Source organism: Caloenas nicobarica, chromosome 39, assembly GCF_036013445.1.
Source record: "Caloenas nicobarica isolate bCalNic1 chromosome 39, bCalNic1.hap1, whole genome shotgun sequence".
Lineage (NCBI taxonomy): Eukaryota > Metazoa > Chordata > Aves > Columbiformes > Columbidae > Caloenas > Caloenas nicobarica.
The window spans coordinates 17,499-86,741 of NC_088283.1; the positions used below are offsets into that span (position 1 = coordinate 17,499).

At 63.4% G+C, this 69,243-nt stretch overlaps 3 protein-coding genes across 3 annotated transcripts in view; 2 read left to right on the top strand and 1 right to left on the bottom strand.

Annotated features, from left to right (window-relative positions):
* Positions 1-1,226: 1,226 nt before the first annotated feature.
* On the top strand, positions 1,227-41,555 carry POLD1 (DNA polymerase delta 1, catalytic subunit). The gene is given in 26 exon segments (XM_065655366.1): positions 1,227-1,324; positions 1,327-1,456; positions 2,846-2,953; positions 3,823-3,947; positions 6,512-6,650; positions 9,114-9,282; positions 10,965-11,188; positions 12,149-12,315; positions 12,837-12,941; positions 14,444-14,584; positions 19,283-19,393; positions 21,478-21,669; positions 22,618-22,706; positions 23,479-23,595; positions 24,619-24,732; positions 26,314-26,461; positions 28,222-28,317; positions 29,841-29,978; positions 31,120-31,295; positions 33,034-33,186; positions 34,402-34,504; positions 35,517-35,649; positions 37,863-37,976; positions 38,538-38,590; positions 40,094-40,191; positions 41,376-41,555. Coding segments are annotated over 26 exon segments (3,279 nt in total). The 5' UTR covers positions 1,227-1,285; the 3' UTR covers positions 41,473-41,555.
* A 460-nt stretch (positions 41,556-42,015) lies between these two features.
* Positions 42,016-59,841, top strand: LOC136001259 (protein arginine N-methyltransferase 1-like). The gene is given in 12 exon segments (XM_065655365.1): positions 42,016-42,070; positions 44,314-44,367; positions 44,657-44,755; positions 46,652-46,807; positions 47,786-47,849; positions 48,718-48,768; positions 48,771-48,859; positions 51,236-51,323; positions 51,443-51,558; positions 54,338-54,488; positions 57,879-58,000; positions 59,228-59,841. Coding segments are annotated over 12 exon segments (1,104 nt in total). The 5' UTR covers positions 42,016-42,040; the 3' UTR covers positions 59,312-59,841.
* Positions 59,842-61,918: 2,077 nt separating this feature from the next.
* The window catches only part of LOC136001231 (serine/threonine-protein kinase SBK1-like), a 23,977-nt gene continuing 16,652 nt past the window's right edge, over positions 61,919-69,243 (bottom strand). The window contains exons 7-9 of the mRNA XM_065655330.1: positions 65,153-65,343; positions 63,419-63,588; positions 61,919-62,209 (exon numbers count right to left, since the gene is read on the bottom strand). Coding sequence (XP_065511402.1) covers positions 61,919-62,209; positions 63,419-63,588; positions 65,153-65,343 — 652 coding nt within the window. The remainder of the gene's footprint in view (positions 62,210-63,418; positions 63,589-65,152; positions 65,344-69,243) is intronic.

The window sequence follows — 69,243 nt, forward strand, 5'->3', positions numbered from 1 at the left end:
TGGTTTGGGGCGTTCCTTCTGCTGTTTGTGGTGCTTTGGCCCGTTTGGGGTTGATTTAAGTGCCGTTTGGGTCAGTTTTGGGGCATTTTGGGCTATTTAAGGTCGTATTCTGGGTGTTTTGGCCCCCCCCCCCACCATGGAAGGGCAACTTCCGCCACACTCAACATGGCGCTTCCCGCGCCGGAAGCTCGGCGTCACGTGCCGCGGCGTCTACCAATAGCCGCGCACCTCCGGGCAGGAAGTGCGGCGCCGGCCACGCCACCGGAGCTGTTGGCGGGAGAACGCGGGTGAGCGCCGGGCCGGGGGGGGGGGGCCCGGATCCTGGGGGGGTCTCTGAGGGGATTTTGGGGGTCCCGGGGGGTCCCGGCGGGATTTGGGGGGTCCTGAGGGGCTGGGGAGGGCCCTGGGGGGTGTCTCTTGGGATCCTGGGGGGTCCTGAGGGGTTTCTGGGGGGGGGGTCCCTGTGTTGTGGGGTCACTGGGATATTTGGGGGGGTCCCTGTGGTTTGGGGGTCCCTGGGATGTGGGGTGGGGGGTGTGTGGGGGGGTCCCCGTGTTTGGGGGTCACTGGGATGTTTGGGGGGGGTCCCTGTGTTTGGGGGGGTCCCCACACCCTGAGGTTATTTCTGGGGGGGTCCCCGTGTTTGGGGTCACTGGGACGTTTTGGGGGGGTCCCGTGTTTGGGGGTCACTGGGATGTTTGGGGGGGTCCCAATGAGCAGAGGTTGTTCCTGGGGGGTCCTTGGGATGTGGGGGGGGTCCCCGTGTTTTGGGGGTCACTGGGATGTTTTGGGGGGGTCCCTGTTTTTCAGGGGATCCCCACACCCTGAGATCGTTCCTGGGGGGGTCCCTGTGGTTTGGGGGGTCCCCACACCCTGAGGTTATTTCTGGGGGGGTCCCCGTGTTTTGGGGGTCACTGGGATGTTTGGGGGGGTCCCTGTGTTTTGGGGTCCCCACACCCTGAGGTTGTTCCTGGGGGGGTCCCCGTGTTTTGGGGGTCACTGGGATGTTTGGGGGGGTCCCAATGACCAGAGGTTGTTCCTGGGGGGGTCTCCGTGTTTTGGGGGGGTCCCCACACCCTGAGGTTGTTCCTGGGGGGGGGGTCCCCGTGTTTGGGGGGGTCCCACACCCTGAGGTTATTTCTGGGGGGGTCCCCGTGTTTTGGGGGGTCCCCACACCCTGAGGTTGTTCCTGGGGGGGGGTCCCCTTGTTTGGGGGTCACTGGGACGTTTGGGGGCCCCGGTGCTGTGGGGTGACCCCGTTTCCCCCCTGTCCCCCCAGGAGAGGATGGAGGGGAAGCGGCCGGGGCCCCCCGGGGGGCCCCCCAGGCCAAGCGCTGGCGGGGGGGGCAGGGGGGGCCCGACCCCCCCTCCCAGTTCGAGGAGGAACTGGCGCAACTGGAGGAGCTGGAGGAGCTGGAGGAGCCGGGGGCCGAGGAGACGCCCCCCCTGGGGCTGGGTGGGTTTGGGGGGCTGGGGGGCAGGATGGGGGGCTGGGGGGGTTTGGGGGCGCTGGGGGGGTTTTGGGGGCTGGGGGGGTTTGGGAGCGCTGTGGGGCAGGATGGGGGGCTGTGGGGCGGGATGGGGGGCTGGGGGGGTTTGGGGGGCTATGGGGCAGGATGGGGGGCTTTGGGGGCGCTGTGGGGCAGGATGGGGGGCTGGGGGCGGCTATGGGGGTTTGGGGGGGCTGAGGAGCTATGGGGCAGGATGGGGGGCTAGGGGGGGTTTGGGGGCGCTGGGGGGGTTTGGGGGCGCTGGGGGGGTTTGGGGGGCTGTGGGGCAGGATGGGGGGCTGTGGGGTGGGATGGGGGGCTGTGGGGGTTTGGGGGGCTGTGGGGCAGGATGGGGGGCTGGGGGGGTTTGGGGGCTATGGGGGTTTTGGGGGCTGGGGGGGTTTGGGGGCGCTGTGGGGCGGGATGGGGGGCTGGGGGGGTTCGGGGGGCTATGGGGCAGGATGGGGGGCTGGGGGGGTTTGGGGGGCTATGGGGCAGGATGGGGGGCTGGGGGGTTTGGGGGCGCTGTGGGGCAGGATGGGGGGCTATGGGGCAGGATGGGGGGCTGGGGGGTTGTGGGGGGCTATGGGGGTTTGGGGGGCTATGGGGCAGGATGGGGGATTTGGGGGGGGGCTGGGGGGCAGGATGGGGGGGCTATGGGGCAGAGGGGGAGTCACTATGGGGCAGGGGGTGCTATGGGGTCTCTATGGGGCAGGGGGTGCTGCGGGTCAGAGGGGGGGTCTCTATGGGGCAGGGGTCTCTGTGGGTCAGTCTGTGGGGCAGAGGGGGGCTATGGGGTCTCTATGGGTCTCTGGGGGTCTCTATGGGTCTGTGCCCCCCAGGCAGTCAGTCTGTGGGGCAGAGGGGGGCTATGGGGTCTCTATGGGTCTGTGCCCCCCAGGGGGTCAGTCTGTGGGGCAGAGGGGGGCTATGGGGCCTCTATGGGTCTGTGCCCCCCAGGCGGTCAGGTTGTGGGGCAGAGGGGGGCTATGGGGTCTCTATGGGTCTCTGGGGGTCTCTATGGGTCTCTATGGGTCTGTGCCCCCCGGGCGGTCAGGTTGTGGGGCAGAGAGGGGCTATGGGGTCTCTATGGGTCTGTGCCCCCCAGGCGGTCAGGTTGTGGGGCAGAGGGGGGCTATGGGGTCTCTATGGGTCTCTGGGGGTCTCTATGGGTCTCTATGGGTCTGTGCCCCCCAGGGGGTCAGTCTGTGGGGCAGAGGGGGGCTATGGGGTCTCTGGGGGTCTCTATGGGTCTCTATGGGTCTGTGCCCCCCAGGCGGTCAGTCTGTGGGGCAGAGGGGGGCTATGGGGTCTCTGGGGGTCTCTATGGGTCTCTATGGGTCTGTGCCCCCCAGGCGGTCAGTTTGTGGGGCCCGTGAACCCCAAGTGGTTCCGCCCGGCCCCTCCCCTGCAGCCCCCGGACCCCCTGAGCTTCCTGCAGCTCGACGTGGATCATTACACGGGTACGGACCCCCACCGTGGGACCCCCACCCCGGGGACCCCCCCCCGGGACCCCCAGCCCTGGGACCCCCGGGACCCCCCTGAGACCCCCCCCAGGACCCCCACCCATGGGAACCCCCCGAGACCCCCCACCCCTGGGACCCCCACCCATGGGACCCCCAGGACCCCCCTGAGACCCCCCCGGGACCCCCACCCATGGGAACCCCCCGAAACCCCCACCCCTGGGACCCCCCCCGCCAGGACCCCCACCCATGGGACCCCCAGGACCCCCCTGAGACCCTCCCGGGACCCCCACCCATGGGACCCCCACCCATGGGACCCCCCCCCCCCAGGACCCCCCTGAGACCCCCCGGGACCCCCACCGATGGGAACCCCCCAAGACCCCCACCCCTGGGACCCCCACCCGTGGGACCCCTGGGACCCCCCTGAGACCCCCCCGGGGACCCCCACCCATGGGTCCTCTGGGACGGCCCCCAGGATCCCCCACCCATGGGACCCCCCCCCAGGATCCCCCACCCATGGGAACCCCCCAGACCCCCCCAGGACCCCCCCCAATCATGTGAGACCCCCACCCATGGGACCCCCGTCCCGGACCCCCCCAATCATGTGACACCTCCCCCATGAGACCCCCACCCATGCGACCCCCCCCAGGACCCCCCACCCATGGGACCCCCCCCAGGACCCCCCCAGAGCACCCAGGGACCCCCCCCAGGACCCCCCACCCGTGGGACCCCCCCCCCAGGACCCCCCCAGAGCACCCAGGGACCCCCCCCCCAGGCCCCCCCACCCACATATACCCCCATATTGGGGGGGGGGGGGTGTCACCCCCATCTCCCCATCGCGGGGGGGTGACGCTGCCCCTCCCCCCCAGGCTCGGCCCCCCCCGGGATTTCGGGGGCCCCCCAGGGCCCCTCCCCCATCCTGCGCCTTTTTGGGGTGACGGCGGCCGGGAACAGCGTCTGTCTGCACGTGCACGGCTTCGCGCCCTATTTCTACGTGCTGGGCCCCCCGGTGAGCGACGACCCCCCCGGGGGGACCCCAAAAGCCCCCGAACCCCAAAACCCCCCTGAACCCCAAAAATCTTCCCCCAAATCCCCCCCTGAACCCCCAAATCCCCCCCGAACCCCAACCGCTTTCTGCCCCTATTTCTACGTGCTGGGCCCCCCCGGTGAGCGACGACCCCCCGGGGGGGACCCCAAACCCCCCCTGAACCCCAAAACCCCCCCTGAACCCCCAAATCACCCCCCAAACCCCAAAACTCTTCCCCGAACCCCAAAATCCCCCCCGAACCCCAACCACTTTCTGCCCCTATTTCTATGTGCTGGGCCCCCCTGGTGAGCGATGACCCCCCCCGGGGGGACCCCAAACCCCCCCTGAACCCCAAAACCCCCCCGAGCCCCCAAATCACCCCCCAAACCCCAAAACTCTTCCCCTGAACCCCCAAATCCCCCCCGAACCCCAACCACTTTCTGCCCCTATTTCTACGTGCTGGGCCCCCCAGTGAGCGACGACCCCCCCGGGGGGACCCCAAAACCCCCCTGACCCCCCTGAACCCCAAAACCTCCCCCGAACCCCCAAAGTCCCCCCGAACCCCAAAAATCTTCCCCCGAACCCCAAAATCCCCCCCGAACCCCAACCACTTTCTGCCCCTATTTCTACGTGCTGGGCCCCCCCTGCTGAATAATGACCCCCCCGGGGGACCCCAAAACCCCCCTGAACCCCCAAATCCCCCCCACACCCCAAAACTCTTCCCCCAAACCCCCAAATCCCCCCCGAACCCCAACCACTTTCTGCCCCTATTTCTACGTGCTGGGCCCCCCAGTAAGCGACGACCCCCCGGGGGGGACCCCAAAACCCCCCTGACCCCCCCGAACCCCAAAATCCCCCCCTGAACCCCAAAATCCCCCCTGACCCCCAACCTGCAGCACCTGTGCCCATTGCAGCAGGAGCTGGACGGGGCTGAACCCCCTTTCCTTGTGTCCCCCCCATTCTGCGACCCCCCCCATTTCCCCTGGGACCCCCCCCCATTTCGTGACCCCCCCATTTCGTGACCCCCCAATTTGTGCCCCCCCCCAGATCAGCACCTGTGCCTGTTGCAGCAGGAGCTGGATGGGGCTGAACCCCCTTTCCTTGTGTCCCCCCCATTCTGTGACCCCCCCATTTCCCCTGGGACCCCCCCACTTTGTGACCCCCCCATTTCTGCCCCCCCAGGGCTGGAGCCGCAGCACCTGTGCGCGTTGCGGCAGGAGCTCGACTCACCTGACCCCCCCTTTCCCTGTGTCCCCCCCATTCTGGGACCCCCCCATTTCCCCAGGGACCCCCCCACTTTGTGACCCCCCCATTTCCCCCCAACCCCCCAATTTGTGCCCCCCCCAGATCAGCACCTGTGCCCGTTGCAGCAGGAGCTGGATGGGGCTGAACCCCGTTTTTGTGACCCCCCCATTTCCCCAGGGACCCCCCCCCACTTTGTGACCCCCCCATTTCGTGACCCCCCCCCATTTCCCCCGACCCCCCAATTTGTGCCCCCCCCAGATCAGCACCTGTGCCTGTTGCAGCAGGAGCTGGATGGGGCTGAACCCCCTTTCCTTGTGTCCCCCCCATTCTGCGACCCCCCCATTTCCCCTGGGACCTCTCCACTTTGTGACCCCCCCATTTGTGCCCCCCCCATTTCTGCCCCCCCAATTTGTGCCCCCCCCAGATCAGCACCTGTGCCCGTTGCAGCAGGAGCTGGACTCACCTGACCCCCCCTTTCCTTGTGTCCCCCCCATTCTGCGACCCCCCCATTTCCCCAGGGACCCCCCCACTTTGTGACCCCCCCCATTTCCCCCTGACCCCCCAATTTGTGCCCCCCCAGATCAGCACCTGTGCCCGTTGCAGCAGGAGCTGGACTCACCTGAACCCCCTTCCCTTGTGTCCCCCCCATTCTGCAACCCCCCATTTTTCCCTGGGGGGCTCCCCCCACTTTGTGACCCCCCCATTTCTGCCCCCCAGGGCTGGAGCCGCAGCACCTGTGCCTGTTGCAGCAGGAGCTCGACTCACCTGACCCCCCCTTTCCCTGTGTCCCCCCCATTCTGTGTCCCCCCATTTCCCCTGGGACCCCCCCGCTTTGTGACCCCCCGATTTGTGCCCCCCCAGGGCTGGAGCCGCAGCACCTGTGCCTGTTGCAGCAGGAGCTCGACTCACCTGACCCCCCCTTTCCCTGTGTCCCCCCCATTCTGCGACCCCCCCATTTCCCCTGGGACCCCCCCACTTTGTGCCCCCCCCATTTCGTGACCCCCCAATTTGTGCCCCCCCCAGATCAGCACCTGTGCCCGTTGCAGCAGGAGCTGGACTCACCTGAACCCCCTTTCCTTGTGTCCCCCCCATTCTGTGACCCCCCCATTTCCCCTGGGACCCCCCCATTTCGTGACCCCCCATTTCTGCCCCCCCAATTTGTGCCCCCCCCAGATCAGCACCTGTGCCCGTTGCAGCAGGAGCTGGACTCACCTGACCCCCCCTTTCCCTGTGTCCCCCCCATTCTGTGACCCCCCCCATTTCCCCTGGGACCCCCCCACTTTGTGACCCCCCATTTGTGCCCCCCAGGGCTGGAGCCGCAGCACCTGTGCGCGTTGCGGCAGGAGCTGGAGCAGGCGCTGCAGCGGGAGCTGCGGGGGGGGCCCGACCGGGCCGTGCTGGGGCTGGAGCTGTGCCGGAAACAGAGTGAGGGACCACCCCGAACCCCAAAACTGCCCCAAACCCCCCCGAACCCCAAAACTGCCCCTAAACCCCCCCTGAACCCCAAAACTGCCCCAAACCCCCCGAACACCAAACCCCCCCGAACCCCAAAACTGCCCCCAAAGCCCCCGAACCCCAAAACCCCCCCTGAACCCCAAAACTGCCCCAAAACCCCCTGAACCCCAAACCCCCCCCGAACCCCAAAACTGCCCCTAAACCCCCCCTGAACCCCAAAACTGCCCCAAACCCCCCCGAACCCCAAACCCCCCCTGAACCCCAAAACTGCCCCAAACCCCCCCGAACCCCAAAACTGCCCCAAAACCCCCTGAACCCCAAACTGCCCCAAACCCCCCCCGAACCCCAAACCCCCCCCGAACCCCAAAACTGCCCCAAAACCCCCCGAACCCCAAAACCCCCCCTGAACCCCAAAACTGCCCCAAAACCCCCCGAACCCCAAACCCCCCCCTGAACCCCAAAACTGCCCCAAACCCCCCCGAACCCCTAAACCCCCCAAACCCCCCCGAACCCTGGGACCCCCTGAACCCCAAAACTGTCCCAAAACCCCCCTGAACCCCAAAACCCCCCAAACCCCCCGAAACCCAAAACTGCCCCAAAACCCCCCCGAACCCCTAAACCCCCCCTGAACCTCAAAACTGCCTCAAACCCCCCCGAACCCCAAAACCCCCCAAACCCCTGAACCACCCCCGCACCCCTAAACCCCCTGAACCCCCAACCCCCCCCGAACCCCTGAACCACCCCCGAACCCCCCCGAACCCCAAAACTCACCCGAACCCCCAAACCCCCCGAACCCCCAAACCCCTGAACCACCCCCGCACCCCAAAACCCCCGAACCCCAAAACTGCCCCAAACCCCCCCGAACCCCCAAACCCCCCTGAACCCCAAAACTCACCCGAAGCCCCAACCCCCCCCCCGAAGCCCAAGCCCCCCAAACCCCAAAACTGCCCCAAACCCCCCACACCCCTAAACCCCCAAACCACCCCCGAACCCCAAAACCCCTCTGAACCCCAACCCCCCCCAAACCCCCAACCCCCCCACGAGCCCCAAAACTCACCCAAAGCCCCAACCCCCCTGAACCCCAAAACCCCCCAAACCCCAAAACTGCCCTAAACCCCCCGAACCCCCCCAAACCCCCAAACCACCCCCGAACCCCAAAACTGCCCCAAACCCCTCTGAACCCCAACCCCCCCCAAACCCCCCCTGAACCCCAAAACCCCCCCGAACCCCCAAACCCCCCCTGAGCCCCAAAACTCACCCAAAGCCCCAACCCCCCCCCAAACCCCAAAACCCCCCCTGAACCCCAAAACTCACCCGAAGCCCCAACCCCCCTGAACCCCAAAACCCCCCGAACCCCAAAACTGCCCCAAACCCCCCAAAACCCCCCTGAACCTCCAAACCCCTCTGAACCCCAACCCCCCCCAAACCCCCCCTGAACCCCAAAACCCCCCCGAACCCCCAAACCCCCCCTGAACCCCAAAACTCACCCGAAGCCCCAACCCCCCCCCCGAAGCCCCAAACCCGCAGCCAAGGAACTGGGTCCTCAATGGGGGAAACCCCCCGTTTTTGGGGTGTCCTGACCCCCCTGTCCCCCCAGGCATGTTGGGGTTCCCTGATCCCCCCGTCCCTATTTTGGGGTTCCCTGCCCCCCCATCCCATTTCCGGGGTGCCCTGACCCCCCCTTTTCCCCCATCCCTATTTTGGGGTTCCCTGCCCCCCCGTCCCTATTTTGGGGTTCCCTGCCCCCCCATCCCATTTTCGGGGTGCCCTGTCCCCCCAGGCATGTTGGGGTTCCCTGACCCCCCCGTCCCTATTTTGGGGTGCCCTGCCCCCCCGTCCCATTTCCGGGGTGCCCTGCCCCCCCCTTTTCCCCCGTCCCATTTTGGGGTGCCCTGCCCCCCCGTCCCATTTTCGGGGTGCCCTGCCCCCCCTTTCTGCAGGCATGCTGGGGTTCCCTGCCCCCCTGTCCCATTTTTGGGGTGCCCTGACCCCCCCTTTTCCCCCATCCCTATTTCGGGGTTCCCTGCCCCCCCCGCCCATTTCCGGGGTTCCCTGCCCCCCCCTTTTCCCCCGTCCCATTTTCGGGGTGCCCTGCCCCCCTTTCCGCAGGCATGCTGGGGTTCCCTGCCCCCCCCCCATTTTCGGGGTGCCCTGCCCCCCCCCTTTTCCCCCGTCCCTATTTTGGGGTGCCCTGCCCCCCCTCCCATTTCCGGGGTCCCTGCCCCCCCTTTTCCCCCGTCCCATTTTTGGGGTGCCCTGCCCCCCTTCCGCAGGCATGCTGGGGTTCCCTGCCCCCCCGTCCCATTTTTGAGGTTCCCTGCCCCCCTGTCCCATTTTCGGGGTTCCCTGCCCCCCCCTTTTCCCCCGTCCCATTTTTGGGGTTCCCTGCCCCCCCGTCCCATTTTCGGGGTGCCCTGCCCCCCCTTTCCGCAGGCATGCTGGGGTTCCAGGGCGCGGTGCTGTGTCCGTTTGTCCGGGTCACCGTGTCCCTCCCCCGGCTGGTGGCCCCCGCGCGGCGGCTGCTGGAGCAGGGGCTGCGCTGGGGGGGGCTGGGGGTGCAGCCCGCCCCCCCCTTCGAGAGCAACGTCGACTTCGAGATCAGGTCAGAGCCCCCCCAAAATAACCCCCGTGTCCCCAAAATTGTCCCTGGGGTCCCCAAATTGCCCCTGGGGTCCCTAAATTGTCCCTGGGGTCCCCAAATTCTCCCTGGGGGGGGCTGGGGGTGCAGCCCGCCCCCCCCTTCGAGAGCAACGTCGACTTCGAGATCAGGTCAGAGCCCCCCCCAAAATAACCCCCGTGTCCCCAAAATTAACCTGGGGTCCCCTTGTGTCCCCTGGGGTCCCCAAATTGCCCCTGGGGTCCCTAAATTGTCCCTGGGGTCCCCAAATTGTCCCTGGGGGGGGCTGGGGGTGCAGCCCGCCCCCCCCTTCGAGAGCAACGTCGACTTCGAGATCAGGTCAGAGCCCCCCCAAAATAACCCCCGTGTCCCCAGAATTAACCTGGGGTCCCCAAATTGTCCCTGGGGTCCCTAAATTGTCCCTGGGGTCCCCAAATTCTCCCTGGGGGGGGCTGGGGGTGCAGCCGCCCCCCCCTTCGAGAGCAACGTCGACTTTGAGATCGGGTCAGAGCCCCCCCCAAAATTAACACTTGGGGACCCCCCCGTGTCCCCAGAATTAACCCTGGGGTCCCCCCGATGTCCCCCGGGGTCTCCCTGTCTCTCCAATGTCTCCCTGTCTGATGTCCCCTTGTCTGTCCCATGTCCCCCTGTCCGTCCCCCTGTCCCCATGTCCCCCTGTCCCCACGTCCCCTGTCCGTCCCCCTGTCCCCCTGTCCCCATGTCCCCCTGTCCGTCCCCACATCCCCTGTCCGTCTGTCCCCATGTCCCCCTGTCCCCATGTCCCTGTCCCCACGTCCCCTGTTTATCCCACATCCCCTGTCTGTCCCCATGTCCCCCTGTCTGTCCACATGTCCCCTGTCCCCCTGTCCATCCCACATCCCCTGTCTGTCCCCTGTCCCCATGTCCCTGTCCCCGTGTCCCCTGTCTGATGTCCCCATCCGTCCCCTATCCCCATGTCCCCTGTCCCCACATCCCCTGTCCATCCCCCTGTCTGTCCCCTGTCTGATGTCCCCCTGTCCCCATGTCCCCTGTCTGATGTCCCCCTGTCTGTCCCCTGTCTGATGTCCCCTGTCTGATGTCCCCCTGTCCGTCCCCTGTCTGATGTCCCCCTGTCTGTCCCGTCTGATGTCCCCCTGTCCCTGTCCCCCTGTCCCTGTCCCCCATGTCCCCTGTCTGATGTCCCCCTGTCCGTCCCCTGTCTGATGTCCCCCTGTCCATCCCCTGTCCCCTGTCCCCCCCCGTCCCCCGTCCCCTGTCCGTCCCCCGTCTGATGTCCCCCTGTCTGTCCCCCTGTCTGTCCCCTGTCCGTCCCCTGTCCCCCCGTCTGTCCCCTGTCCCCCTGTCTGTCCCCCATTTGATGTCCCCATCTGTCCCCTGTCCCCCATCCCCCCCCGTCCCCCTGTCCCCTGTCCGTCCCCTGTCCGTCCCCTGTCCGTCCCCCGTCCCCCCGTCCCGCTCTCCGTCCCCCGTCCCGCTCTCCGTCCCCCGTCCCGCTGTCCGTCCCCCGTCCCCTGTCCCCCTGTCCGTCCCCCGTCCCCCGTCCCGCTGTCCGTCCCCCGTCCCGCTGTCCGTCCCCCGTCCCCCTGTCCGTCCCCCGTCCCCTGTCCCCCTGTCCGTCCCCCTGTCCCGCTGTCTGTCCCTGTCCCTGTCCGTCCCGCGTGCCGCAGGTTCATGGTGGACGCGGGGCTGGTGGGGTGCTGCTGGGTGGAGGTTGCGCGGGGCCGGTACCGGCTGCGGGGGGGCCCCGCGGGCTGCCCCCCCGTGTCCCTGTGCCAGCTGGAGGCCGATGTCACCTGGCGGGACCTGCGCTGCCACCCCCCCGAGGGCCGGTGGCTGGGGCTGCCCCCCCTGCGCCTGCTCAGCTTCGACATCGAGTGCGCCGGCCGCAAGGGTGGGACGGACGCACGGACGCGGGGGGACAGGGGGACATTGGGGACAGGGGGACATGGGTATATGGGGACAAGGAGACAGGGGGACATTGGGGACAGGGGGATATGGGGACATTGGGGACAGGGGGACATGGGGATACGGGGACACAAGGACACAGGGACGCGGGGGGACGCTGGGTGACAGACAGGGGGACATGGGGACATTGGGGACAAGGGGATATGGGGACATTGGGGACAGGGGGATATGGGGACAAGGGGATATGGGGATATGGGGACGGGGGGACGTGGGGATATGGGGACATTGGGGACATGGGGATATGGGGATATGGGGACATTGGGGACATTGGGGACATGGGGATATGGGGACATTGGGGACAGGGGGATATGGGGACGTGGGGACAGGGGGACATTGGGGACAGGGGGATATGGGGACAGTGGACGGGGGGATATGGGGACTGGGGACATAGGAACATGGGGGATATGGGGACAGGAGGTTATGGGGGACAGAGGGACGTGGGGACATGGGGACATTGGGGACAGGGGGATATGGGGACATGGGGACACGGGGGCATGTGGGGATATGGGGGGGACATGGGGGGACATCGGAGCACAGAGGTGACACCGGGGGGGGTTTTGGGGTGTCCCTGGCCCCCCTGTGACCCCCGTGTCCCCCCCAGGGGTGATTGATCACGGGGGGGGGGGGGGGGGTGCAGGCACTGAGGTTTTGGGGTGTCCCTGGGGGTTCAGGGGAGGTTTGGGGGTTCAGGGGAGGTTTGGGGGTTCAGGGGGGTTCTGGGGTGTCCCTGACCCCCCTGTGACCCCCGTGGCCCCCCCAGGGGTGTCCGCTCATGGTGCTGCAGGCACTGAGGTTTTGGGGTGTCCCTGGGGGTTCGGGGGGGGTTTGGGGGTTCGGGGTACCTGGGGGGGTTTTGGGGTGTCCCTGACCCCGTGTCCCCCCCCAGGGGTGTTTCCGGAGCCCGAGCGCGACCCCGTGATCACGGTGGGGGGGGTGCTGCAGCGCCAGGGGGACCCCGAACCCTTCGTGCGCGTCATCTTCACGCTGGGCTCCTGCGCCCCCGTGCTGGGCGCCCACGTCTGCAGCTTCGACACCGAGGAGCAGCTGCTGCAGGTGAACACGGGGCTATGGGGGGCTATGGGGGGCTATGGGGGGGCTATGGGGGCTATGGGGGCTATGGGGGGGCTATGGGGGCTATGGGGTCTATGGGGCGCTATGGGGCTCAGGTCTGCAGCTTCGACACCGAGGAGCAGCTGCTGCAGGTGACCATGGGGCTATGGGGGGGCTGTGGGGGGGCTATGTGGGTCTATGGGGGGCTATGGGGGGTCTATGTGGGGCTATGGGGGGCTATGGGGGGTCTGTGGGGGTCTATGTGGGGCTATGGGGGGTCTGTGGGGGGCTATGGGGGGTCTGTGGGGGTCTATGGGGTCTATGTGGGGCTATGGGGTCTATGGGGCGCTATGGGGCTCAGGTCTGCAGCTTCGACACCGAGGAGCAGCTGCTGCAGGTGAACATGGGGCTGGGGGGGGCACTGGGGGGGTCCCCGGGCGTCAGGGGGGGTTTGGGGGTCCCTGATGTTTTGGGGTCCCCCCTGACCCCCCCGTCCGTGTCCCCTCCCCCGCCTCCCCCGCCAGTCGTGGGCCGAGTTTGTTCGGATCGTGGATCCCGATATCGTGACCGGTTACAACATCCAGAACTTCGACCTGCCCTACCTGCTGCAGAGGGCAGAGCTGCTCAAGGTCAGACCCATAGCTGCCCCATAGCGACCCATAGCGACCCAGAACCTGCCCCATAGCGACCCATAGCTGCCCCCCAGCCCTGCCCTACCTGCTGCAGAGGGCAGAGGTGCTCAAGGTCAGACCCATAGCTACCCCATAGCAACCCATAGCGACCCAGAACCTGCCCCATAGCGACCCATAGCGACCCATGACCTGCCCTACCTGCTGCAGAGGGCAGAGCTGCTCAAGGTCAGACCCATAGCGACCCATAACCTGCCCCATAGCGACCCATAACCTGCCCCCAGCCCTGCCCTACCTGCTGCAGAGGGCAGAGCTGCTCAAGGTCAGACCCATAGCGACCCCTAGCGACCCAGAACCTGCCCCATAGCGACCCAGAACCTGCCCCATAGCGACCCAGAACCTGCCCCCCAGCCCTGCCCTACCTGCTGCAGAGGGCAGAGCTGCTCAAGGTCAGACCCATAGCTGCCCCATAGCGACCCATAGCGACCCATGACCTGCCCTACCTGCTGCAGAGGGCAGAGCTGCTCAAGGTCAGACCCATAGCTGCCCCATAGCGACCCGTAGCGACCCATGACCTGCCCTACCTGCTGCAGAGGGCAGAGCTGCTCAAGGTCAGACCCATAGCGACCCATAACCTGCCCCATAGCGACCCATAACCTGCCCCCAGCCCTGCCCTACCTGCTGCAGAGGGCAGAGCTGCTCAAGGTCAGACCCATAGCTGCCCCATAGCGACCCATAGCGACCCATGACCTGCCCTACCTGCTGCAGAGGGCAGAGCTGCTCAAGGTCAGACCCACAGCGACCCATAGCAACCCAGAACCTGCCCCATAGCGACCCATAACCTGCCCCCAGCCCTGCCCTACCTGCTGCAGAGAGCAGAGCTGCTCAAGGTCAGACCCATAGCGACCCAGAACCTGCCCCATAGCGACCCATAGCTGCCCCCCAGCCCTGCCCTACCTGCTGCAGAGGGCAGAGCTGCTCAAGGTCAGACCCATAGCGACCCATAGTGACCCATAACCTGCCCCACAGAGACCCCCAACCTGCCCCCCAGCACCCCTAACCCCCCTGTACCCCCTCCAGGGTTCCCCCCAGACCCCCAGGGACCCCCAGTGACCCCCCCAGCCCCACAGATCCCCCCCCAGCCCCACAGATCCCCCCACAACCCCCCAGCCCTGCAGCGTGTCCATGACGACCCTCCCGTCCATGGGCACCATCCTGCCCCATAACCCCCCATAACCCCCCTTGTACCCCCCATAACCCCCCCAAGTGACCCGCCCAGGGCCCCCCCGGCCCCACAGATCCCCCCCAGCCCCACAGATCCCCCCCCAGCCCCACAGATCCCCCCACAACCCCCCAGCCCTGCAGCACGTCCATGACGACCCTGCCGTCCATGGGCACCATCCTGCCCCATAACCCCCCTTGTACCCCCCATAACCCCCCCAAGTGACCCCCCCGGGCCCCCCCCGGCCCCCCGGCGCCCCCCAGCTGCCCCCGCCCCGCAGGTGCCGTCGTTCTCGCTCCTCGGGCGCATCCGCGGGCGCCGCTGCCAGATCCGCGACGCGGCTTTTCAGTCCCGGCAGCTCGGGCGGCGCGAGGGGAAGATGGTGCCCATGGACGGCAGGGTCGTCATGGACATGCTGCAGGTCTGGGGGGATCCGTGGGGCTGGGGGGGTCACTATGGGGCTGGGGGGGGCCTGGGGGGTCACTTGGGGGGGTTATGGGGGGATACAATGGGGGTTATGGGGGATTATGGGGCAGGATGGTGCCTATGGACGGGAGGGTCGTCATGGACGTGCTGGGGGGCTGGGGGGATCTGTGGGGCTGGGGGGCGATCTGTGGGGCTGGGGGGGTCCTGGGGGGTCACTTGGGGGGGTTATGGGGGGTACAAGGGGGGTTATGGGGGGTTATGGGGCAGGATGGTGCCCATGGACGGGAGGGTCGTCATGGACACGCTGCAGGGCTGGGGGGTTGTGGGGGGATCTGTGGGGCTTGGGGGGATCTGTGGGGCTGGGGGGGTCACTTGGGGGGGTTATGGGGGGTTATAGGGGGTACAGAAGGGGTTATGGGGCGATACAATGGGGTTATGGGGGGTACAAGGGGGGTTATGGGGCAGGATGGTGCCCATGGACGGGAGGGTCGTCATGGACGTGCTGCAGGGCTGGGGGGTTGTGGGGGGATCTGTGGGGCTGGGGGGGTCCTGGGGGGTCACTTGGGGGGGTTATGGGGGGTTATAGGGGGTACAGAAGGGGTTATGGGGCAGGATGGTGCCCATGGACGGCAGGGTCGTCATGGACGTGCTGTGGGTCTGGGGGGCGATCTGTGGGGCTGGGGGGCGATCTGTGGGGCTGGGGGGGTCACTGGGGGTCTGGGGGGGTCCCTGGAGGGTGTACAGGGGGGTTATGGGGCAGGATGGTGCCCATGGACGGGAGGGTCGTCATGGACACGCTGCAGGGCTGGGGGGATCCGTGGGGCTGGGGGGGGATCCGTGGGGCTGGGGGGGATCTGTGGGGCTGGGGGGGGATCCGTGGGGCTGGGGGGGGATCTGTGGGGCTGGGGGGGCACTTGGGGGGGTTATGGGGGGATACAAGGGGGTTATGGGGGGTTATGGGGCAGGATGGTGCCCATGGACGGCAGGGTCGTCATGGACATGCTGGGGGGCTGGGGGGGGATCTGTGGGGCTGGGGGGGTCACTATGGGGCTGGGGGGGTCACTTGGGGGGGTTATGGGGGTTATGGGGGGTGCAAGGGGGGTTATGGGGGGTACATGGGGGGTTAAGGGGGGTTATGGGGCAGGATGGTGCCCATGGACGGGAGGGTCGTCATGGACGTGCTGCAGGGCTGGGGGCTATTTTGGGGTGGGGTTTTTTGGCTTTTTTGGGTGTTTTGTTGGTATTTTGGGCCGTTTTGTCGGTGGTTTGGGGTGGGTTTGCCCATTTTCGTCTTGTTTTTGCCCATTTTCGTCTTGTTTTTGCCCATTTTGGCCCCGTTTGTGCAGGTTTTGCTGCGGGAGCACCGGCTGCGCTCCTACAGCCTCAGGGCCTGGTTTGGGCCTTTTTGGGCCATTTTGGGCCATTTTGGTGCGATTTTGGGCTATTTTGGGGTGTTCTGTTGGCATTTTGGGGTGTTTTGTTGGTATTTTGGGGTGGTTTTGCCCATTTTCGCCACATTTTGGCAGGTTTTGCTATGGGAGCGCCAGCTGCGCTCCTACAGCCTCAGGGCCCGGATTGGGCCTGTTGGGCCATTTTGGGCCGTTTCGGTGCGATTTTGGGCTATTTCGGTGCGATTTTGGGCTATTTTGGGGTGTTCTCTTGGTGTTTCGGGGTGTTCTGTTGGTGTTTTGGGGTGTTTTTGCCCATTTTCGCCCCGTTTTTGCATGTTCTGCTGCGGGAGCACCAACTGCACTCCTACAGCCTCAGGGCCTGGTTTGGGCCTTTTTGGGCCATTTTGGGCTATTTTGGTGCGATTTTGGGCTATTTTGGGGTGTTCTGTTGGTATTTTGGGGTATTTTAGTAGTATTTTGGGGTGGTTTTGCCCATTTTCGCCACATTTTGGCAGGTTCTGCTGCGGGAGCGCCAGCTGCGCTCCTACAGCCTCAGGGCCCGGATTGGGCCTTTTTGGGCCTGTTGGGCCATTTTGGGCCGTTTCGGTGCGATTTTGGGCTATTTCGGTGCGATTTTGGGCTATTTTGGGGTGTTCTCTTGGTGTTTCGGGGTGTTTTGTTGGTATTTTGGGGTGGTTTTGCCCATTTTCGCCCCGTTTTTGCACGTTTTGCTATGGGAGTGCCAGCTGCGCTCCTACAGCCTCAGGGCCCGGATTGGGCCTTTTTGGGCCATTTTGGGCCGTTTCGGTGCGATTTTGGGCTATTTTGGTGCCATTTTGGGCTATTTTGGGGTGTTCTCTTGGTGTTTCGGGGTGTTCTGTTGGTGTTTTGGGGTGTTTTTGCTCATTTTGGCCCTGTTTTTGCAGGTTTTGCTGCGGGAGCACCAGCTGCGCTCCTACAGCCTCAGGGCCCGGATTGGGCCTGTTGGGCCATTTTGGGCTATTTTGGTGTGATTTTGGGCTATTTTGGGGTGTTCTGTTGGTATTTTGGGGTATTTTATTAGTATTTTGGGGTGGTTTTGCCCATTTTCACCACATTTTGGCAGGTTTGGCTGCGGGAGCGCCAGCTGCGCTCCTACAGCCTCAGGGCCCGGATTGGGCCTTTTTGGGCCTGTTGGGCCATTTTGGGCCGTTTCAGTGCCATTTTGGGCTATTTCGGTGCGATTTTGGGCTATTTTGGGGTGTTCTCTTGGTGTTTCGGGGTGTTCTGTTGGTGTTTTGGGGTGTTTTTGCCCATTTTGGCCCTGTTTTTGCAGGTTTTGCTGCGGGAGCACCAGCTGTGCTCCTACAGCCTCAGGGCCTGGTTTGGGCCTTTTTGGGCCTGTTGGGCCATTTGGGGCCGTTTCGGTGCGATTTTGGGCTATTTTGGTGCGATTTTGGGCTATTTTGGGGTGTTCTCTTGGTGTTTCGGGCTGTTTTGTTGGTATTTTGGGGTGTTTTTGCCCATTTTCGCCCCTTTTTGCACATTTTGCTATGGGAGTGCCAGCTGCGCTCCTACAGCCTCAGGGCCCGGATTGGGCCTTTTTGGGCTGTTTTGGGCTATTTTGGTGCGATTTTGTGGTATTTTGGGGTGTTCTGTTGGTATTTTGGGGTATTTTATTAGTATTTTGGGGTGTTTTTGCCCATTTTCGCCACATTTTGGCAGGTTTGGCTGCGGGAGCACCAGCTGCGCTCCTACAGCCTCAGGGCCCGGATTTGGCCTGTTGGGCCATTTTGGGCCGTTTCGGTGCGATTTTGGGCTATTTTGGTGCCATTTTGGGCTATTTTGGGGTGTTCTGTTGGTGTTTCGGGGTGTTCTGTTGGTGTTTTGGGGTGTTTTTGCCCATTTCGGCCCCGTTTGTGCAGGTTCTGCTGCGGGAGCACCAGCTGCACTCCTACAGCCTCAGGGCCTGGTTTGGGCCTTTTTGGGCCTGTTGGGCCATTTTGGTGGGATTTTGGGCTATTTCGGTGCGATTTTGGGCTATTTCGGGGTCTTCTCTTGGTGTTTCGGGGTGTTCTGTTGGTGTTTCGGGGTGTTCTGTTGGTGTTTCGGGGTGTTCTGTTGGTATTTTGGGGTGGTTTTGCCCATTTTCGCCCCGTTTTTGCAGGTTCTGCTGCGGGAGTGCCAGCTGCGCTCCTACAGCCTCAGGGCCCGGATTGGGCCTCTTGGGCCATTTTGGGCTATTTTGGTGCGATTTTGGGCTATTTTGGGGTCTTCTCTTGGTGTTTCGGGGTGTTCTGTTGGTGTTTTGGGGTGTTTTTGCCCATTTCGGCCCCGTTTGTGCAGGTTTGGCTGCGGGAACACCAGCTGCGCTCCTACAGCCTCAGGGCCTGTTTTGGGCCTTTTTGGGCCTGTTGGGCCATTTTGGGCTATTTCGGTGCGATTTTGGGCTATTTCGGGGTGTTCTCTTGGTGTTTCGGGGTGTTCTGTTGGTGTTTTGGGGTGTTTTTGCCCATTTCGGCCCCGTTTGTGCAGGTTTGGCTGCGGGAACACCAGCTGCGCTCCTACAGCCTCAGGGCCTGTTTTGGGCCTTTTTGGGCCTGTTGGGCCATTTTGGGCTATTTCGGTGCGATTTTGGGCTATTTCGGGGTGTTCTCTTGGTGTTTCGGGGTGTTCTGTTGGTGTTTTGGGGTGTTTTTGCCCATTTCGGCCCCGTTTGTGCAGGTTCTGCTGCGGGAGCACCAGCTGCGCTCCTACAGCCTCAGGGCCTGGATTGGGCCTCTTGGGCCATTTTGGGCTATTTTGGTGCGATTTTGGGCTATTTTGGGGTGTTCTGTTGGTATTTTGGGGTATTTTATTAGTATTTTGGGGTGGTTTTGCCCATTTTCGCCACATTTTGGCAGGTTTGGCTGTGGGAGCACAAGCTGCGCTCCTACAGCCTCAGGGCCTGGTTTGGGCCTTTTTGGGCCTGTTGGGCCATTTTGGGCCGTGTCGGTGCGATTTTGGGCGATTTCGGTGCCATTTTGGGCCGTGTTGGGGTGTTCTCTTGGTGTTTCGGGGTGTTCTGTTGGTCTTTTGGGCTGTTTTTGCCCATTTTCTCCCCGTTTTTGCAGGTTCTGCTGCGGGAGCACCAGCTGCGCTCCTACAGCCTCAGGGCCTGGTTTGGGCCTTTTTGGGCCTGTTGGGCCATTTTGGGCCGTTTCGGTGCGATTTTGGGCCGTTTTGGTGCGATTTTGGGCGATTTCGGTGCCATTTTGGGCCGTTTCGGGGTGTTCTGCTGGTGTTTCGGGGTGTTTTTGCCCATTTTGGCCCTGTTTGTGCAGGTTCTGCTGCGGGAGCACAAGCTGCGCTCCTACAGCCTCAACGCGGTCAGCGCGCACTTCCTGCGGGAGCAGAAGGAGGACGTGGCCCCCGGGATCATCACCGACCTGCAGGTGCCCGCGGCCCCAGCGCCACCGTGTCCCCGATGTCCCCCTGTCCCCCGATCCCCCATCCCCCTGTCCTCATGTCCCCAATGTCCCCCTGTCCCCGTATCCCCGTCTCCCTGTCCTCATGTCCCCCCTGTCCCCCTGTTCCCCAATCCCCATGTCGCCCTGTCCCCCCTGTCCCCCCATGTCCCCAATGTCCCCCTTCTCCCCCGTGTCCCCCGTGTCCCCAATGTCCCCCCCGTCCCCCATGTCCCCCTGTCCCCGAATCCCCATATCCCCCTGTCCCCATGTCCCCATGTCCCCCTGTCTCCCAATCCCAATGTCCCCCCTGTCCCCCCATGTCCCCCATGTCCCCAATGTCCCCCTTCCCCCCCCTGTCCCCTATGTCCCCAATGTCCCCCTTCTCCCCCTTCTCCCCCCTGTCCCCCGTGTCCCCCGTGTCCCCAATGTCCCCCCCGTCCCCCCTGTCCCCCTGTCCCCCTGTCCCCATGTCCCCCTGTCTCCCAATCCCAATGTCCCCAATGTCCCCCTTCTCCCCCCTGTCCCCCCTGTCCCCCGTGTCCCCAATGTCCCCCCCGTCCCCCAATCCCCCTGTCCCCCCTGTCCCACATGTCCCCATGTCCCCAATGTCCCCCCTGTCCCCCAATCTTCATGTCCCCATGTCCCGATGTCCCCCCTGTTCCCCCGTCCCCTCGTCCCCGTGTCCCCCCTGTCCCCAATGTTCCCTGTCCCCATGTCCCCCCGTCCCCCCATGTTCCCTCATGTTCCCCATATCCCCCGTCACCGTTCCCCCGTGTCCCCACATGTCCCTCAGCACCACGTCCCCCCATATCCCCGTGTCCCCAATGTCCCCCCTGTCCCCCCCGTCCCCCCCGTCCCCCCATGTCCCCCATGTCCCCCATGTCCCCCATGTCCCCCATGTCCCCCATGTCCCCCATGTCCCCCATATCCCTGTGTCCCCAATGTGTCCCCATGTCCCCAATGTCCCCGATGTCCCCGTGTCCCCAGAACGGCTCTGCTGTCACCCGGCGCCGCCTGGCCGTGTACTGCCTCAAGGACGCGTTCCCGTGTCCCCCATGTCCCCCATGTCCCCAATGTGTCCCCATGTCCCCAATGTGTCCCCCATGTCCCCCATGTCCCCAATGTCCCTGTGTCCCCCATGTCCCCCATGTCCCCAATGTCCCTGTGTCCCCATGTCCCCCATGTGTCCCCATGTCCCAACGTCCCCGATGTCCCCGTGTCCCCAGAACGGCTCTGCGGTGACGCGGCGCCGCCTGGCCGTGTACTGCCTCAAGAACGCGTCCCTGTGTCCCCATGTCCCCAATGTGTCCCCATGTCCCCCATATCCCCTATGTCTCCCATGTCCCACATGTCCCCAATGTGTCCCCAGTGTCCCCATGTCCTCAATGTCCCCAATGTCCCCCCATGTCCCCAATGTGTCCCCATGTCCCCAACGTCCCCGATGTCCCCGTGTCCCCAGAACGGCTCTGCTGTCACCCGGCGCCGCCTGGCCGTGTACTGCCTCAAGGACGCGTTCCCGTGTCCCCAATGTGTCCCCGATGTCCCCAATGTGTCCCCATGTCCCCAGTGTGTCCCCATGTCCCCAACGTCCCCGATGTCCCCGTGTCCCCAGAACGGCTCTGCGGTGATGCGGCGCCGCCTGGCCGTGTACTGCCTCAAGGACGCGTTCCCGTGTCCCCATGTCCCCAATGTCCCTGTGTCCCCATGTCCCCCATGTGTCCCCATGTCCCCAACGTCCCTGATGTCCCCGTGTCCCCAGAACGGCTCTGCTGTCACCCGGCGCCGCCTGGCCGTGTACTGCCTCAAGGACGCGTTCCCGTGTCCCCATGTCCCCAATGTCCCTGTGTCCCCATGTCCCCAATGTCCCCAATGTGTCCCCATGTCCCAACGTCCCCGATGTCCCCGTGTCCCCAGAACGGCTCTGCTGTCACCCGGCGCCGCCTGGCCGTGTACTGCCTCAAGGACGCGTTCCCGTGTCCCCATGTCCCCAATGTCCCTGTGTCCCCATGTCCCCAATGTCCCCAGTGTGTCCCCATGTCCCAACGTCCCCGATGTCCCCGTGTCCCCAGAACGGCTCTGCGGTGACGCGGCGCCGCCTGGCCGTGTACTGCCTCAAGGACGCGTTCCTGCCGCTGCGGCTGCTGGAGAAGCTGATGGTGCTGGTGACGCAGGTGGAGATGGCCCGTGTCACCGGGGTGCCCCTGCGCTACCTGCTGGCCCGGGGACAACAGGTCAAGGTCGTGTCACAGCTGCTGCGGCAGGTGCGGGGACGTGGGGACATGGGGATGGGGGACATGGGGATGTGGGGATGTGGGATATGGGGACATGGGGACATGGGACAGGGGGATGGGGGATATGGGACATGGGGACAGGGGAACGTGGGGACATGGGGGACAGGGGGACATGGGAACAGGGGGACATGGGGACAGGGGGATGTGGGGATGGGGACAGGGGGGACGTGGGGACATGGGGACAGGGGGACATGGGGACAGGGGGACATGGGGACGGGGGACATGGGACATGGGGACATGGGGACAGGGGGGACATGGGGACAGGGGGATATGGGACGGGGGACATGGGGACAGGGGGACATGGGGGACAGGGGACATGGGGTTATGGGACAGGGGGATGGGGGACAGGGGGACATGGGGACATGGGGGACATGGGGACAGGGGATATGGGACGGGGGGATATGGGACAGGAGGACATGGGGATGGGGGACATGGGGTTATGGGACAGGGGGACATGGGGACAGGGGATATGGGACAGGAGGACATGGGGACAGGGGATATGGGGATGTGGGGACAGGGGACATGGGGTTATGGGACAGGGGGATGGGGGACATGTGGGACGTGGGGACAGGGGGGATATGGGGATATGGGACAGGGGGACATGGGGACCGGGGAGATGGGGACAGGAGGACAGGGGGACATGGGGACAGGGGATATGGGGACAGGGGGACAGGGGGATATGGGGGAGACAGGGATATTTGGGATATGGAGACATGGGGGCCAGGGGTACATGGGGACAGAGGGGGACATGGGGACATGGGGGGGTCACCAGGAGGGAGCTGAGGGGACACTGGGACCATCAGGGCGCCACGGGGCCAGAGGACAGAGGGACGGGGACACGGGGGGACAAGGGACGTGGGGCCATCAGGGGGCACCTGGGGGGTGCGGGGGGGTCGCTGGTGTCACCGTCCCCCCCAGGCCATGTCCGAGGATCTGCTGATGCCGGTGGTTCGATCCGAGGGGGGGGAGGATTACGAGGGGGCCACCGTCATCGAGCCGCTCAAGGGGTGAGCGAGACCCCAACCCCCCCGACCCCCATTTTACCCCCTGATTTCCCTGGGACCCCCTGGCCCCCGTGACCCTGGGACCCCCCCATGATGACCCCTGTGACCCCCCCATGATGACCCCTGTGACCTCAGCTCCCCCCATGACCCCCCATGTTCCCCCGACCCCTTGTGACCCCCATGACCCCTGTGACCCCCATGACCCCTGTGACCCCCATGTTCCCCCATGTTCCCCCGACCCCTTGTGACCCCCATGACCCCTGTGACCCCCATGACCCCTGTGACCCCCATGTCCCCCCATGTTCCCCCGACCCCTTGTGACCCCCATGACCCCTATGACCCCCATGTTCCCCCATGTTCCCCCGACCCCCTGTGACCCCCATGACCCCTGTGACCCCCATGTCCCCTCATGTTCCCCCGACCCCTTGTGACCCCCATGACCCCTGTGACCCCCATGTTCCCCCGACCCCCTGTGACCCCCATGACCCCTGTGACCCCCCATGACCCCCATGTTCCCCCAACCCCTTGTGACCCCCATGACCCCTGTGACCCCCATGACCCCCTGTGACCCCCATGACCCCTGTGACCCCCCATGTCCCCCCATGTTCCCCTGACTCCTTGTGACCCCCATGACCCCTGTGACCCCCATGTCCCCCTGTGACCCCCATTTTGCCCCCATGACCCTCCTACATCCCCCCCTGCAAGGTGCCCCCTGTGACCTCCCATGACCCCTTGACCCCACCTTGACCCCACCTTGACCCCTGCCCCCCCCCAGCTACTACGACACCCCCATCGTGACCTTGGACTTCTCGTCCCTGTACCCGTCGATCATGATGGCGCATAACCTGTGCTACACCACCCTGCTGCCCCCCGGGGGGCTCCAGCGCTTCGGGTGGGTACTGGGAGCACTGGGAGGGACTGGGAGCACTGGGAGGCACCCTTAACCCGTGTCACACCACCCTGGGGGCACTGGGAGGGACTAGGAGGACACTGGGGGCACTGGGAGGGACTGGGAGCACTGGGAGGGACTGGGAGCACTGGGGGTCACCCATAACCTGTGTTACACCACCCTGGGGGCACTGGGAGGGACTGGGAGGACACTGGGAGCACTGGGAGGGACTGGGAGCACTGGGGGGTCACCCGTAACCTGTGTTACACCACCCGGGGGACACTGGGAGCACTGGGAGGGACTGGGAGCACTGGGGGTCACCCGTAACCTGTGTTACACCAGACTGGGGGCACTGGGAGGGACTGGGAGGACACTGGGAGCACTGGGAGGGACTGGGAGCACTGGGGATCACCCGTAACCTGTGTTACACCACCCTGGGAGCACTGGGAGGGACTGGGAAGACACTGGGAGCACTGGGAGGGACTGGGAGGACATTGGGGGCACTGGGAGGGACTGGGAGCACTGGGGGTCACCCGTAACCTGTGTTACACCAGACTGGGAGGGACTGGGAGGACACTGGGGGCACTGGGAGGGACTGGGAGCACTGGGGGTCACCCGTAACCTGTGTTACACCAGACTGGGAGGGACTGGGAGGACACTGGGGGCACTGGGAGGGACTGGGAGCACTGGGGGTCACCCGTAACCTGTGTTACACCAGACTGGGAGGGACTGGGAGGATACTGGGGGCACTGGGAGGGACTGGGAGCACTGGTGGTCACCCGTAACCTGTGTTACACCAGACTGGGAGGGACTGGGGGCACTGGGAGGGACTGGGAGCACTGGGGGTCACCCATAACCTGTGTTACACCAGACTGGGGACACTGGGGGGGCACTGGGGGTCGGTCTGCCCCCCCCATGTCCCCTTGTCCCAGGGTGTCCCCTGATCATGTCACCTGCACCCCATGCGCTGGGGGGCGCTGGGGGTCAGCGTGTCCCCCCGTGTCCCCCCGTGTCCCCCTGTCCCAGGCTGTCCCCCGATGACGTCACGCGCACCCCCACCGGGGAGCTGTTTGTCCGTCCGTCCGTGCGGCGGGGGCTGCTGCCCCGGGTGCTGGAGGGGCTGCTGGGGGCGCGGGCCAGGTGACCGGGGGGACATCGGGGACATGGGGGGACATTGGGGACATTGGGGACATGGGGGGACATCGGGGACATGGGGGGACATGGGGACATTGGGGGATATGGGGACAGGGGGACTTGGGGGCATTGGGGAAAGTGTCCCTGTGGGCCCCTGTGGGTCTCTATGGGTCTTTATGGGTCCCTGTGGGTCTCACTGGGTCTCTATGGGCCCCTGTGGGTCTCTATGGGTCCCTGTGGGTCTCACTGGGTCTCACTGGGTCTCTATGGGTCTTTATGGGCCCCTGTGGGTCTCACTGGGTCTCTGTGGGTCTCTGTGGGTCTCTATGGGTCTCTATGGGTCTCTATGGGCCCCTATGGGTCTCTATGGGTCCCCGTGGGTCTCTATGGGTCTCACTGGGTCTCTATGGGTCCCTGTGGGTCTCTATGGGTCTCTATGGGTCTTTATGGGCCCCTGTGGGTCTCACTGGGTCTCTATGGGCCCCTGTGGGTCTCTATGGGTCTCTATGGGTCCCTGTGGGTCTCACTGGGTCTCTATGGGCCCCTGTGGGTCTCACTGGGTCTCTATGGGTCCCTGTGGGTCTCTATGGGTCTCACTGGGTCTCTGTGGGTCTCTATGGGTCTCACGGGGTCTCTGTGGGTCTCTGTGGGTCTCACTGGGTCTCACTGCGTCTCTATGGGTCTCTATGGGCCCCTGTGTGTCTCTATGGGTCTCACGGGGTCTCTATGGGTCTCACTGGGTCCCCGTGGGTCTCTATGGGTCTCACTGGGTCTCTATGGGTCTCACGGGATCTCTGTGGGTCTCTATGGGTCTCACAGGGTCTCTATGGGTCCCTGTGTGTCTCTATGGGTCTCTGTGGGTCTCTGTGTGTCCCCGTGGGCCTCACGGGTCTCTGTGGGTCTCTGTGGGTCTCTATGGGTCCCTGTGGGTCTCTATGGGCCCCTGTGGGTCTCTATGGGTCTCTATGGGTCCCTGTGGGTCTCTATGGGTCTCTATGGGTCCCTGTGGGTCTCACTGGGTCTCTATGGGTCCCTGTGTGTCTCTATGGGTCTCACGGGGTCTCTGTGGGTCCCCGTGGGTCTCTGTGGGTCTCTGTGGGTCTCACTGGGTCTCACTGCGTCTGTATGGGTCTCTGTGGGTCTCTATGGGTCTCACAGGGTCTCTATGGGTCCCTGTGGGTCTCTGTGGGTCTCACGGGGTCTCTATGGGTCTCTATGGTCCCCTGTGGGTCTCTATGAGTCTCTATGGGTCCCTGTGGGTCTCTATGGGCCCCTGTGGGTCTCTATGGGTCTCTATGGGCCCCTGTGGGTCTCTATGGGTCTCTATGAGTCTCTATGGGTCCCTGTGGGTCTCTATGGGTCTCTATGGGTCTCTATGGGTCCCTGTGGGTCTCTATGGGTCCCTGTGTGTCTCCATGGGTCTCACTGGGTCCCCGTGGGTCTCTATGGGTCTCACAGGGTCTCTATGGGTCCCTGTGTGTCTCTATGGGTCTCACGGGGTCTCTGTGGGTCTCTGTGGGTCTCACTGGGTCTCTGTGGGTCTCTGTGGGTCCCCGTGGGCCTCACGGGTCTCTGTGGGTCCCGCAGGGTGAAGGCGGAGCTCAAACAGGAGCAGGACCCGTTCCGGCGGCAGGTCCTGGACGGGCGGCAGCTGGCGCTGAAGGTGAGCGCCAACTCGGTGTACGGCTTCACCGGCGCCCAGGCGGGGCGGCTGCCCTGCCTGCCCATCTCGCAGGTGAGCCCCACGGCGACCCACAGCGACCCATAGAGCCCCATAGAGCCCCATAGCTCCCCATAGCCCCACAGTGACCCACAGCTCCCCATAGCCCCACAGCTCCCCATAGCCCCCCATAGCCCCACGGCTTCACCGGCGCCCAGGCGGGGCGGCTGCCCTGCCTGCCCATCTCGCAGGTGAGCCCCACAGCGACCCACAGCTTCCCACAGCTCCCCATAGCCCCACAGCGACCCACAGCTCCCCATAGCCCCACAGCTCCCCATAGCCCCACGGCTTCACCGGCGCCCAGGCGGGGCGGCTGCCCTGCCTGCCCATCTCGCAGGTGAGCCCCACGGCGACCCACAGCGACCCATAGCCCCACAGCTCCCCATAGCCCCATAGCTCCCCATAGCTCCCCATAGCTCCCCATAGCCCCACAGTGACCCACAGCTCCCCATAGCCCCATAGCTCCCCATAGCCCCACAGCGACCCACAGCTCCCCATAGCCCCACAGCTCCCCATAGCCCCATAGCTCCCCATAGCCCCCCATAGCCCCACAGCGACCCATAGAGCCCCATAGAACCCCACAGCTCCCCATAGCCCCATAGCCCCCCATAGCCCCCCATAGCCCCACGGCTTCACCGGCGCCCAGACGGGGCGGCTGCCCTGCCTGCCCATCTCGCAGGTGAGCCCCACAGCGACCCACAGCGACCCATAGCTCCCCATAGCCCCATAGCTCCGCATAGCCCCACAGCTCCCCATAGCCCCCCATAGCCCCACGGCTTCACCAGCACCCAGGCGGGGCGGCTGCCCTGCCTGCCCATCTCGCAGGTGAGACCCGACCCACACCTGCCCCACAGCGACCCATAGAACCCCATAGAGCCCCATAGCTCCCCATAGCCCCACAGCTCCACATGTCCCTCCATGTCCCCCCGATGTCCCCTCAACGTCTCCAATGTCCCCACGTCCCCCAATGTCCCCACGTTTCCCCCCCATGTACCCCCATGTCCCCACGTCCCCCGATGTCCCCACGTTCCCCCCATGTCCCCCAATGTCCCCACATCCCCCGATGTCCCCAATGTCCCCCCGTGTCCCCCACGTCCCCCAATGTCCCCCCATGTCCCCACATCCCCCGATGTCCCCAATGTCCCCCCGTGTCCCCCACGTCCCCCAATGTCCCCCCATGTCCCCACATCCCCCGATGTCCCCAATGTCCCCCCGTGTCCCCCACGTCCCCCAATGTCCCCCCATGTCCCCACATCCCCCGATGTCCCCAATGTCCCCACGTCCCCCCGTGTCCCCCACGTCCCCCAATGTCCCCCCATGTCCCCACATCCCCTGATGTCCCCAATGTCCCCACGTCCCCCCGTGTCCCCCACGTCCCCCAATGTCCCCAATGTCCCCACGTCCCCCCATGTCCCCACATCCCCCGATGTCCCCAATGTCCTCATGTCCCCCCGATGTCCCCAATGTCCCCACGTCCCCCCGTGTCCCCCACGTCCCCCAATGTCCCCCCATGTCCCCACATCCCCTGATGTCCCCAATGTCCCCACGTCCCCCCGTGTCCCCCACGTCCCCCAATGTCCCCACGTCCCCCCATGTCCCCACGTCCCCTGATGTCCCCAATGTCCCCACATCCCCCAATGTCCCCACGTTCCGTCCCCACGTCCCCCCATGTCCCCACGTTCCGTCCCCACGTCCCCCCCATGTCCCCACATCCCCCAATGTCCCCCCATGTCCCCAACATCCCCCGATGTCCCCAATGTCCCTGATGTCCCCAGAGCGTCACGGGTTTCGGGCGCCAGATGATCGAGCGGACGAAGCAGCTGGTGGAGAGTAAATACAGCCTGGCGCAGGGCTTCAGCGCGGACGCCAAGGCGCGTGGGGCCGGGGGCATCTGGGGGGGCCCGGGCTTTGGGGGCCCCCACGGCTCTCGGGAGGGTCCCCGGGGGGGGGTTGGGGGGATTTGGGGGGATTTGGGGGGATTTTGGGGGGATTTGGGGGGGTTTGGGTGTCCCCAGGATGGTAAATACCCCCCTGGCCCAGGGCTGATCCTGAGGGGGGAATTTGGGGGTACGGGGGGGTTTTGGGGTCCCCAGGTGATTTTGGGGGGTCCCTGAGGGTCCTCAGGGCTCTCGGGAGGGTCCCCGGGGGGATTTGGGGGGATTTGGGGGGATTTTGGGGGGTTTGGGTGTCCCCAGGATGGTAAATACCCCCCTGGCCCAGGGCTGATCCTGAGGGGGGAATTTGGGTGGATTTGGGGGGATTTTGGGGGGTTTTGGGGTGTCCCCGGTGATGTCCCCCCCGTGTCCCCCCCAGGTGGTCTATGGGGACACGAACCCCGTGATGTGTCACCTGGGGGGGGGGGGGGTGTGTCCCAGGGGATTTGGGTGGATTTGGGTGAATTTTGGGTGGATTTGGGTGAAATCTGGGTGGATTTTAGGTGGATTTTGGGTGGATTTTGGGTAGATTTGGGGTGGATTTTGGGTGGATTTGGGTGAACTCTGGGTAGATTTTGGGGGATTTTGGGGTGAATTTTGGGTGGATTTGGGGTGGATTCTGGGTAGATTTGGGGTGGATTTGGGTGAATTCTGGGTAGATTTGGGGTGGATTTGGGTGAAATCTGGGTGGATATTAGGTGGATTTGGGGTGGATTTGGGGTGAATTCTGGCTGAATTCTGGGTGGATTTTGGGTGGATTTGGGTGAATTCTGGGTAGATTCGGGGTGGATTTTGGGTGAATTTTGGGTGAATTCTGGGTAGATTTGGGGTGGCTTTTGGGTGAATTTTGGGTGGATTCTGGGTAGATTCGGGGTGGATTTTGGGTGGATTTGGGTGAATTCTGGGTGGATTTTGGGGTGGATTCTGGGTGGATTTTGGGGTGGATTTGGCTGAATTCTCGGTAAATTCTAGGTGAATTCTGGGTAGATTTGGGGCGGATTCTGGGTGAATTCTGGGTGAATTCTGGATAGATTTGGGGTGGATTTTGGGTGAATTCTGGGTGAATTCTGGGTAGATTTGGGGCGGATTTTGGGTGAATTCTGGGTAGATTTGGCGTGGATTCTGGGTGGATTCTGGGTAGATTTGGGGCGGATTCTGGGTGAATTCTGGATAGATTTGGGGCGGATTTTGGGTGAATTCTGGGTAGATTTGGCGTGGATTCTGGGTGAATTCTTGGTAGATTTGGGGCAGATTTTGGGTGAATTCTGGGTGAATTCTGGGTAGATTTGGGGTGGATTTTGGGTGGATTCTGGGTGAATTCTTGGTAGATTCTGGGTGGATTCTGGGTGGATTCTGGGTGGATTTGGGGTGGATTCTGGGTGGATTTTGGCTAGATTCGGGGTGAATTCTGGGGGGATTTTGGGGGATTTTGGGGTGTCCCTGACGCGTGTCCCCCGCAGGTGGTCTATGGGGACACGGACTCCGTGATGTGCCACCTGGGGGCGGTCTCGGTGGCCATGGCCATGACCTTGGGCCGGGAAGCGGCCGCGTGGGTGTCCGGGCACTTCCCCCCCCCCATCCGCCTGGAGTTCGAGAAGGTGCCAAATGGCCCCAAATGGCCCCAAACCAGCCCCGAGGGGTCCCCACGGTGTCCCCGTTGTCCCCACGGTGTCCCCATTGTCCCCACGGTGTCTCTTTTGTCCCCAAGGGGTCCCTGTGTCACCAGGGGGGTCCCTGTGCCTGCAAAGTTGGGGGGGGTCCCCATATGTCACCATTGTCCCCAAAGTGTCCCCAAGGGGTCTCCATTGCCCCCAGGGTGTCCCCAAGGGGTCCCCATTGTCACCAAGGGGTCCCCAAGGGGTCTCCATTGTCCCCAGGGTATCCCCAGTGTCACCAAGGGGGTCCCCAAGGGGTCCTTGTGCCCACAAAGCGGGGGGGTCCCCATATGTCCCCATTGTCCCCAAGGTGTCTCCATTGTCACCAAGGGGTTCCCAAGAGGTCCCCATTGTCCCCATGATGTCCCCATGTCCTTGTGCTTGTCCCCACTTCCCCCAGGGGTGTCCCCACGATGTCCCCACGATGTCCCCACGATGTCCCCATGCCCTTGTGCTGGTCTCCATGTCACTCAGGGTTCCCAGGGGTGTCCCCATGATGTCCCCACGATGTCCCCATGATGTCCCCATGCCCTTCTGCTGGTCCCCATGTCACTCAGGGTTCCCGGAGGTGTCCCCACGATGTCCCCATGATGTCCCCACGATGTCTCCATGATGTCCCCATGCCCTTGTGCTGGTCCCCATGTCACTCAGGGTTCCCGGGGGTGTCCCCATGACGTCCCCACGATGTCCCCACGATGTCCCCACGATGTCCCCACGATGTCCCCATGTCCTTGTGCTGGTCCCCATGTCCCTCAGGGTTCCCAGGGGTGTCCCCATGATGTCCCCATGCCCTTGTTCTTGTCCCCACGTCCCCCAGGACCCCCGAGGGTGTCCCCAGGATGTCCCCACGATGTCCCCATGCCCTTGTTCTTGTCCCCACGTCCCCCCAGGGTTCCTGGGGGTGTCCCCATGATGTCCCCATGATGTCCCCATGCCCTTGTGCTGGTCCCCATGTCCCTCAGGGTTCCCAGGGGTGTCCCCATGATGTCCCCATGATGTCCCCATGTCCCCGTTCTTGTCCCCACATACCCAGGACCCGCGGGGCTGTCCCGGGGGTGTCCCCAAGCTGTCCCCGTGTCCCCAGGTGTACTGGCCGTACCTGCTGATCAGCAAGAAGCGCTACGCCGGGCTCTGCTTCTCCTCGTCCCCCGACGTCCCCGACAAGCTGGACTGTAAAGGGCTGGAGGCCGTGAGGAGGGACAACTGTCCCCTGGCCGCCAACCTGGTCACCGCCTGCCTGAGACGCATCCTGCTGCACCGGTACGGGACGGACAGACAGGGGGACATGGGGACGGACAGGGGACATGGGGACAGATGGGGGACATGGGGACAGACAGGGGACATGGGGACGGACAGGGGACATGGGGACGGACGGGGGACATGGGGACAGACAGGGGACAGGACAGACAGGGGGACGGACAGGGGACATGGGGACAGACAGGGGACATCGGGACAGACAGGGGATGGGACAGACAGGGGACATGGGGACGGACAGGGGACATGGGGACAGACAGGGGACATGGGGACGGGACAGGGGACATGGGGACGGACAGGGGACGGGACAGAAAGGGGACAGACAGGGACAGACGTGAGGACACAGGGACAACTGTCCCCTGGCCGCCAACCTGGTCACCGCCTGCCTGAGACGCATCCTGCTGCACCGGTACGGGACGGACAGACGGGGGACATGGGGACGGACAGGGGACATGGGGACAGACAGGGGACGGGACAGACAGGGGGACGGACAGGGGACATGGGGACAGACAGGGGACGGGACAGACAGGGGGACGGACAGGGGACATGGGGACAGACAGGGGACATGGGGACGGACAGGGGACGGACAGACAGGGGGACGGACAGGGGACATGGGGACAGACAGGGGACATGGGGACGGACAGGGGACGGGACAGACAGGGGGACGGACAGGGGACATGGGGATGGACAGGGGACATGGGGACAGAGAGGGGACATGGGGACAGACAGGGGACATGGGGACGGACAGGGGACGGGACAGAAAGGGGACAGACGTGAGGACACAGGGACAACTGTCCCCTGGCCGCCAACCTGGTCACCGCCTGCCCGAGATGCATCCTGCTGCACCGGTACGGGACGGACAGACAGGGGGACGGACGGGGGACATGGGGACAGACAGGGGACATGGGGACGGACAGGGGATATGGGGACAGACAGGGGACGGGACAGACAGGGGACATGGGGACGGACAGGGGACATGGGGACAGACATGGGGACAGACAGGGGGATATGGGGACAGGGGGACACAGGGACAGACATGGGGGGACATGGGTGGTTTTTTTTAGGGTCCCCAGGCCCACCATGTGCCCCCCAGGGACCCCGTGGGACAATGTGGGGTGACACGGGGGGTTTTGGGGTCCCCCGAACCCCATTTTTGTCCCCAGAGACCTCGAGGTCATGGTGGCCCTGGGGGTGACATGGGACATCCTGGGGACTTTGGGGGGTCCCCAAACCCCCCCAGGGACCCCATAGGACAATGTGGGGTGACACGGGGGGTTTTGGGGTCCCCCCCAAACCCCATTTTTGTCCCCCAGGACCTCAAGGTCACGGTGGCCCTGGGGGTGACATGGGACATCCTGGGGACTTTGGGGGGTCCCCAAACCCCCCCAGGCACCCCGTGGGACAATGTGGGGTGACACGGGGGGTTTTGGGGTCCCCCGAACCCCATTTTTGTCCCCCAGGACCTTGAGGTCACGGTGGCCCTGGGGGTGACATGGGGACTTTGGGGGGTCCCCAAACCCCCCCAGGGACCCCATGGGACAATGTGGGGTGACACGGGGGGTTTTGGGGTCCCCCGAACCCCATTTTTGTCCCCAGAGACCTCGAGGTCACGGTGGCCCTGGGGTGACATGGGGATTTGGGGGGTCCCCAAACCCCCCCTGGGGACTCCCAGGGACCCCATAGGACAGTGTGGGGTGACACGGGGGGTTTTGGGGTGCCCCCGAACCCCGTTTTTGCCCCGCAGGGACCCCGAGGGCGCCGTGGCCCACGCCAAGGACGTGATCTCGGACCTGCTGTGCAACCGCGTGGACATTTCGCAGCTCGTTATCACCAAGGAGTTAACGAGGGCGGCCGGCGCCTACGCCGCCCCACAGGCTCACGTGCAGCTGGCGGAGAGGTGGGGACCCCAAAAGTGACCCCCCCAAAATGGGGACCCCCCCCCCACCCCCAAAAACCAGCACCCCAAAATGGGGATCTCCCCCCCCCCCCTCATTAGCTCGTTAACACCGAGGAGTTAACGAGGGCGGCCGGGGCCCCCCCACAGGCCTGTTTAGCCGAGAAGTGGGGACCCAAAAATGACACCCCAAAAGTGACACCCCCAAAATGGGGACCTTAAATGGGCACCTTAAAATGGGACCCCCCCCCCCAAAATGGGGACCCCAAAACTAGGACACCCCCATAGGCGCCTTCGAATGGGGACCCCAAAAGTGACACCCCCCAAATGGGGACCCCCAAAAGGGGGACCCCCAAATAGGCGCCATCAAATGGGGACCCCAAAAGTGACACCCCCAAAATGGGGACCCCCAAAAGGGGGACCCCCAAATAGGCGCCATCAAATGGGGACCCCAAAAGTGACACCCCCAAAATGGGGACCCCAAAACTGGGACACCCCAATAGGCACCTTCAAATGGGGACCCCAAAAGTGACACCCCCCAAAGGGGGACCCCAAAAGGGGGACCCCAGAAGTGACACCCCCAAAACGGGGACACCAAAAGGGGGACCCCCAAACTGTCCCCAATGCGGGGGGTGGGCCGGGGGTGTCCCCCCCAAACGTGGGGTGTCCCCCCCAAACGCGGGGTGTCCCCAAACATGGGGTGTCCCCCCAAACGTGGGGTGTCCCCCCCAATGCGGGGTGTCCCCAAACATGGGGTGTCCCCCCAAACATGGGGTGTCCCCCCCAATGCGGGGTGTCCCCAAACATGGGGTGTCCCCAAACGCGGGGTGTCCCTCAAATGTGGGGTGTCCCCCCCAAATGCGGGGTGTCCCCCAAATGCGGGGTGTCCCCAGACATGGGGTGTCCCCAAACATGGGGTGTCCCTCAAATGTGGGGTGTCCCCCAAACGCGGGGTGTCCCCAAACATGGGGTGTCCCTCAAATGTGGGGTGTCCCCCCCAAATGCGGGGTGTCCCCCAAATGCGGGGTGTCCCCAAACATGGGGTGTCCCCCCAAACGTGGGGTGTCCCCAAACATGGGGTGTCCCCCCCAATGTGGGGTGTCCCCAAACGCGGGGTGTCCCCCAAACGCGGGGTGTCCCCAAACATGGGGTGTCCCCCAAACGTGGGGTGTCCCCCCCAAACATGGGGTGTCCCCCAACCGCGGGGTGTCCCCCCAGGATGCGGCAGCGCGACCCCGGCAGCGCCCCCGGCCTGGGCGACCGTGTCCCCTACGTCATTGTCACCGGCGCCAGGGGGGCAGCAGCCTACACCAAATCTGAGGTGACAGCGGGACGGGGGGACACGGGGACATGGGGATATGGGGACAGGGGGACATGGGGACACGGGACAGGGGGATAATGGGCAGGGGGACGTTGGGGACAGGGGGACGTTGGGACAAGGGGATATGGGGAAATGGGGACAGGGGGACATTGGGACATGGGGAAATGGGGACAGGGGGACAGGGGTTATGGGGACAGGGGGACATTGGGACAGGGGACATGGGGACAGGGGGACATTGGGACAGGGGGAAATGGGGACAGGGGGATATGGGGACAGGGGGACATGGGACAGACGGATGGGGGGACAGGGGGACATGGGGACACGGGGGTGTCAGGAGGTGCCGGAGCACGAGCTGCCCAGGGACGGGGTGACGTTTGGGGGTGTCGGGGGGCGACGTTTGGGGGGGCCGGGGGGTGGCATTTGCGGGTGACATTTGGGGGTGCTGGGGGTGGCATTTGGGGGTGCTGGGGGGTGACATTTGGGGGTTCTGGGGGGTGACGTTTGGGGGTGTCGGGGGTCGGCATTTGGGGGTCCTGGGGGGTGACATTTGGGGGTGCTGGGGGATGGCATTTGGGGGTTCTGGGGGTGACATTTGGGGGTGACGGGGGTGACATTTGGGGGTGCTGGGGGTGAAATTTGGGGGTGTCGGGGGTCGGCAATTGGGCGTTCTGGGGATGACATTTGGGGGTTCTGGGGGTGACATTTGGGGTGCCGGGGGTGACATTTGGGGTGCTGGGGGGTGAAATTTGGGGGTGCTGGGGGTGACATTTGGGGGTGCTGGGGGGTGACATTTGGGGGTGCTGGGGGTGAAATTTGGGGGTGCCGGGGGGTGACATTTGGGGTGCTGGGGGTGGCATTTGGGGGTTCTGGGGGTGGCATTTGGGGGTGCCAGGGGGTGAAATTTGGGGGTGCTGGGGGTGACATTTGGGGTGCCGGGGGGTGAAATTTGGGGGTTCTGGGGGTGGCATTTGGGGTGCCGGGGGTGACATTGGGGTGACATTCGGGGTGGCAGGACCCCATCTTCGCGCTGGAGCACAACCTGCCCATCGACACGCGCTACTACCTGGAGCAGCAGCTGGCGAAGCCGCTGCTCCGCATCTTCGAGCCCATCCTGGGCGAGGGCCGCGCCGAGAGCGTCCTGCTGCGTGAGCACCCCCGGGACGGGCACCCCAAAAAGCGACCGAGCCCCCGAGCTCAGCCCTGAGCCCCGAAACAGCCTCTGAACCCCCAAACTGAGCCCTGAGCCCCAAACTGAGCCCTGAACCCCCAAACTGAGCCCTGAACCCCCAAACAGAGCCCTGAGCCCCGAAACACCCCCTGAACCCCCAAACTGAGCCCTGAGCCCCAAAAGAGCCCCTGAACCCCCAAACTGAGCCCTGAACCCCCAAACTGAGCCCTGAGCCCCAAAACAGCCCCTGAACCCCCAAACTGAGCCCTGAGCCCCGAAACAGCCCCTGAACCCCCAAACTGAGCCCTGAGCCCCAAAACAGCCTCTGAACCCCCAAACTGAGCCCTGAGCCCCAAACTGAGCCCTGAACCCCAAAACAGCCCCTGAACCCCCAAACTGAGCCCTGAGCCCCGAAACAGCCCCTGAACCCCCAAACTGAGCCCTGAGCCCCAAAACTGAGTCCTGAGCCCCAAAACAGCCCCTGAACCCCCAAACTGAGCCCTGAACCCCAAACTGAGCCCTGAGCCCCCAAACTGAGCCCTGAACCCCAAAACAGCCCCTGAACCCCGAAACTGAGCCCTGAACCCCCAAACTGAGCCCTGAGCCCCAAAACAGCCCCTGAACCCCCAAACTGAGCCCTGAACCCCCAAACTGAGCCCTGAGCCCCAAACTGAGCCCTGAGCCCCAAACCTGAGCCCTGAGCCCCGAAACAGCCCCTGAACCCCCAAACTGAGCCCTGAACCCCCAAACTGAGCCCTGAACCCCAAACTGAGCCCTGAACCCCAAAAACATCCCCAAAAACCACCCAGGGACCCCAAAACCGACCGAGTCCCCAAACTGAGCCCTGAACCCCAAAACTGAGCCCTGAGCCCCAAAACAGCCCCTGAACCCCGAAACTGAGCCCTGAGCCCCAAAACTGACCCGAACCCCCAAACTGAGCCCTGAACCCCCAAACTGAGCCCTGAACCCCAAACTGAGCCCTGAGCCCCCAAACTGAGCCCTGAGCCCCAAAACAGCCCCTGAACCCCGAAACTGAGCCCTGAACCCCAAAACTGAGCCCTGAACCCCCAAACAGCCCCTGACCCCCAAACTGAGCCCTGACCCCGAACCTTAGCCCTGAGCCCCAAAACAATCCCAAATCCCCAATACCCCCCCCAAACCCCCCAATCCCCCAAATTTCCCAAATTCCTCCATATCCCCCAAATCCCCCAATATCCCCCAAATTTCCCCCCAAATTCCCCCTAAATCCCCCCAATATCCCTCAAATATCCCTCAAATTTTCCCCAAATTCCCCCCTAAATTCCCCCCAATATCCCCCAAATTTCCCCCCAAATTCCCCCCAAATTCCCCCCAAATTCCTCCCAATATCCCTCAAATTTTCCCCCAAATTTTCCCCCAAATTTTCCCCAAATTCCCCCCAATATCCCCCCAATTCCCCCAATTCCCCCCAAATTTTTCCCAAATTCCTCCCAATATCCCCCAAATTTTCCCCCAAATTCCCCCTAAATTCCCCCCAATATCCCTCAAATTTTCCCCAAATTCCCCCCCAAATTCCTCCCAATATCCCTCAAATTTTCCCCCAAATTTTCCCCCAAATTTTCCCCAAATTCCCCCTAAATTCCTCCCAATATCCCCCCAATTCCCCCCAAATTTTTCCCAAATTCCTCCCAATATCCCCCAAATTTTCCCCCAAATTTTCCCGCAAATTTTCCCCAAATTCCCCCAATATCCCCCAAATTTCCCCCAAATTCCCCCCAAATTCCCCCCAATATCCCCCAAATTTTCCCCCAAATTTTCCCCAAATTTTCCCCAATATCCCCCAAATTTTCCCCCAAATTCCCCCTAAATTCCCCCCAATATCCCTCAAATTTTCCCCCAAATTTTCCCCCAATTTTCCCCAAATTCCCCCCTAAGTTCCTCGCCATATCCCCCCAATTCCCCCCAAATTCCTCCCAAATTCCTCCCAATATCCCCCAAATTTCCCCCCAAATTTTCCCCCAATTTTCCCCAAATTCCCCCCAATATCCCTCAAATTTTCTCCCAAATTTTCCCCAAATTTTCCCCAAATTCCCCCCTAAATTCCTCCCAATATCCCCCCAATTTCCCCCCAAACCCCCCAATACCCCCCGTCCCCCCGTCTCCCCGCGCGCGTGTTTTGGGGCGCCCCCCACCCCGTTCCTGTGTCCGCAGGGGGGGAGCACACGCGCTGCAAGACGCTGCTGACGGCCAAGCTGGGGGGGCTCGTCCCCTTCGCCACCAAGCGCAGCACCTGCGTGGGCTGCCGGGCGCTGCTGCCGCACCACGGTGAGACCCCGAAAACGGGGACCCCAAAAACGGGGACCCCAAAATACCCCCCGGGGACCCCAAAAACACCCCAGGATCGGGCCCACGTGCACCCCGAATGGACCCAAATCTGCCCCTAATCTGCCCCAAATGGACCCAAATCAACCCCAAATTCACCCGCCGGGCGCTGCTGCCGCACCGCGGTGAGACCCCGAAACCGGGGACCCCAAAAACGGGGACCCCAAAAACGGGGACCCCAAAATACCCCCCCGGGGACCCCAAAAACACCCAAGGATCGGGCCCACATGGACCCCGAACGGACCCAAATCAGCCCCAAATGGGCCCAAATGGACCCAAATCAGCCCAAATTCACCCGCCAGGCGCTGCTGCCGCACCACGGTGAGATCCCGAGACCGGCACCCCGAAAACGGGGACCCCGAAATACCCCCCGGGGACCCCAAAAACACCCCAGGATCGGGCCCACGTGGACCCCGAACGGACCCGAATCAGCCCCAAATCTGCCCCAAATGGACCCAAATCTGCCCCAAATGGACCCAAATCTGCCCCATTTCGCCCCCCCAGGCGCCGTCTGCGATTTCTGCCGGGAACGTGAGTCCGAGCTCTACCAGAAAGAGGTGGGGGGCCCGGACGCCTGGGTCCGCTTTTCTATGGGGCCCGGACGCCTGGGTCCACTTATTTAGGGGACCCGGACGCCTGGGTCCACTTTTCTATGGGGCCCGGACGCCTGGGTCCACTTATTTAGGGGACCCGGACGCCTGGGTCCGCTTTTCTTTGGGGCCCGGACGCCTGGGTCCACTTTTCTATGGGGCCCGGACGCCTGGGTCCGGTGTTTTGGGGGCCCCGGATGCCTGGGTCCCCTCTATGGGGTTGAGCTGGGTCCCCTGTGTGGGTCCTGGACACCCGGGTCCCCTCTATGGGGCTGGATGGGTCCTCTATGGGGCCCGGATGCCTGGGTCCCCTATGGGACAGGGTGGGTCCCCTATGGGGCTGGGGGTGTTGCCCGGACGCCTGGGTCCCTCCCGAACTCCTGGGTCCCCCCCGAACTCCTGGGTCCCCCCAGACACCTGGGTCCCCCCCGCACTCCTGTGTCCCCTGAACTCCTGGGTCCCCCCAGATGCCTGGGTGCTCCCGGATGCCTGGGTCCCCCCGAACGCCTGGGTCCCTCCCAAACTCCTGGGTCCCCCCAAACTCCTGTGTCCCCCGAACTCCTGGGTCCCCCCGGACGCCTGGGTCCCCCCCGCACTCCTGGGTCCCCCGAGCTCCTGTGTGCCCTGAGCTCCTGGGTCCCCCCGAACGCCTGGGTCCCCCCTGCACTCCTGTGTCCCCTGAACTCCTGGGTGCCCCCGGACGCCTGGGTCCCTCCCAAACTCCTGGGTCCCCCCGAACTCCTGTGTCCCCCGAACTCCTGAGTCCCCCCGGACGCCTGGGTCCCTCCCGCACTCCTGGGTCCCCCGAGCTCCTGGGTCCCCCCGGACGCCTGGGTCCCCCCCGAGCACCTGGGTCCCCCGAGCTCCTGTGTCCCCTGAACACCTGGGTCCCCCCGGACGCCTGGGTCCCCCCGAACGCCTGGGTGCCCCCGAACGCCTGGGTCCCCCCAGACTCCTGGGTCCCCCTGGACTCCTGGGTCCCTCCCAAACTCCTGGGTCCCCCCGAACTCCTGGGTCCCCCTGGACGCCTGGGTGCCCCCGGACGCCTGGGTCCCCCCGAACGCCTGGGTGCCCCCGAACGCTTGGGTGCCCCCGAACGCCTGGGTCCCCCCGAACACCTGGGTCCCCCGAGCTCCTGGGTCCCCCCGAACTCCTGTGTCCCCTGAACTCCTGGGTGCCCCCGGACTCCTGGGTCCCCCCGAACGCCTGGGTCCCCCCGGATGCCTGGGTCCCCCCGAACGCCTGGGTCCCCCGGACGCCTGGGTCCCCCCGAACGCCTGGGTCCCCCGAGCTCCTGGGTCCCCCCGGACGCCTGGGTCCCCCCGAACGCCTGGATCCCCCCGGACTCCTGGGTCCCCCCGAACGCCTGGGTCCCCCCGGACTCCTGGGTGCCCCCGGACGCCTGGGTCCCCCCGGATGCCTGGGTCCCCCCGGACGCCTGGGTCCCCCCGAACGCCTGGGTCCGCGCAGGTGCAGCAGCTGGCCGAGCTGGAGCGCAGCTTCTCGCGGCTCTGGAGCCAGTGCCAGCGCTGCCAGGGCTCCCTGCACCAGGACGTGCTCTGCGCCAGGTGACACCCCCGGCCCCCACCTCACCCCGTGTCCCCATGTCCCCATGTCCCCATTGTCCCCATGTCCCCATTGTCCCCATTGTCCCCATTGTCCCCATGTCCTCATGTCCCCATGTCCTCATGTCCCCATGTCCCCATGTCCCCATGTCCCCCCAATGTCCCCATGTCCCCATTGTCCCCATTGTCCCCATGTCCCCATGTCCCCCCAATGTCCCCATGTCCCCATTGTCCCCATATCCCCATGTCCTCATGTCCCCATGTCCCCATTGTCCCCATTGTCCCCATGTCCCCATGTCCCCCCAATGTCCCCATGTCCCCATTGTCCCCATATCCCCATTGTCCCCATGTCCCCATGTCCCCATGTCCCCATTGTCCCCATGTCCCCATGTCCTCATGTCCCCATTGTCCCCCTGTCCCCATTGTCCCCATGTCCCCATGTCCCCATGTCCCCATTGTCCCCATGTCCTCATGTCCCCCCATTGTCCCCCATGTCCCCAATGTCCCCGATGTCCCCATTGTCCCCAGTGTCCCCCCAATGTCCCCGATGTCCCCATTTCCCCCCATTGTCCCCAATGTCCCCATGGTCCCCAGTGTCCCCAATGTCCCCATTGTCCCCAGTGTCCCCCCGATGTCCCCAATGTCCCCATTTCCCCACATTGTCCCCATGTCCCCAATGTCCCCAGTGTCCCCCCATTGTCCCCCATGTCCCCAATCTCCCCAGTGTCCCCATTGTCCCCCGTTGTCCCCAATGTCCTCATGTCCCCCCATTGTCCCCAATGTCCCGCATTTCTCCCCATTGTCCCCAGTGTCCCCCCAATGTCCCCAGTGTCCCCGATGTCCCCAATGTCCCCAATGTCCCCCCATTGTCCCCCATGTCCTCATGGTCCCCAGTGTCCCCGATGTCCCCATGGTCCCCAGTGTCCCCCCAATGTCCCCAATCTCCCCAGTGTCCCCATTGTCCTCCCATTCCCCCCAATGTCCCCCCATTGTCCCCGATGTCCCCAATGTCCCCAATGTCCCCCCATTCCCCTCAATGTCCCCATTGTCCCCGATGTCCCCAATGTCCCCAATGTCCCCCCATTGTCCCCATCGTCCCCATTGTCCCCATTGTCCCCAATGTCCCCCCATTCCCCCCGATGTCCCCAATGTCCCCGATGTCCCCAATGTCCCCGATGTCCCCCCAGCCGCGACTGTCCCATCTTCTACCTCCGCCGGAAGGTGCAGAAGGACCTGGACACGCAGCAGCAGCTGCTCGGCCGCTTCGGGCCCCCCAAATGGTGAGGGGGGTCCCCCGGACGCCTGGGTCCCCCCGGACGCCTGGGTCCCCTCCCCGCCCCAGTTGTTCGTTTGGTTTTTTTTTCTTTTTTCTACGGTGAATTAAACCAAAACCAACCAAACAAAATAGTGATTTTTAGGTGATCTCAAGGCTGGGGGGGGGATGAAGGGCCCGGACGCCTGGGTCCCCTCTATAGGGCCCGGACGCCTGGGTCCCCTCTATGGGGACAATGGGGGGAATGAATGGCAGGCGCTGCGGCGTCCTCCCCGCCGCCAGGGGGCGCGCTGCCCAGCGGCGCCCGTGGGCGGGGCAACCCGTGACTGACAGCTCTCCCCGCCTATCACCGCGCCGCGGGGGTGGGGGGGGGGGGGGTCGGGGAGGGAGGCGGGGCTTACACCGGCGCCTTCCCCGTGACTGACACCGCGCCGCCCAATCAGCGCCCGGCGCTCCCGCGCTTCCACGCCCCCCCGGCGAGGCGGCGACCAATGGGAGAGCGCGTAGAGGGGCGGGCTGGCGAGGCCCCGCCCACGCTATAAAAGGCGGGGGGGGGGGGCAGCTCCTCGCGCTCACAAGATGGCGGAGGCGGCGAACTGTGTCATGGAGGTGAGCGGGAAATGGCGGGAACCGCGGCTTAATTGGGCTTAATTGGGGCTTAATTGGGGGTTCGCGGGGCCGGGGGGGCCCTGAGTGTGTGGGGGGGGGGGGGCGGGTAACGCGTCCGGGGGGTCCGAAATTGAGGTGGGGGGGGGGGGCGGTTAATGCGGCCTAAAGGGGCCGGGGGGGCCCAAATGGGGCTGGGGGGCGTTAATTGGGGCTGGGGGGGTCTTAATTGGGGCTGGGGGGTCTTAATTGCGGCTGGGGGGGCGTTAATTGGGGCTGGGGGGTCTTAATTGGGGCTGGGGGGGGTCTTAATTGGGGCTGGGGGGTCTTAATTGCGGCTGGGGGGGCGTTAATTGCGGCTGGGGGGCGTTAATTGGGGCTGGGGGGTCTTAATTGGGGCTGGGGGGGCGTTAATTGGGGCTGGGGGGTCTTAATTGCGGCTGGGGGGGCGTTAATTGCGGCTGGGGGGCGTTAATTGGGGCTGGGGGGTCTTAATTGGGGCTGGGGGGGTCTTAATTGGGGCTGGGGGGGCCTTAATTGGGGCTGGGGGGTCTTAATTGGGGCTGGGGGGGGTTAATTGCGGCTGGGGGGGTCTCTGGGGGTCTTAATTGGCGCTGGGGGGGGTGTTAATTGGGTCGGGGGGGCCTTAATTGGGTCTGGGGGTGTCTCTGGGGGTCTTAATTGAGTCGGGGGGGGTCTCAGGGGTTGTTAATTGGGTCTTGGGGGGGGGTTTCTGGGGGCCTTAATTGGGTCTGGGGGGTGTTAATTGGGTCTGGGGGATGTTAATTGGGTCTGGGGGGGTGTTAATGGGTCTGGGGGGTGTTAATTGGGTCTGGGGGGACCCTAATGAGCTCGTGGGGGGGGCCCTTAATTGAGTCTGGGGGTTCTCGGGGGGTGTTAATTGGGTCTGGGGGGGTGTTAATTGGGTCTGGGGGATGTTAATTGGGTCTGGGGGGTGTTAATTGGGTCTGGGGGGGTCCCGATGTGCTTGGGGGGTTCGGGGCCACGTGGCGACGGGGCCACGTGGGGAGGGGCGCGACCCGCCCCCCCCCCCCTTTGGCCACGCCCACTGCCCTGGCGGCCACGCCCACCCCCGTGGCCACGCCCACCCGTGGCCACGCCCCCGCCACGCGGTTCCCGCCAGCGCGGGAACAAAAAAAAAAGGGGGGGGGGGCGATAGGGGCGGGGCCTGTCGTGACAAGGTGGGGGGGGGATTCGGGATTTGGGGGGGGGGGGGTGTATTGAGGGGGGGTCATATCGCGACTTGGGGGGGGGTCATTGTGGCTTGGGGGGGGATTTTGTGGCTGGGGGGGAGGTCATGTCGTGACAGGGGGGGTCATATCGTGACCCCAGACCCGTCGTGGGGGGGGGGGGGGGTTTACACAGGAGCTGCTGCCCCCCCAAAAATACTCCCCCAGCCCCCCAAAATAGGGCCCTGACCCCCCCGAATACTCAGAACCCCCAAAATAGGGTCATAACACCCCCCCCCCAAATCATCCCATGATCCCCCCAAACCACCCGGAACCCCCCAAAAATAAGGTCCTGCCCCCCCAAGTCGCCAGAACGCCCCCAAAATGCTCCCTTGACCCCCCCCAAACCCTCAGAACCCCCCAAAAATCAGCCCGTGCCCCCCCCCAGCCCCCTCGAATCACCGCCCTAAACCCCCCATTTTTGGGGTCCTCCCCATTTTTGGGGTCCCCCCCCAATTTTGGGATCTCCCCCATATTTGGGGTGTCCCCCATTTCCAGATTGTCCCCCCTATTTTTGGAGTCCCCCCATGTTTAGTGTCCCCCCCCCATTTTTGGGGTCCCCCCTATTCTGGGGTCCCCCCCATTTCCGGGGTGTCCTCCCCTCTTTTGGGGGCCCCCCCATTTTTGGGGGGTCCTCCCCTCCTTTTGGGGTCTCCCCCACTTTTGGGGTCCCTCCATTTTTGGGGTCCCCCCCATTTTGGGGTCTCCCCCATTTCCCGGTTGTCCCCCCCATTTCTGGGATCTCCCCCCATTTTTGGGGTCCCCCCCATTTTTGGGGTCTCCCCCACTTTTGGGGTCCCCTCCATTTGGGGTCTCCCCTATTCTTGGTGTTTCCCCCATTTCCAGGGTGTGTCCCCCCCGCCCCCCCCATTTTGGCGTCTCCCCCCCCATTTTGGGGTTCCCCCCCATTTCCGGGGTGTCCCCCCCATTTCGGGGTCCCCCCCATTTCGGGGTCCCCCCCATTTTGGGGTGACCGTGTCCCTGTCTCTCCCGCAGACCCTTGTAGCCTCCCTGGCTACCGGGATGAGGCTCCAGCCGCCGCTAGAAACTGTAAATATCCACAAACCCCCCCCAAAAATTCCCCCCCCAGGGCCCCCCCAAAACACCCCACACCCCCACAAACCCCCCCCCCAAAAAAAACCACCCCAAAACCCCCATAAATCCCCCCAAAACTCCCCCTCCCCAAACCCCCACACACCCCGTGAGCAGCATCAGGATGGGAGGGGGGGATGCTGATCCCCAGGGATTTTTGGGGGGAATCCCCAGGATTTTGGGGGCGGGGGGGGTGTCCCCCACATGGTGACCCCCCCCATTTTTTTGGGTGTCCCCCCCACCATAGGTTTCGTGCCCCCCCGGCGAGAGCAGCAAACCTTCGGCCGAGGAGATGACGTCCAAGGATTATTATTTCGATTCTTACGCCCATTTCGGCATCCACGAGGTAACGGGGAGCCCCCCACACCCCAAAAAAACCCCCCCCAGGTCCCACTGACCCCCCCAGATCCCCTTGACCCCCCCCCCCCCCCCCAAAATTTTTATTCTTGCCCCAAAATACTGAAATATACGGTAATTTTTTGGGGGGCCCTTTATCCTCCCAGGATGGGGGGGAGCACATTTGGGGGGGGCCGCGGGGCCGCAACACCCCCAAAATTTCTTACCCTCCCCCCCCAAATTTCTTGGGCCCCCCAAACTTTTGTGCCCACCCCCCAGATTTTTTTTGCCTCCTTCAAAATACTGAAAAATACGGTAATTTTGGGGGGGGCCCTTATCCTCCCAGGATGGCGAGGAGCACATTTTGGGGGGGGCTGTGGGGCTGGGACACCCCCAGAATGTTTTGGGACCCCCCCCCAAATTTATTTGCTCCCCCCTAAATTTATTACCCCCCCCCCCCCATATTTTTTTTGTGCCCCAAAATACTGAGAAGTATGGTAATTTTGGGGGGGCCCTTTATCCTCGTAGGAGAGGGAGGAGCACATTTTGGGGGGGCTGTGGGGCTGGGACACCCCCAAAATTCCTTGCCCCCTCCCCCCAAAATTCTTGAGGCCCCCCCCAAATTTATTTGCTCCCCCCAAACTTTTTGCGCTTGCCCCAAAATATTGAAAAATACGGTAATTTTTTGGGGGGCCCTTTACCCTCCCAGGATGGGGGGGGGAGCAGGTTTGAGGGGGCTGTGGGGGTTCAATGGGGATTTGGGGGGGCCCAGGGGGGTATTTTTGGGGTTCAGGCCCCCCCCAAACCCCCCGTGTCCCCCCAGGAGATGCTGAAGGACAAGGTGAGTTATTGGGGGGATCTCAAGGCTCAGGCAGCTCATAGAGACTATGGGGGACTATGGAGCAATTTGGGGGTTCAGGGCAGGTTTGGGGGGGTTCCGGGGGTTATTTTGGGGTTCAGACCCCCCCAAACCCCCGTGTCCCCCCCAGGAGATGCCGAAGGACAAAGTGACCCTGGGCAGGTCGGGGACCCCATAGAGACTATGGGGGATTATGGAGCAATTTGGGGGTTCAGGGTGGGTTTGGGGGGACCGAGGTGGGTTTGGGGTTTCAGGGGGGGTTTGGGGGGGGGTTCCGGGGGTTATTTTGGGGTTCAGACCCCCCCAAACCCCCCGTGTCCCCCCCAGGAGATGCCGAAGGACAAGATGAGTTATTGGGGGGATCTCAAGGCTCAGGCAGCTCATAGAGACTATGGGGGACTATGGAGCAATCTGGGGGTTCAGGGCAGCTTTGGGGGGGTTCCGGGGGTTATTTTGGGGTTCAGGACCCCCCCAAACCCCCCGTGTCCCCCCCAGGAGATGCCGAAGGACAAAGTGACCCTGGGCAGGTCGGGGACCCCATAGAGACTATGGGGGACTATGGAGCAATTTGGGGGTTCAGGGTGGGTTTGGGGGGACCGAGGTGGGTTTGGGGTTTCAGGGGGGGTTTGGGGGGGGGTTCCGGGGGTTATTTTGGGGTTCAGACCCCCCAAACCCCCCGTGTCCCCCCCAGGAGATGCCGAAGGACAAAGTGACCCTGGGCAGGTCGGGGACCCCATAGAGACTATGGGGGACTATGGAGCAATTTGGGGGTTCAGGGTGGGTTTGGGGGGACCGAGGTGGGTTTGGGGTTTCAGGGGGGGTTTGGGGGGGGGTTCCGGGGGTTATTTTGGGGTTCAGACCCCCCCAAACCCCCCGTGTCCCCCCCAGGAGATGCCGAAGGACAAGATGAGTTATTGGGGGGATCTCAAGGCTCAGGCAGCTCATAGAGACTATGGGGGACTATGGAGCAATTTGGGGGTTTGGGGGAGGGTTCCGGGGATTATTTTGGGGTTCAGGCCCCCCCAAACCCCCCGTTTTCCCCCCCAGGAGATGCTGAAGGACGAGGTTCGCACGCTCACCTACCGCAACTCCATGTTCCACAACCGGCACCTGTTCAAGGACAAGGTGGTTCTGGATGTGGGCAGCGGCACCGGCATCCTCTGCATGTTCGCCGCCAAAGCCGGGGCCAAACGCGTCATCGGGGTCAGTTTTGGGGTCCCCCGCCGAGTTCGGGGTCCCCGTGGGGTTCCTGGGGGGTTTTGGGGGGTCATTTTGGGGGGTTTGGGGGGCACCAGCCTCGTCTGCGTGTTCGCAGCCCAAGCAGGTGCTTGATGGCTCCTTGGGGTCAGTTTTGGGGTCCCCCATGTAATTTGGGGTCCCCCATGGAAATTGGGGTTCCCTTGGGGTCCCTGTGGGGTTCCTGGGGGGTTTTGGGGGGTCATTTTGGGGGGTTTGGGGGCACCAGCCTCGTCTGCATGTTTGCAGCCCAAGCAGGTGCTTGATGGCTCCTTGGGGTCAGTTTTGGGGTCCCCCGTGTAATTTGGGGTCCTCACAGGGTCCCCAAGGGGGTTTTGGGGTCCCCTGGAGTTCCCTTGGGGTCCCCGTGGGGTTCCTGGGGGGTTTTGGGGTCATTTTGGGGGGCACCAGCCTCGTCTGCGTGTTCGCAGCCCAAGCAGGTGCTTGATGGCTCCTTGGGGTCAGTTTTGGGGTCCCCCATGTAATTTGGGGTCCCCCATGGAAATTGGGGTTCCCTTGGGGTTCCCGTGGGGTTCCTGGGGGTTTTGGGGTCATTTTGGGGGGTTTTCGGGCACCAGCATCGTCTGCATTGGCAGCCCGAGCGGGTGCCCCACGTATCATTAGGGTCAGTTTTGGGGTCCCCCCTGTAATTTGGGGTCCCTCCAGGGTCACCAAGGGGATTTTGGGGTTCCCTTGGGGTCCCCATGGGGTTTCTGGCGGGTTTTGGGGTCATTTTTGGGGGTTTCGGGGGCACCAGCATCTTCTGTGCATTGGCAGCCCGAGCAGGTGCCCCACGTATCATTCGGGTCAGTTTTGGGGTCCCCCTGGGGAATTTGGGGTCCCCCGTGGAATCCGGGGTCCCCAAGGGTGTTTTGGGGTCGTCTGGGGGTCCCCGGGGGGGGTTGTGGGTTTTGGGGTCCCCCCCTCACCCCGTTTTCCCCCCAGATCGAGTGCTCTAGTATTTCCGACTACGCCGTCAAGATCGTCAAAGCCAATAAACTGGATCACGGTGAGACCCCCAATTACCCCCCCAGCCCCCTAATTACCCCCTCAGCCCCCTAATTACCCCCCAGCCCCCTAATTACCCCTAATTACCATTAATTACCCCCGGTGCTGTCGACCATCAAGGGGAAGCTGCAGCTACCAGTGCAGAATTGTCCCCCAGCCCCACCATTACCCCCTGTTTCCTCCCTAATTATCTCCTAATTACCCCCCAGTCCCCTAATTACCCCCCAGATCCCTTCCCCCAACCCCCTAATTAGCCCTCAGATCCCCCCCAGCCCCCTAATTACCCCTAATTGCCATTAATTACCCCCAGTGCTATCGAGCATCAAGGGGAAGCTGGAGTTGCTGGTGCAGAATTGTCCCCCCCAGCCCCACAATTACCCCCCATTTCCCCCTTAATTACCCCCCAATCCCCCTAATTACCCCCCAATCCCCTACCTACCCCCTCCGGATCCCCCCTAGCCCCCTAATTACCATTAATTAGTGCTAATTACCCACAAAGTGCTGTCGACCATCAAGGGGAAGCTGCAGCCGCCGGTGCAGAATTGTCCCCCCCAGCCCCACAACTACCCCCCATTTCCCCCTGTAATTATCCCCTAATTACCCCCAGTCCCCTAATTACCCCCCAGATCCCTTCCCCAACCCCCTAATTACCCCCCAGGACCCTCCTGGGCCCCTAATTACCCCTAATTACCATTAATTACCCCCCAGCGCTGTCGACCATCGAGGGGAAGCTGCATCCGCCGGTGCAGAATTATCCCCCCCAGCCCCACAATTACCCCCCATTTCCCCCCTAATTCCCCCCCGATCCCCCAAATTCCCCCCCCCCCGGGCCCCTAATTAGCATTAATTAGTGCTAATTGCCCCCGCAGTGGTGTCGATCATCAAGGGGAAGGTGGAGGAGGTGGAGCTGCCGGTGGAGAAGTCGATATCATCATCAGCGAGTGGATGGGCTACTGCCTGTTCTACGAGTCCATGCTCAACACCGTCATCTACGCGCGCGATAAGTGGCTGGTGAGGGGGGGGGACACCCCAAAAACCCCCCGGGAACACCCCCAGACCCCCCTGGATCCCCTTCACCCCCCCAAAAAACACAGGACCCCCAAAACTCCCAATTCCCCCCCATCCTGCAAACCCACCTCAAGCCCCTGGGATGATGTTGGGGACCCCAAGACCCCCCAAAACCCCCCAAAACCCCCCACCCCCAATATTGGGGACCCCCCCCCAGTGTGTATGTCCCCCCAAATTGTCCCTTGTCCCCCAAAACCCCCCAAATTCCACCCCCTATGACCCACAAATCCTCCTTGAATACAGGAGCCCATGGGGTGATTTTGGGGACCCCAAAACACCCTAAAATCCCCTAAAATCCCCCCAAAACCCCCCACCCCCAATATTGGGGGCCCCCCCAGTGTGTGTGTGTCCCCAAATTGTCCCTTGTCCCCCAAACCCCCCAAATTCCCCCCGTCTTGCAAACCCACCTCAAGCCCCTGGGATGATGTTGGGGACCCCAAAACCCCCTAAAACCCCCCAAAATCCCCCAAATCCCCCCAAAATCCCCCACCCCCAATATTGGGGACCCCCCCCAGTGTGTATGTCCCCCCAAATTGTCCCTTGTCCCCCAAATTCCACCCCTATGACCCACAAATCCTCCTTGAATACAGGAGCCCCTGGGGTGACTTTGGGGACCCCAAAACCCCCTAAAATCCCCCAAAACCCCCTAAAATCCCCCCAAACCCTCCACCCCCAATATTGGGGACCCCCCCCAGTGTGTGTGTCCCCCAAATTGTCCCTTGTCGCCCAAACCCCCCAAATTCCCCCGTCTTGCAAACCCACCTCAAGCCCCTGGGATGATGTTGGGGACCCCAAAACCCCCTAAAACCCCCCAAAATCCCCCAAAACCCCCCACCCCAAATATTCGGGACCCCCCCGTGTGTGTGTCCCCCCCAAATTGTCCCTTGTCCCCCAAAACCCCCCAAAATCCACTCCCTATGACCCACAAATCCTCCTTGAATACAGGAGCCCCTGGGGTGACTTTGGGGATCCCAAAACCCCCTAAAATCCCCCCAAACCCCCCACCCCCAATATTGGGGACCCCCCCATGTGTGTGTGTCCCCCCAAATTGTCCCTTGTCCCCCAAACCCCCCAAATTCCCCCGTCTTGCAAACCCACCTCAAGCCCCTGCAGTGATGTTGGGGACCCTAAAACACCCCAAAACCCCCCAAAACCCCCCAAAATCCCCCAAAATCCCCCACCCCCAATATTGGGGACCTCCCCCAGTGTATGTGTCCCCCCAAATTGCCCCTTGTCCCCCAAACCCCCCAAATTCCCCCCGTCTTGCAAACCCACCTCAAGCCCCTGGGATGATGTTGGGGACCCCAAAACCCCCTAAAACCCCCCAAAATCCCCCAAAACCCCCCAAAATCCCCCACCCCCAATATTGGGGACCCCCCCCAGTGTGTGTGTCCCCCAAATTGTCCCTTGTCCCCCAAATTCCACCCCCTATGACCCACAAATCCTCCTTGAATACAGGAGCCCTTGGGGTGACTTTGGGGACCCCAAAACCCCCTAAAATCCCCCAAAACCCCCTAAAATCCCCCCAAACCCCCCACCCCCAATATTGGGGACCCCCCCCCAGTGTGTATGTCCCCCCAAATTGTCCCTTGTCCCCCAAACCCCCCAAATTCCCCCCGTCTTGCAAACCCACCTCAAGCCCCTGCAGTGATGTTGGGGACCCTAAAACCCCCCAAAACCCCCTAAAACCCCCCAAAATCCCCCAAAACCCCCCACCCCCAATATTGGGGACCCCCCCCCGTGTGTGTGTGTCCCCAAATTGTCCCTTGTCCCCCAAATTCCACCCCCTATGACCCACAAATCCTCCTTGAATACAGGAGCCCCTGGGGTGACTTTGGGGACCCCAAAACCCCCTAAAATCCCCCAAAACCCCCTAAAATCCCCCCAAACCCCCCACCCCCAATATTGGGGACCCCCCCCAGTGTGTGTGTCCCCCAAATTGCCCCTTGTCCCCCAAAACCCCCCAAATTCCACCCCCTATGACCCACAAACCCTCCTTGAATACAGGACCCCCTGGGGTGATTTTGGGGATCCCAAAACCCCCTAAAATCCCCCAAAACCCTCCAAAATCCCCCACCCCCAATATTGGGGACCCCCCCCAGTGTGTGTGTCCCCCCCAAATTGTCCCTTGTCCCCCAAACCCCCCAAATTCCCCCCGTCTTGCAAACCCACCTCAAGCCCCTGCAGTGATGTTGGGGACCCTAAAACCCCCGAAAACCCCCTAAAACCCCCCAAAATCCCCCAAAACCCCCCACCCCCAATATTGGGGACCCCCCCCCAGTGTGTGTGTCCCCCCAAATTGTCCCTTGTCCCCCCCAGACCCCCGACGGGCTCATCTTCCCCGACCGCGCCACCCTCTACGTCACAGCCATCGAGGACCGACAATACAAGGACTACAAAATCCACTGTGAGCCGCTTTTTGGGGCAAAAAAACCCCATTTTGGGGCTCCGCGCTTGGGGTCCCCAATCCCCCCTATCCTAAAATATCCATTTTGGGGTTTTTTTTTTTTTCTCCCCAAAAACAAGGGTGGGAAAACGTTTACGGCTTCGACATGTCGTGTATCAAGGACGTGGCCATTAAGGAGCCGCTGGTGGACGTGGTGGATCCCAAGCAGCTCGTTACCAACGCCTGCTTAATTAAGGTAATTAACGGGAGCCCCGCGTTAATTGGGGGGGGGGGGTCGGGTGACCCCCCCCGCTTTGTTTTTTGGGGGTTACGGGGTCGGATTTGTTGGGTTTGGGCTCAGAAATGGGGGGGGGGGGGTGGTATTTGTGTTTTGGGGTGAATTGGGGGGATTTTGGGTCATTCCCGGCGCTCGTTTTGGGGTCGTTTCCCCAGGAATTGGCCACATACTCAGTGAAGGTGCAGGAGCCGAGTTTGGGGGGATTTGGGGCTGAATTTTGGGGTCAGTTTGGCGGTTTTGGGGTCTCTATTTAGGGCTGAGTTTTGGGGTGAATTTGGGGTATTTTGGGTCATTCCCGGCGCTCGTTTTGGGGTCGTTTCCCCAGGAATTGGCTGCGAAGTCGGTGAAGGTGCAGGAGCCGAGTTTGGGGGGGTTTGGGGCTGAATTTTGGGGTGGATTTGGGTGATTTGGGGTCTCTGTTTAGGGCTGAGTTTTGGGGTGAATTTGGGGGATTTTGGGTCATTCCCGGCGCTGATTTTTGGGGTCGTTTCCCCAGGAATTGGCCGCGAAGTCGGCGAAGGTGCAGGAGCCGAGTTTGGGGGGATTTGGGTGGATTTTGGGGTCAGTTTGGCGGTTTTGGGGTCTCTGTTTAGGGCTGAGTTTTGGGGTGAATTTGGGGGATTTTGGGTCATTCCCGGCGCTGATTTTTGGGGTCGTTTCCCCAGGAATTGGCCGCAAAGTCGGTGAAGGTGCAGGAGCCGAGTTTGGGGGGGTTTGGGTGGATTTTGGGGTCAGTTCAGTGGTTTTGGGGTCTCTATTTAGGGCTGAGTTTTGGGGCGAATTTGGGGGATTTTGGGTCATTCCCGGCGCTGATTTTTGGGGTCGTTTCCCCAGGAATTGGCCGCGAAGTTGGCGAAGGTGCAGGAGCCGAGTTTGGGGGGGTTTGGGGCTGAATTTTGGGGCGGATTTGGGTGATTTGGGGTCTCTGTTTAGGGCTGAGTTTTGGGGTGAATTTGGGGGATTTTGGGTCATTCCCGGCGCTCATTTTGAGGTCATTTCCCCAGGAATTGGCCGTGAAGTCGGTGAAGGTGCAGGAGCCGAGTTTGGGGGGTTTGGGTGGATTTTGGGGTCAGTTTGGCGGTTTTGGGGTCTCTATTTAGGGCTGAGTTTTGGGGTGAATTTGGGGTATTTTGGGTCATTCCCGGCGCTGATTTTTGGGGTCATTTCCCCAGGAATTGGCCACATACTCGGTGAAGGTGCAGGAGCCGAGTTTGGGGGGATTTGGGTGGATTTTGGGGTCAGTTTGGCGGTTTTGGGGTCTCTATTTAGGGCTGAGTTTTGGGGCGAATTTGGGGTATTTTGGGTCATTCCTGGCGCTCGTTTTGGGGTCGTTTCCCCAGGAATTGGCTGCGAAGTCGGTGAAGGTGCAGGAGCCGAGTTTGGGGGGGTTTGGGGCTGAATTTTGGGGCGGATTTGGGTAATTTGGGGTCTCTATTTAGGGCTGAGTTTTGGGGCGAATTTGGGGGATTTTGGGTCATTCCCGGCGCTGATTTTTGGGGTCGTTTCCCCAGGAATTGGCCGCGAAGTCGGCGAAGGTGCAGGAGCCAAGTTTGGGGGGATTTGGGGCTGAATTTTGGGGTCAGTTTGGCAGTTTTGGGGTCTCTGTTTAGGGCTGAGTTTTGGGGTGAATTTGGGGGATTTTGGGTCATTCCCGGCGCTCATTTTGAGGTCATTTCCCCAGGAATTGGCCGTGAAGTCGGTGAAGGTGCAGGAGCCGAGTTTGGGGGGATTTGGGTGGATTTTGGGGTCAGTTTGGCGGTTTTGGGGTCTCTATTTAGGGCTGAGTTTTGGGGTGAATTTGGGGTATTTTGGGTCATTCCCGGCGCTGATTTTTGGGGTCATTTCCCCAGGAATTGGCCACATACTCGGTGAAGGTGCAGGAGCTGAGTTTGGGGGGATTTGGGTGGATTTTGGGGTCAGTTCAGTGGTTTTGGGGTCTCTATTTAGGGCTGAGTTTTGGGGTGAATTTGGGGGATTTTGGGTCATTCCCGGTGCTCATTTTGGGGTCGTTTCCCCAGGAATTGGCCGCGAAGTTGGTGAAGGTGCAGGAGCCGAGTTTGGGGGGGTTTGGGGCTGAATTTTGGGGCGGATTTGGGTGATTTCGGGTCTCTGTTTAGGGCTGAGTTTTGGGGTGAATTTGGGGGATTTTGGGTCATTCCCGGCGCTGATTTTTGGGGTCGTTTCCCCAGGAATTGGCCACATACTCGGTGAAGGTGCAGGAGCCGAGTTTGGGGGGGTTTGGGTGGATTTTGGGGTCACTTTGGCGGTTTTGGGGTCTCTGTTTAGGGCTGAGTTTTGGGGTGAATTTGGGGGATTTTGGGTCATTCCCGGCGCTCGTTTTGGGGTCGTTTCCCCAGGAATTGGCCGCGTCCTTGGTGAAGGTGCAGGAGCCGAGTTTTGGGGGATTTGGGTGGATTTTGGGGTCAGTTTGGCGGTTTTGGGGTCTCTAGGGTTGAGTTTTGGGGTGAATTTGGGGGATTTTGGGTCATTCCCGGCGCTCATTTTGGGGTCATTTCCCCAGGAATTGGCCGCGTCCTCGGCGAAGGTGCAGGAGCCGCGTTTGTGGTTGTCGTGCTGATTCGGGGGCTGGTTTTTTCGGAGCGCATTCACGCGGTTTTTTTGGGGGGGCGGGTCTCCACATCTCCGGCTGGCTTTTTGGGCTGAATTCTGGCGTTTTTGGGGGGGGGGGGGGGGCGGTTTTCCGCGCTGATTCCGCCGTTTTCCGCCCCCCCCCCAGGAGGTCGACATCTACTCGGTGAAGGTGGAGGAGCTGACGTTCACGGCCCCGTTCTGCCTGCAGGTCAAGCGCAACGACTACGTCCACGCGCTGGTCGCCTACTTCAACATCGAGTTCACGCGCTGCCACAAGAGGACCGGCTTCTCCACCAGTAGGCGGGGCCTCGAGGGGCGGGGCCTCGAGGGGCGGGGTCCTAGGAGGGGGCGGAGCCATCTGCGGAGGGGGCGGAGCCAACGCTGCGGCCCAATCAGGTTCCCTATGGGCACAAGAGAAGCGGCTTGGCCGGCGGTGGGCGGGGCCTGAAGGGGCGGGGTCTTAGGGAGGGGTGGAGCCAGTGCTGGGGGGCGGAGCCTCATGGAGGGGGCGGAGTCATCTGCAGAGGGGGTGGAGTCAGCCACAGAGGGGGCGGGGTCAGCCACTAGAGGGGGCGGAGCCTCATGGAGGGGGCGGATCCAGCCACTAGAGGGGGCAGAGCCTCACGGAGGGGGCGGGGTCAGCCACTAGAGGGGGTGGAGCCTGACGGAGGGGGCGGATCCAGCCACTAGAGGGGGCGGAGCCACCCACTAGAGGGGGCGGAGCCTCATGGAGGGGGCAGAGTCAGCCACTAGAGGGGGCGGAGCCTCACGGAGGGGGTGGAGTCAGCCACTAGAGGGGGCGGAGCCTCATGGAGGGGGCAGAGTCAGCCACTAGAGGGGGTGGAGCCTCACGGAGGGGGCGGAGTCAGCCACTAGAGGGGGCGGAGCCTCACGGAGGGGGCGGGGTCAGCCACTAGAGGGGGCGGAGCCTCACGGAGGGGGCGGAGTCAGCCACTAGAGGGGGTGGAGCCTGACGGAGGGGGCGGAGCCAGCCACTGGAGGGGGCGGGGCCTCACGGAGGGGGCGGGGTCAGCCACTAGAGGGGGTGGAGCCTGACGGAGGGGGCGGAGCCAGCCACTAGAGGGGGCGGAGCCTCACGGAGGGGGTGGAGTCAGCCACTAGAGGGGGCGGAGCCTCACGGAGGGGGTGGAGTCAGCCACTAGAGGGGGCGGAGCCTCATGGAGGGGGCAGAGTCAGCCACTAGAGGGGGCGGAGCCTCACGGAGGGGGGCGGAGCCTCACGGAGGGGGTGGAGTCAGCCACTAGAGGGGGCGGAGCCTCACGGAGGGGGGCGGAGCCTCACGGAGGGGGTGGAGTCAGCCACTAGAGGGGGCGGAGCCTCACGGAGAGGGCGGAGCCAGCCACTAGAGGGGGCGGAGCCTCACGGAGGGGGCGGGGTCAGCCACTAGAGGGGGTGGAGCCTCACGGAGGGGGCGGAGCCAGCCACTAGAGGGGGCGGGGCCTCACGGAGGGGGCGGGGTCAGCCACTAGAGGGGGCGGAGCCTCACGGAGGGGGCGGGGCCAGTGGTCGAGGGGGCGGAGCCAGCGCTGGAGGGGGCGGGGTCAGCTGCAGAACATCCCCATTGGTGTCCCCGTGTCCCCATGTCCCCATGTCTCTGATGTCCCCATGTCTCTGACGATGTCCCCATGTCCCCATTGTCCCCATGTCTCTGATGTCCCCATGTCTCCGATGATGTCCCCATGTCCCCATTGTCCCCATGTCTCTGATGTCCCCATGTCTCCGATGTCCCCATGTCTCTGATGTCCCCATTGTCCCCATGTCTCCGATGATGTCCCCATGTCTCCAATGATGTCCCCATGTCCCCATTGTCCCCATGTCCCCATTGTCCCCATGTCTCCGATGATGTCCCCATGTCCCCATTGTCCCCATGTCTCTGACGATGTCCCCGTGTCCCCATTGTCCCCATGTCTCTGATGTCCCCATGTCTCTGATGTCCCCATTGTCCCCATGTCTCTGATGATGTCCCCATGTCTCCGATGATGTCCCCATGTCCCCATTGTCCCCATGTCCCCATTGTCCCCATGTCCCCGATGATGTCCCCATGTCCCCATTGTCCCCATTGTCCCCATGTCTCCGATGATGTCCCCATGTCTCTGACGATGTCCCCATGTCCCCATTGTCCCCATGTCTCTGATGTCCCCATTGTCCCCATGTCTCTGACGATGTCCCCATGTCCCCATGTCCCCATGTCTCTGACGATGTCCCCGTGTCCCCATTGTCCCCATGTCTCTGACGATGTCCCCGTGTCCCCATTGTCCCCTTGTCTCTGATGTCCCCATGTCCCCGTGTCTCTGATGTCCCCATTGTCCCCCTGTCTCTGATGTCCCCATTGTCCCCGTGTCTCCGACGATGTCCCCATGTCCCCATTGTCCCCATGTCTCTGACGATGTCCCCATGTCCCCATTGTCCCCTTGTCTCTGATGTCCCCATGTCCCCGTGTCTCTGATGTCCCCATTGTCCCCATGTCTCTGACGATGTCCCCATGTCCCCATGTCTCTGATGTCCCCATTGTCCCCATGTCCCCATGTCCCATGTCTCTGATGTCCCCATTGTCCCCATGTCCCCATTGTCCCCATGTCTCCGATGTCCCCATTGTCCCCATGTCTCTGACGATGTCCCCATGTCCCCATTGTCCCCATGTCTCTGATGTCCCCATTGTCCCCATGTCTCCGATGATGTCCCCATGTCCCCATTGTCCCCATGTCTCTGACGATGTCCCCATGTCCCCATGTCTCTGATGTCCCCATGTCCCCATGTCTCTGATGTCCCCATGTCTCCGATGATGTCCCCATGTCTCCAATGATGTCCCCATGTCCCCATTGTCCCCATGTCTCTGACGATGTCCCCGTGTCCCCATTGTCCCCATGTCTCTGATGTCCCCATTGTCCCCGTGTCTCTGACGATGTCCCCATTGTCCCCATTGTCCCCATGTCTCTGATGTCCCCATTGTCCCCATGTCTCTGATGATGTCCCCATGTCCCCATTGTCCCCATTGTCCCCATGTCTCCGATGATGTCCCCATGTCCCCATGTCTCTGACGATGTCCCCGTGTCCCCATTGTCCCCATGTCTCTGATGTCCCCATTGTCCCCATGTCTCTGATGTCCCCATTGTCCCCGTGTCTCTGACGATGTCCCCGTGTCCCCATTGTCCCCGTGTCTCTGACGATGTCCCCATGTCCCCATGTCCCCATGTCTCTGACGATGTCCCCATGTCCCCATTGTCCCCATGTCTCTGATGTCCCCATTGTCCCCATGTCTCCGATGATGTCCCCATGTCCCCATTGTCCCCATGTCTCTGACGATGTCCCCATGTCCCCATGTCTCTGATGTCCCCATGTCCCCATGTCTCTGATGTCCCCATTGTCCCCATGTCTCCGATGATGTCCCCATGTCTCCAATGATGTCCCCATGTCCCCATTGTCCCCATGTCCCCATTGTCCCCATGTCTCTGACGATGTCCCCATGTCCCCATTGTCCCCTTGTCTCTGATGTCCCCATTGTCCCCGTGTCTCTGACGATGTCCCCATGTCCCCATTGTCCCCATGTCTCTGATGTCCCCATGGTCCCCGTGTCTCTGACGATGTCCCCATGTCCCCATTGTCCCCTTGTCTCTGATGTCCCCATTGTCCCCGTGTCTCTGACGATGTCCCCATGTCCCCGCCAGGCCCCGAGTCCCCGTACACGCACTGGAAGCAGACGGTTTTCTACATGGAGGAGTACCTGACGGTGAAGAGCGGGGAGGAGATCTTCGGAACCATCACCATGAAACCCAACGCCAAGAACAACGTGAGGGGACGCGCCGGGGGGACCTTGGGGACACGGCGGGGGGACCCTGGGGACAGGGGCTGGACCCTGGGGACATGGGGACGCCCGGTGTCCCGGTGGTGGTGTCACCATGGAGCTCAAGGTCAAGAGACCCTGGGGACACTTGGGACGACCTTGGGGACACTGAGGTGGTGTCACCGTCACCAGGAATCTCACGCCAGGAACATTTGGGACACGGAGGGGACCCTTGGGGTGACCTGGGGGACACTTGGGGACATTGTGGGGGGACCTTTGGGGGGTGGGCTCAGAGTTTTTTGGGGGGGGCGGGGGGGTAATTGGGGTCCCCCCCTTATTTTGGTGACCCCTCCCCCGCGTCTGTGACCCCTGTGACCCCACGGTGACCCCGTGTCCCCTCCCCCATCATTGACCCTGCCATGACCCCTGGGTGACCCTGTGCTGACCCCGTGACCCCCGGCTGACCCCGTGACCCTGCAGTGACCCCATGTCCTCCCCCGGCATTGACCCCTGGCTGACCCCATGACCCCCGCCTGACCCTGGGTGACCCCGCGATGACCCTGAGTGACACCCCCCCCCCCCCCCCCGGCATTGACCCCATGACCCTTGGGTGACCCCTGGTTAACCCCATGTGTGTCCCCCTCCGGCATTGACCCCTGGCTGACCCCATGACCCCGGGTGACCCCGTGTCGTCGCCCCCCCCCCCCCCCCGGCATTGAGCCCTGGGGCGACCCCTGGCTGACCCCATGTCCCCGGCATTGACCCCTGGCTGACCCCATGACCCCTGGCTGACCTCGAGTGACCTAGTGACCCCGGGCTGACCCCCATGTCCCTGGCATTGACCCCTGGCTGACCCCATGACCCCCAGCTGACCCCGTCTCCCCCCGCCCTCGCATTGATCCCTGGCTGACCCCATGACCCTGGGTGACCCCGTGTGTGTCGTGTCCCCGTCCCCCCCCCCCGCCCTGGCATTGACCCCATGACCCCTGGGGTGCCCCCCACCTGACCCCGGGTGACCCCACGGTTACCCCCGGGTGACCCCTGGCTGACCCCGTGTGTTCCCCCCCCCCCCTCCCGGCATTGACCCCCATGACCCAGCCTGACCCCGGCTGACCCCGCGGTGACCCCGGCTGACCCTGGCTGACCCCGGCTGACCCCGGCTGACCCCGCGGTGACCCCGCCTGACCCCGGGTGACCCCGGCTGACCCCGGCTGACCCCGCTTCCCCCCCCAGCGCGACCTGGACTTCACCATCGACCTGGATTTCAAGGGCCAGCTCAGCGAGCTCTCCTGCTCCACTGACTACCGCATGCGCTGAGGGGGGGCCCCAAAACCCGGGGGGGGGACCCCAAAACCCGGGGGGGGGCCCCAAAACCCGGGGGGGGCCCCAAAACCGGGGGGGGAACCCCAAAACCGGGGAGGGGGGGCCCCCCCCCCCCATTCACTCTGTGGGACACCCCAAAAAGGGGGGGGGGGGCACCCCCAAAGTGACCCCCCCCAATACCAGGGGACACCCACCTGGCTGTGGTGACATTTGGGGGGGGGTGGCGGTTAAACACCCCCCCCCCCCCCCATCACCCCCATTATTTTTGGGGCCCCTCTGGTCACCGGGGGGGTCCCCAATGTCCCCTCCCCCCCAAATTGTCCCCAACTCGTGTCCCCCTCCCCCCCATTAAGGGGGGATCGTCCTGTATTTTTTTGGGGGGGGGGGTCCCCAATGTTCCCTCCCCCCACATGTGGGGGTTGTGGGGGAGGGGTGACAGTTTGGGGGGGGAGGGGTCCCCAATGTCTCCCCCCCCCCCCCATTTCGTAACTTATGATTTTGTATCAAATAAACATGGAAACGGGGCTGTGATGTCATCGGGGGCTGTGACGTCACTGGGGGTCCCCAATATCACCGCTGAGACAGTTTATGGGGGGGGGGGAACCCCCAAATGTTTATTCCCTGCACAGGTGCCCCCCCCAAAATGTCCCTTCTCTGTCCCCAAGAGGCACCTGGCGGGGGGGACCCAGGAGTTCGGGAGGGACCCAGGAGTCCGGGAGGGACCCAGGAGTTCGGGAGGGACCCAGGAGTTCAGGGAGGGACCCAGGAGTTCAGGGAGGGACCCAGGAGTTCGGGGGAGGACCCAGGAGTTCGGGGAGGGACCCAGGAGTCCGGGAGGGACCCAGGAGTTCGGGGAGGGACCCAGGAGTCCGGGGGGACCCAGGAGTCCGGGAAGGACCCAGGAGTGCGGGGGGACCCAGGAGTGCGGAGGGACCCAGGAGTTCAGGAGGGACCCAGGAGTTCAGGAAGGACCCAGGAGTTCAGGGAGGGACCCAGGAGTTCGGGGAGGGACCCAGGAGTTCGGGGAGGGATCCAAGAGTTCAGGGAGGAACCCAGGAGTTCGGGAGGGACCCAGGAGTCCGGGAGGGACCCAGGAGTTCGGGAGGGACCCAGGAGTTCAGGGAGGGACCCAGGAGTCCGGGAGGGACCCAGGAGTTCGGGAGGGACCCAGGAGTTCGGGAGGGGACCCAGGAGTTCAGGGAGGGACCCAGGAGTCCGGGAGGGACCCAGGAGTTCGGGAGGGACCCAGGAGTTCGGGGAGGGACCCAGGAGTTCGGGAAGGACCCAGGAGTTCAGGGAGGGACCCAGGAGTTCGGGGAGGGACCCAGGAGTTCGGGGAGGGATCCAAGAGTTCAGGGAGGGACCCAGGAGTTCAGGGAGGGACCCAGGAGTTCGGGGAGGGATCCAAGAGTTCAGGGAGGGACCCAGGAGTTCGGGAGGGACCCAGGAGTTCGGGAGGGACCCAGGAGTTCAGGGAGGGACCCAGGAGTTCGGGAGGGCCCCAGGAGTTCGGGGAGGGACCCAGGAGTGCGGGGGGACCCAGGAGTGCGGGAAGGACCCAGGAGTTCGGGGAGGGACCCAGGAGTCCGGGAAGCACCCAGGAGTTCAGGGAGGGACCCAGGAGTCCGGGAGGGACCCAGGAGTCCGGGAGGGACCCAGGAGTTCGGGAGGGACCCAGGAGTCCGGGAGGGACCCAGGAGTCCGGGAGGGACCCAGGAGTTCGGGGGGGGACCCAGGAGTTCGGGGGGGACCCAGGAGTTCGGGGGGGGACCCAGGAGTTCGGGAGGGACCCAGGAGTTCGGGGGGGACCCAGGAGTTCGGGGGGGGACCCAGGAGTCCGGGGGGGGACCCAGGAGTTCGGGAGGGACCCAGGAGTTCGGGGGGGGACCCAGGAGTTCGGGGGGGGACCCAGGAGTCCGGGAGGGACCCAGGAGTCCGGGAGGGACCCAGGAGTTCGGGAGGGACCCAGGAGTTCGGGGGGGGACCCAGGAGTTCGGGGGGGACCCAGGAGTTCGGGAGGGACCCAGGAGTCCGGGAGGGACCCAGGAGTTCGGGGGGGGACCCAGGAGTTCGGGGGGGACCCAGGAGTGCGGGGGGACCCAGGAGTCCGGGAGGGGACCCAGGAGTTCGGGGGGGGACCCAGGAGTTCGGGAGGGACCCAGGAGTGCGGGGGGACCCAGGAGTCCGGGAGGGGACCCAGGAGTTCGGGAGGGACCCAGGAGTTCGGGGAGGGACCCAGGAGTTCGGGAGGGGACCCAGGAGTCCGGGAGGGACCCAGGAGTTCGGGAGGGACCCAGGAGTTCGGGGGGGGACCCAGGAGTTCGGGAGGGACCCAGGAGTTCGGGGGGGACCCAGGAGTTCAGGGGGGGACCCAGGCGTTCGGGGGACCCAGGAGTTCGGGAGGGACCCAGGAGTTCGGGGGGGACCCAGGCGTTCGGGGAGGGACCCAGGCGTTCGGGGGACCCAGGAGTTCGGGAGGGACCCAGGAGTTCGGGGGGGGACCCAGGAGTCCGGGAGGGGACCGAGGAGTCCGGGAGGGACCCCGGAGTTCGGGGAGGGACCCAGGAGTTCGGGGGGGGACCCAGGCGTTCGGGGTGTCCCTCATCCCCCCAAAAGGGGACCCAGGCGTCCGGGTGACTCCCCCCATACCCCCCCAAAAGGGGACCCAGGCATCCGGGGTGTCCCCCACCCCCCGAGAGGGACCCCGGCGTCCGGGGTGTCCCCCAAAAATGGGACCCAGGCGTCCGGGGTGTCCCCATCGCCCCAAAAAGGGACCCAGGCGTCCGGGGTGTCCCCCACCCCCCGAGAGGGACCCCGGCGTCCGGGCTCACCGATGTACTCGTCCTCCTGCACGAACCCGTCCCCGTCCTTGTCCATGTCCTCCATCGTCTCCTGTCACATTTGGGGACAAACGTCACCCCCCCTGCCCATCCCCCCGCTCACAGGGGACCCAGGCGTCCGGGGACCCACAAGAAGGGACCCAGGAGTTCGGGGACACCCCCAAAACCCCCCCCAAAAGGGGACCCAGGAGTTCGGGGACACCTCCAAAAAGGGACCCAGGAGTTCAGGAGACCCATAAAAAGGGACCCAGGAGTTCGGGGACCCCCAGAAAGGGACCCAGGCATCCGGGGACCCTTCCTGAAAAGGGACCCAGGAGTTCGGGGACCCCCAAACCCCCCCCAAAAAGGGGACCCAGGAGTTCGGGGACACCTCCAGAAAGGGACCCAGGAGTTCGGGGACACCCAAAAGGGACCCAGGAGTTCGGGGACACCCCCAAAACCCCCCCTAAAAAGGGACCCAGGAGTTCGGGGACCCCCAAAAGGGACCCAGGAGTTCAGGGACCCCCCAAAACCCCCCCTAAAAAGGGACCCAGGAGTTCGGGAGAGCCCCAAAAAGGGACCCAGGAGTTCGGGGACCCCCCCAAAAGGGACCCAGGAGTTCAGGGACCCTTCCCAGAAAGGGACCCAGGAGTTCGGGGATGCCCCAAAAGGGACCCAGGAGTTCGGGGACCCCCCAAAACCCCCCCTAAAAAGGGACCCAGGAGTTCGGGAGAGCCCCAAAAAGGGACCCAGGAGTTCGGGGACCCATAAAAAGGGACCCAGGAGTTCGGGGACCCCCCCAGAAAGGGACCCAGGAGTTCGGGGACCCCAAAACCCCCCCAAAAAAGGGACCCAGGAGTTCGGGGACTCCCCAAAACCCCCCCTAAAAAGGGACCCAGGAGTTCGGGAGAGCCCCAAAAAGGGACCCAGGAGTTCGGGGACACCCCCAGAAAGGGACCCAGGAGTTCGGGGAACCCCCCAAAACCTCCCCAAGAAAGGGACCCAGGAGTTCAGGGATCCCCAAAAAGGGACCCAGGAGTTCGGGGACCCCCCAAAACCCCCCCAAAAAAGGGACCCAGGAGTTCGGGGACCCCCAAAACCCCCCCTAAAAAGGGACCCAGGCATCCGGGGACCCTCCCCAGAAAGGGACCCAGGCATCCGGGGGAGCCCCAAACCCCCCCCCATAACCCTCCCCAGAAAGGGACCCAGGCATCCGGGGACCCCCTCAAACCCCCCCCAAACGAGGGAGGGTCCCCCCCTCCGCTCGGGGGCCCCCCCTGACCGTCACCACGATGTCCCTCATGCGCTCGAAGTCCTCGGGGTGCAGGAAGGCGGCGAATTCCTGGCGGGTGACGCGGCCGTCGCCGTCGCCGTCGGCCGCCCCGAAGCGCCGCCGCTCGCGCGCCAGCAGCCGCCGGTACAGCTCGGGGCGGCCCGTGTCCCCAAAGTCACCTGGGGGGGGACACGGAGGGGTCAGCGGGGACACGGGCGGCCGGGGACGCTCCGGAGGGACCCAGGCGTCCGGGGACCCGCAGAAAGGGACCCAGGAGTTCGGGGACCCACAGAAAGGGACCCAGGCGTCCGGGGACCCACAGAAAGGGACCCAGGAGTTCGGGAGACCCTTAAAAAGGGACCCAGGAGTTCACGGCCCCCCCCAAAAAAGGGACCCAGGAGTTCGGGGACCCACAGAAAGGGACCCAGGAGTTCGGGGCCCCCCCAAAAAGGGACCCAGGAGTTCAGGGGACCCATAAAAAGGGACCCAGGAGTTCGGGGACCCACAAAAAAGGGACCCAGGAGTTCGGGGGACCCATAAAAAGGGACCCAGGAGTTCGGGGCCCCCCCAAAAAGGGACCCAGGAGTTCGGGGCCCCCCAAAAAAGGGACCCAGGAGTTCGGGACCCCCCAAAAAGGGACCCAGGAGTTCGGGGGATCCATAAAAAGGGACCCAGGAGTTCGGGGCCCCCCCAAAAAGGGACCCAGGAGTTCGGGGGACCCATAAAAAGGGACCCAGGAGTTCGGGGACCCCCCCAGAAAGGGACCCAGGCGTCCGGGGACCCACAGAAAGGGACCCAGGAGTTCGGGAGACCCTTAAAAAGGGACCCAGGAGTTCGGGAGACCCACAGAAAGGGACCCAGGAGTTCGGGGACCCACAAAAAGGGACCCAGGAGTTCAGGGACCCGCAGAAAGGGACCCAGGAGTTCGGGAGACCCATAAAAAGGGACCCAGGAGTTCGGGGACCCCCAAAAAAGGGACCCAGGAGTTCGGGGACCCCCCAAAAAGGGACCCAGGAGTTCGGGGGACCCATAAAAAGGGACCCAGGAGTTCGGGGACCCACAGAAAGGGACCCAGGAGTTCGGGGGACCCATAAAAAGGGACCCAGGAGTTCGGGGCCCCCCCAAAAAGGGACCCAGGAGTTCGGGGCCCCCCAAAAAAGGGACCCAGGAGTTCGGGACCCCCCAAAAAGGGACCCAGGAGTTCGGGGGATCCATAAAAAGGGACCCAGGAGTTCGGGGCCCCCCCAAAAAGGGACCCAGGAGTTCGGGGGACCCATAAAAAGGGACCCAGGAGTTCGGGGACCCCCCCAGAAAGGGACCCAGGCGTCCGGGGACCCACAGAAAGGGACCCAGGAGTTCGGGAGACCCTTAAAAAGGGACCCAGGAGTTCGGGAGACCCACAGAAAGGGACCCAGGAGTTCGGGGACCCACAAAAAGGGACCCAGGAGTTCAGGGACCCGCAGAAAGGGACCCAGGAGTTCGGGAGACCCATAAAAAGGGACCCAGGAGTTCGGGGACCCCCAAAAAAGGGACCCAGGAGTTCGGGGACCCCCCAAAAAGGGACCCAGGAGTTCGGGAGACCCATAAAAAGGGACCCAGGAGTTCGGGAGACCCATAAAAAGGGACCCAGGAGTTCGGGAGACCGCCCCAAAAGGGACCCAGGAGTTCGGGGCCCCCCCAAAAAGGGACCCAGGAGTTCGGGGGACCCATAAAAAGGGACCCAGGAGTTCGGGCCGCGCTCACCCGGGTCCCCGAACGTCCCCCCGCGATATTCGCTCCAGGTCACGGCGCCGTCGCCGTCGCGGTCGTGCCGCCCCCACGCGCGCGCCACGCTCTCGTCGCGCGCCCCGCGCAGCCGCCGCTCCAGCCAATCACGGAGCTCGGCCCGCCCCACGGCCCCGCCCCCGTCGCTGTCAATCAAGGCCACGAGCCGCCTGGCGGGGAGGGGCGGAGGGTGAGGGGACCCGGAAACGGCCGGAAACGGCCGGAAATGGCCGAAACCGCCCGGAAACGCCCGAAAACACCCGGAAATGCCCGAAACCGCCCGGAAACACCCGGAAATGCCCGAAACCGCCCGGAAATGCCCGAAACCGCCCGGAAACACCCCCAAAAACCCCAAAACCACCCCGAAAAACCCCAAAGTACCCCCAAAACCCCCCAAAACACCCCGAAAACACCCCGAAAAACCCCCAAACACCCCAAAAAAACCCCAAAAGACCCCAAAACACCCCAACAAACCCCAAACACCCCCCCCCAAAAAAACCAAAAACCCCAAAGAAACCCCCAAAAAAACCCCAAAACACCCCCAAAAAAACCCCAAAAAGCACGAGGAAAAAGGGACCCAGGTATTTGGGATCCCCCCGCCTCCCCGAACTCCTGGGTCCCCCCCGGACGCCTGGGTCCCCCGGACGCCTGGGTCCCCCGAACGCCTGGCTCCCCTGGACGCCTGTGTCCCCCGAACGCCTGGGTCCCCCGGATGCCTGGGTCCCTCCCGAACGCCTGGGTCCCTCCCGAACGCCTGGGTCCCTCCCGAACGCCTGGGTCCCCCTGAACGCCTGGGTCCCCCCGAACGCCTGTGTCCCCTGAACGCCTGGGTCCCCCCGAACGCCTGGGTCCCTCCCGAACGCCTGGCTCCCCCGGACGCCTGGGTCCCTCCCGAACGCCTGGGTCCCTCCCGAACGCCTGGCTCCCCCGGACGCCTGGGTCCCTCCCGAACGCCTGGGTCCCCCTGAACGCCTGGGTCCCCCCGAACGCCTGGGTCCCTCCCGAACGCCTGGCTCCCCCGGACGCCTGGGTCCCCTGAACGCCTGTGTCCCCCGCACGCCCGTGTCCGCAGCGCAGCCCCCGCCGGGCCTGCTCCGGGCTCAGCCCCTCGGCCGTTGCCGCCTGTCCCGGCCCCCGGGCGCCGTGGCGGCCGCAGCCCCCGGGCAGCAGCGGCAGCAGCAGCGCCCAGCGCAGCATCTGCGGCGCGGCCCCGCCGGGAGCCGAACGGCCCGCAACGGGACGGCCCGAAACGGCCCCAAACCGCCCCGAAACGGCCCCAAACCGCCCAAAACCACCCCAAAATGGCCCGAAACGGCCCGAAACGGCCCCGAAACGGCCCAAAACCGCCCCGAAACGCCCTGAAACAGCCCCAAAATGGCCCAAAACCACCCCGAAACGGCCCGAAACCGCCCCGAAACGCCCCAAACCAGCCCAAAACGGCCCAAAACCGCCCCGAAACATCCCCAAAATGGCCCCAAACCGCCCCAAAATGGCCCCAAACCGCCCAAAACCACCCCAAAACGGCCCAAAATGGCCCCAAAACCGCCCCGAAACGCCCCGAAACAGCCCCAAAATGGCCCAAAACCACCCCGAAATGGCCCCAAACTGCCCAAAACCACCCCGAAACAGCCCAAAACCGCCCAAAAACAGCCCCAAAATGGCCCAAAACCGCCCAAAACCACCCCAAAATGGCCCGAAACGCCCCGAAACGGCCCCAAAATGGCCCAAAACCACCCCAAAATGGCCCCAAACTGCCCAAAACTACCCCGAAACAGCCCAAAACCGCCCAAAACCAGCCCCAAAATGGCCCAAAACGGCCCGAAACGGCCCCAAAATGGCCCCGAAATGCCCCGAAATGGCCCAAAATGGCCCCAAAACCGCCCCGAAATGCCCGGAAACGGCCCCGGAAACGACCCAAAATGGCCCAAAATGCCCCAAAACGGCCCCGAAACCGCCCCGAAACGGCCCCAAAATGGCCCGAAATGGCCCGAAATGGCCCCGGAACCCACCCAAAATAACCCAAAATGCCCCAAAACGGCCCAAAACCGACCCAAAATGCCCCAAAACGGCCCGAAACGGCCCCAAAACGGCCTCAAAATGGCCCCGAAACAGCCCAAAACCGCCCCGAAACGCCCCAAAATGGCCCAAAATAGCCCCAAATGCCCCAAAACCGCCCCGAAACGCCCCAAAACGGCCCAAAACCGACCCAAAATAACCCAAAATGCCCCAAAACGGCCCCGGAACTGCCCCAAAATGGCCCAAAATGCCCCAAACCGCCCCAAAAACGGCCCCGGAACCGCCCCAAAATAGCCCAAAATAACCCAAAATGCCCCAAAATAGCCCAAACCGCCCCCAAAAACGGCCCCGGAACCCACCCGAAATAGCCCCCAAAATGCCCCGAAATAGCCCAAAATGCCCCAAAGCGGCCACGGAACCTCCCAAAAAAAGCTGCAAAACCCACCAAACTGCCCCAAAACGGCCCTGGAAATGACCCGAAAGAGCCCAAAATGCCCCAAAATAGCCCCAAATGCCCCAAAACGGCCACGGATCCCCCCCCAAAATAGCCCAAAATGCCCCAAAATGCCCCAAAATAGCCCAAAATGCCCCAAAATAGCCCAAACCGCCCCCAAAAACGGCCCCGGAACCACCCCCAAAAGAGCCCAAAATCCCCCAAACCGCCCCAAAAACGGCCCCGGAACCGACCCGAAATAGCCCAAAATGCCCTAAAATGGCCCAAAATGCCCCAAAATAGCCCAAACCGCCCCCAAAAATGGCCCCGGAAACGACCCGAAATAGCCCAAAATGCCCCAAAACGGCCCCGGGACTCCCTGAAATAGCCCAAAATGCCCCAAAACAGGCACGGAACCCCCCCTAAAATAGCCCAAAATGCCCCAAAATAGCCCAAAATGCCCCAAAACGCACCAAACCACCCCAAAAATGGCCCCGGAACCGGCCCAAAATAGCCCAAAATGCCCCAAAATAGCCCCAAATGCCCCAAAATGCCCCAAAATATCCCAAACTGGCCCCAAAAACGGCCCCGGGACCCACCCAAAATAGCCCAAAATGCCCCAAAATGACCCAAAATGCCCCAAAATAGCCCAAACCGCCCCCAAAACGGCCCCGGAAATGACCCAAAATGGCCCAAAATGCCCCAAAACCCACCAAACCACCCCAAAAACGGCCCCAGAACCGACCCAAAATAGCCCAAAATGCCCCAAAATAGCCCAAAATGCCCCAAAACCACCCCAGAAACCGACCCAAAATGGCCCAAAATGGGCCCAAAACAGCCCCGGATTTGACCCAAAATGGCCCAAAATGGGCCCAAAACAGCCCCAAAACTGATGAAAAATGGGCCCAAAACGCCCCAATTTGGCCTAAAATGGGGAAAAATGGCCCCAAAACACCCCGGATTTCCCCAGAAATGGCCCCAAATCGACCCAAAATGCCCCAAAAGTGACCAAAAAATGGGCCCAAAACACCCTGGGTTTGCCCAAAAACGCCCAAAATGGCCCCAAAATGCCCCAAACTTGACCTAAAACGGGCCCAAAACGGCCCAAAAAAGGCCCCAAAACACGTCAAATTTCACCTGAAATCGCCCAAAATGCCCCAAAAGTGATGAAAAACGGGCCCAAAACGGCCCCAAAATGTCCCAGATTTGACCCAAAATGCCCCAAAATTGACCTAAAATGGGCCCAAAATGGCCCAAAAAGGGACCCAGGAGTTCGGGGACCCCCCAAAAAAGGACCCAGGAGTTCGGGGACCCCCCCAAAAAAGGGACCCAGGAGTTCGGGACCCATAAAAAGGGACCCAGGAGTTCGGGGACCCCCCCCAAAAAAGGGACCCAGGAGTTCGGGGACCCCCCCCCAAAAAGGGACCCAGGAGTTCGGGAGACCCATAAAAAGGGACCCAGGAGTTCGGGGACCCCCCCCCCAAAAGGGACCCAGGAGTTCGGGGACCCCCAGAAAGGGACCCAGGAGTTCGGGGACCCATAAAAAGGGACCCAGGAGTTCGGGGCCCCCCCAAAAAGGGACCCAGGAGTTCGGGAGACCCATAAAAAGGGACCCAGGAGT